This window comes from Dendrobates tinctorius, unplaced genomic scaffold (genome assembly GCF_039654945.1).
Source record: "Dendrobates tinctorius isolate UK_male_01 unplaced genomic scaffold, ASM3965494v1 ptg000145l, whole genome shotgun sequence".
Taxonomy (NCBI): domain Eukaryota; kingdom Metazoa; phylum Chordata; class Amphibia; order Anura; family Dendrobatidae; genus Dendrobates; species Dendrobates tinctorius.
In genome coordinates, this window is record NW_027361812.1 from 6,704,102 (window position 1) to 6,776,190 (window position 72,089).

Below are 72,089 nucleotides of genomic sequence, written 5' to 3' on the forward strand. Positions count from 1 at the left end.
GCTCAGTTGGGTTTAGGTCAGGACTCTGGCTGGGCCAGTCAAGAATGGTCACAGAGTTGTTCTGAAGCCACTCCTTTGTTATTTTATCTGTGTGGTTAGGGTCATTGTCATGTTGGAAGGTGAAACTTCGGCCAAGTCTCAGGTCCAGAGGACTCTAGAAGAGGTTTTCATCCAGGATATCTCTGTACTTGGCTGCATTCATGTTTCCTTCAATTGCAACCAGTAGTCCTCTCCCTGCAGCTGAAAAACACCCCCATAGCATGATGCTGCCACCACCATGTTTCACTTCTGGAATTGTATTGGGCAGGTGATGAGCAGTGCCTGGTTTTCTCCACATATACCGCTTACAATTATCACCAAAAGTTCTATGTTCATTTTGTCAGACCAGAGAATCTTATTTCTCATAGTCTGGGAGTCCTTCATGTGTTTTTTAGCAAACTCTATGCGGGCTTTCATATGTCTTGCACTGAGGAGAGGCTTCCGTCGAGCCACTCTGCCATAAAGGCCTGACTGGTGGAGGGCTGCAGTGATAGTTGACTTTGTGGAACTTTCTCCCATCTCCCCACTGCATATCTGGAGCTCAGCCACAGTGATCTTGGGGCTCCTTGCCTCTCTTACCAAGGCTCTTTTTCTATGATTGCTCAGTTTGGCTGGACAGCCAGGTCTAGGAAGACTTCTGGTGGTCCCAAACTTCTTCCGTTTAAGGATTATGTGCTCTTAGGAACCTTGAGTATTGCAGAAATTATTTTGTAATCTTGGCCAGACCTGTGCCTTGCCACAATTATGTCTCTGAGCTCCTTGGCCAGTTCCTTTGACCTCATGATTCTCATTTGGTCTGACATGCACTGTGAGTGGTGAGGTCTTATATACACAGGTGTGTACCTTTTCAAATCATGTCCTATCAATTTAATTAAACACAGATGGACTCCAATGAAGTAGTAGAACCATCTCAAGGAGGATCACAATGAAATTGACAGCATGTGACTTAAATATGAGTATCTGAGCAAAGGGTCTGAATACTTCTGACCATGTAATATTTCGTTTTTTCTTTTTTAATAATTTTGCAAAAATTTCTACATTTGTTCTTTTCAGTCAAGATGGGGTGCAGAATGTACGATAATGAAAAAAAAATGAACTTTTTTGAATTTAGCAAATGAAACAAAGAGTAAAAAATGTAAAGGGGTCTGAATACTTTCCCTACCCACTGTAGCATTTGCTGGTTATTAATTATAGGGGTAGTCCACGTCTTTTTGTGTAGGGTCTCCCATTTTATTAGCCATGAAAGGTTAATTACACAGCTGTCAGCTGATATTAATAGCCTGGAAAGCTTCATGGGCATTACCCCCTTCCCAGGCTATAAACATCTGCTGGTGACAAAAATTCCGCAGGAGCCCACGCCATATTTTTCTGAAAAATAATCTTTTATTAATTAAATACATGGACAGTAACCTGGACACACTGTACTAATTGTATATGTCACTAGCATCTGTATATCTATTCTATTTGTATTTACTGTATGCAATCCATCTCTTCTATCCCGCAGTGATTTTACAGTACATGGCAGATGAATTGCTGGCTATACTTCTATCCATCTATCTATCTATGCAATATAAATACATGCAAATACATATACTGTATGTATATACTGTATATATGTGTGTGTGTGTGTCACTGACATATATATATCTTTGTATTCTATGTGTATATATCTATTCTATCCTAACCTGTCAGTGTGATTTTACTGTAGGTGGCACATGAATTGCCAGCTTTTAGGCTATGTGCACACGTTGCGGAATTGCCGCGGAAATTAACACGGGAATTCCGGAATTCCATTCCCCGGGAAATATGCGAGAAAACCGCATTTTAATTTCCACCTATTTCCCGTGGAAAAACTAACAATTTGCAAGCATAATTAGCTTGCAGAATGCTAGCGTTTTCCAAACGATCTGTAGCATCGCTTGGAAAACTGATTGACAGGTTGGTCACACTCGTCAAACACAGTGTTTGACTAGTGTGACCAACTTTTTACTATTGAGGCTGCCTATGCAGCATTAGTAGTAAAAAGATCTAATGTTAAAAATAATAAAAAAATAAAAAATTGTGATATTCTCACCTTCCGGTGCCCGCGCAGTGTTCCCGATCATCACGATGCTCCCGGCAGGTCCCGTTCCCAGTGATGCATTGCGACAATGACCTTTGATGACATTGCGGTCTGGCGAGACCGCTACGGTATCGCGAGACCGCAACGTCATCAAAGGTCATTGTCGCAATGCACCACTGGGAATGGGACCTGCCGGAAGTATCACTGAGGTCTGGTGATGCTGCGAAGGACATCGGAAGGTGAGAATATGACGATTTTTTTTATTTTAATTCTATTTTTTACAGGGATATGGTACCCAGAGCCTGGAGGATAGTCTCCTCTCCTCCGGACCGTGGGTACCATCTGCAAATGTTCTGCTTACTTTTCGCATGGTGGGCACAGCCACATGCGGAAAGTAAGCACAACAATGCATTCCTATGTGTGCGGAATCCCCGCGATTCCGCACAAAGAATGAGCATGCTGCATATTTTTCCACGATGCAATTCCGCCGCTGAAAAATCTGCAGCATTAGCGCAGCATTAGTACAGCATTGCGGAATGCCATAGGATTGCATGGGATGCTTTTTTTGCGGCAAAATTGAGCCTTTAAAATCGCTGCGAAACTGTGAACACAGCCTTAATCTATCTGTCTACCTATCTATAGCTATCTAATATACCGTATATACTCCCGTATAAGCCGAGATTTACAGCCCGTTTTTTGGGGTTGAAAGTCCCCCTCGGCTTATACGTGAGTAATATAGCCAGGGGGTCGGCGGGGGAGGGGGAGCGGTGGTGTCACATCATACTGCCCCCCTGGCGTGGTCTCTGCATCCCCCCTGCTTTTCCCACGGTCTCTTCTCCTTCATACAGCGGTCACGTGGTACTGCTCATAAAAGTCATGAATATGCGCATATTTATTTGTTTAATCAGCGGTACAACGTGACCACTGAAGGAAGGAAAGGAGACCGTGGGAGAATGGGGCTGCAGAGACGTGCCAGGGGAGGTTAGTATATGCTATATTCACCTGTCCCGGTTCCAACGCTGCTCGCTGCTGTCTGCCCGCCGGCTCCCTCTGTCAATGACATTCAGACAGCAGAGGGCGCGATGACGTAGTCAGTGCATGCCCTCTGCCTGAACAGTCACAGACAGAGGGACCCAGCGGGCATACAGCGGCAAGCAGCATTGGAACTGGGACAGGTGAATATCTCAGGTGCCGGGTCCTGAGCCAGCGGCAACATCTGTCCCCCATAGCGTGGCAGTGTCTCCGCCTGCTCAGCACATCGGCAGCTGGCCCCCAGGGACAAGAGGTGAGTATGTCTTTTTTTTAATACCTGCAGTAGCGGCAGCAGCAATATTTGAGAGTATAATCTATGGGGCATCTTATGGGGGTATATTCAATGGAGCATCTTATGGGGCATATTCAGTGGAGCATCTTATGGGGATATATTCAGTGGCGCATCTTATAGGGGCAGCATATGGTGGCATATTCAGTGGAGCATCTTATGGGGGCAGCTTATGGGGGCATATTCAGTGGAGCATCCTATGGCAGCAGCATATGGGGGCATATTCAATGGAGCATCTTATGGGGGCAGCATATGGAAGCATATTCAATGGAGCATCTTATGGGGCATAGATCTATGGAGCATCTTATGGGGCCTATTCTATGGAACATTTTATGGGGCAGCATATGGGGCATAATCTATGGAATGTCTTATGGGGCCATAACCTTTATGGAGCAGCATATGGGGCATATTATTCTACGGAGCATCTTATGGGGCCGTTATTAACCTTTGTGCAGCATTATATGGGGCGTATTTTGTATGAAGTATCTTATGGGGCCATTATTAACCTTTGTGCAGCATTATATGGGGTGTATTTTGTATTGAGCATCTTATGGGGTCATCATGAACTGTATGGAGCATTATATGGGGCTCCTGATTTAATATGGCTATTCAAAAACATTTAACCTACTGATGTCTCAATTAATTTTACTTTTATTGGTATCCATTTTTATTTTTGAAATTTACCTGTAGCTGCTGCATTTTCCACCCTAGGCTTATATGCGAGTCAATAAGTTTTCCCAGTTTTTTGTGGCAAAATTAAGGGGGTCGTCTTATATAAGAGTATATTCGGTATGAATATATATATATATATATATATATATATATATATGTGTGTGTGTTTTGACAAATAATTCGTTTGAAAAAGATGTGTAAATGACATAGAGAACTGCTGTATGTAGTAGCTCATGTTAAAATCGCATTGCAGTCGTAAAGCAATCACACTACATTTGGATGTAAATCGGATGCTAGGTGTGAAGAATTGGATTGTACACACGCATGACACTCGCATTACACTCCTGTGACTCTCGGCAGGGAGACTAAGACCGATTTCTCATACGTTTAGTGTAACTCCGCAGGTACCCGCTGGATCGTCGACCCCCTTACACAGGAGACAGAGAATTATGTCAGGGTCACACTTGTGAGTACGATGCAAGAAACTCGCATCAATACCCGGCAGCCACTGGCACTCCGGACCGGAGCGTTCAGCAGCATAGAAATACATTCAGCCTCACACTCCGTTCTGAGTGACGGCACCAGTTTCTTTCATCGTACTCACAAGTGTGACCCCGGCATAAGCCTCTCTCTCCTGTGTAAGGGGGTCGAGGTGTGTGTGTGTCATGCGTGTGTAATGCGAGTACCATCCAATTTTTCGTACAGGACTGTGGCCTGTGTCTTTATTAACCACTGCAGTATATGGACTAGGGGCAATGGAAGGTACCGGAGACCAAAGACCAACCACTGCCACCAGAAGACGGACCATCGACTACAGCATCATTCTGGAAAAGACACTGTGCCCAACGTTGCCGGCGCTATTGAGTTCGCAGCAGGAGCTGCAGTTTAAAGACTTCTTGACGCATGTGCTGACAAAGTGCCGTTGTCTGTAACGTTGTTTTTTTCCACTTCATCATACCCATTGCATTTAAACTGGGAATTTCTTGTTTAACTCTCTACCTCCCTGTATTCCCCTGTAAATAAATGTGTTTACCCTTACTCTGCCTCCCGTCCGTCACTGCATCCCACGATCCTGCGATTTCTACACTTGTAAAGTGTAATGGCCAGCGGGGTCCTTTCTACTGTATCTTCTGTAAAGCATAGGTTCTTATTGTCAGCAGGGTCTTCTCTCCTGTAGAGTCTAAGCTCTTATGGTCAGCAGGCTCCTCTTTCTTATGTAGATTGTAAGCTCTTACGGTCAGTAGAGACTGCTCTCTCCTGTAGAGTGTAACGTCTTACGGTCAGAGGGGTCCTCTCATTCTCCTGTTTAGTGTAAGCTCTCTTCTATAGAGCTTTCGCTGAAGAAGATGGGCGAAAAGTGCACGTCTTATTTCTATATGCTATCCTTTCTCAGGTAAAAACGTGTGCCTCGTTTATGCTGTTGGACTAAAATCACGGTTATTAATCCGGCAACCAGTATAGTATTGTGAGTCTATGACAGGCTTTCCTTTGGCTCAAAGTCTTCATGCCCAATACGCTTTATGAGATTTTTTTCATAGCTCTGTGGTGTGGTCATTTGCATAGGCTATACTGTATGTTGTTCTTCTTCTCATATATCTTGATATAGCAAAGTGATATATTCCATACACCTTAAAGGCATCTCAGCCTGATAAAATGATCAGACACACTTTGATTCAATTCTGCTGTTTTATTTAAATGAAGTTTTTTGACATTTATCCTTATAGTTAATGGATTACATTAATGAACTGCCTCTATCTGTTTACTTTGTTGAACCTATCTAAGTTACAACTTTATATCAATATATGTTTATATGCTTTTGATTGTACTTTACTACTAGTGTGGCACCCCTGAGGGTTCAGTCGCCACAGAGGTACTGCACCTCCTCCTGAGGTGTGGTACCCCACCATCCAGGTAAGGTGGAGACACCTGACCACACTCCAACACCTGCACCCCACACCACAAAGTAGTGTAGCAAAGCACCTTCGGCGGCTCACTGCTTGGAACACGAAACGTGCTGCGAGGTGGGAGGAGTTTAGTTCACATAAAAGAGCAGGAAGAGTTGAGTGAGTCATTCAGTCAGTCATTCAGTCAGTGAGTAAGGATGTAGAAGGACAGAGTGTGAGACAGAGAAGATCCCCGGGAGAGGGATGGAAGAAGGAAGTGCTGCAGCAGGCCACAGTGATCTGGATCTGCTGGCACAGGAAAGAGACAGAGAAAGGAAGCTTGATTCTCCATTGGGAAGAAGGATTAGCACGGAACGTGAGGAGAGTAAGAGAACAAGGACCAGGGTTAGAGGAGAACCCTTTTCAAGTTCTAAGCGCAAGGCCAGGGTCCGGTCCCCGAGGTTGTACGGATACTAATGGTCCTGCAGCAGACACCGGAGGAATAGAAGTAGTGACCACTTTATTCCCACACAAGACTTGGGGGCACAACAGCAACGAGATAGTGAGCTGGGACTTAGTAGCAAAGGGGTCCCCGAAGCAGGCTACAGCTGTCTGCCGTGCAAGTAGAGTTCATAGGAACATCTGACTGGAGGAAATCCAGTGTAACTTAGTACTAGGAGAACTTCATTCAAAGGCGCTATAAGAGGAGACGGTCAGAAAAGGCACATATGTTAGCGGAGTGTTGGAAAGGAGTACTTCATCTTGCCTGGAAGTTGGCTGAGCTCCTGACCCGGAGGACACGGCACGGATACGGGCACCTGTACCTGCAACAGACTGTGAGTAAAGCTTTGGAACTACATGCCCTGGTGTCCTCCACTTATTCCTGCGCCAACCTGCCCAGCACTGCTACATCCCTTGCGCCTGACACTACACCATCTAAGTGTCACTTCACCTACACTGCCCTGGGACTACAGCCCTGCCTGTGGAGGGCTATAACATCACTGCTGCACCACACCATATGTCCTAGAGGATCTGTCTGCAGCGTCGGCTTAGATCTCTATTGCCGAACACCACAGGTGGCGTCTTGAATCACTCATCATAAGCACACTGAACATTCCCCTTTTACTATGGGCGCCAAGGGCCACGGGCCGGGTCCCAGCTGCCGTGACATCTCCCATTGAAGCTCATCGGACCCGGTACTGAGTACCCCACAGCCCTGGGTGTGAGGGCGTCCCATTGGCACTAGGCACTTTAATATTTTATGTAGCACTGACATTTTATATTTTCTCTGTAATTTATTTATACAGCAGAACTCAGAGTTTTCATGTTTGTTATATTCTTTATTGTGCCTTTTACTGCTCAAGGCATGAAGTTTCTATGAAGTATCTATCATGGCTAGCAATTATTATTGATGGAGTTCTTCGTCTCTCCATTTTTTCATTCTTGCACGTTTCTTAATTGTAACTTTCCTTTAATTTAAATGTACCTGTGTTCTAATGCAGCCACTCCCTCCCCCTATGGTTAAATTTGTGCCTAGGGTATTAAATTGTATCATGAGACCTGGTAGCTTGAACTTGGGTAACCTTCAGGGAAATTTTGAGGGACATTTTAAGAATGCTGGAGTTTCCAGCTGCTGGAACACCCGGAGGCTGTGAACTAAGGTTGCCTAGGGTGTATATTTTATGGTACTTGTTAATAAAAAAAAATAAATGAATAACCCCCGTAACGACCAGAGGTATTTTTGTTTTTGCATTTTCATTTTTTGCTCTCTTTCTTCCCAGAGCCATAACGTTTTTATTTTTTGGTCAAAATGGCAATGTGAGGGCTTGTTTTTTGCAGGACAAGTTGTTCTTTTGAATAACATCATTGGTTTTAACATATCGTATACATGAAAATGAGAAAAAATTCCAAGTGCGGTGAAATTGCAAAAAAAAAGCGCAATCCCAGAGTAGTTTTCTGTTTTGTCCTTTTTTACCATGTTTACTAAATGCTAAAACTGACCTGCCATTATAATTCTCTAGGTCATTACGACACAGACACCAAACATCTATAGGTTTTTATATTTAAGTGGTGAAAAAAAATTTGTTTAAAAAAGCGCCATTTTCTGATACCCATAGCATTTCTATTTTTCGTGATCTCGGGTTGGTTGAGGGCTTATTTTTTGCGTACCGAGCTGATGTTTTAAATGATATCCGTTTGGTGTAGATACGATCTTTTGATCTCCCGTTATCGCATTTTAATTCAATGTTGCGGCGACCAAAAAATGTAATTCTGTTTGACTTTTTCTCATTGTGCCGTTTAACGATTGGTTTATTTCTTTTTTATATTGATAGATAGCTGCAGTTGTCCAATCGTCTCTGCTACATACGGCTATGATCAGATCACCTGTATGTAGCAGAAATGCTCACTTGCTATGAGCGCCAAACACCGGGCAGCACTCATAGCAATCTGGCTATAGCAACTGTAGAGGTCTGCTGGAGACCTCTGGTTGTCATGCCAACCCATCAGTGACCCGCAATCACGTGACCGGGTCACCGATGGGCGGGATTTCCAGCGAGCTTACCAGAAGCGCAAGTTAAATGCCGCTGTCAGAGATTGACAACTGCATTTAACTAGTTAACATTAGCGGGTGCAGCTCATTTCCACCCGCGACTGTTGAGGGCACATGTCAGCTATCAGCTGTCATGTGCCCGGAAAGGTTCGCACTTAGCGCCAGAGCTCACACCAAACAGGGGGAGTCTAACATTGGCTATTATTACACTCAATATCATAATGGGGTTAGAGAAGTTGTCCAGTACTATAACTTTTTTTTGTCATAAATCTTGCTATTATGTGCCACTCAAAACATCCACTGTGTTTATTTTAGCAATATTACCTTTTATCATGCTGTAGTAGCACATCCTCAGTGCTGGCTCCAGCTCTCATGAGGTTAATCGACAACTTCCTTTCTCCTGACTTACTGTGCTCTAAGGGGTCACACTAGAGAGGAATACGGACGAGTGAGAGGCGTTAAAAGCACGCATTACACACGGACAAATTATTCTCTATGTGTTTGCTCCCAACAGCCGTATATTTCTCGTCCGTATTCTACGGTCCGTGCCAATCGCAGCATGCTGCGATTGTCGGCGTACTACGCCCGTAATACGCCAATGCAAGTCTATGGGTGCGCAAAAAATACGGATTACACACGGAGCACGTGTGACTTGCGAGAAATACGCACCAGGTGTCTTTTAGCAAAGCCGGCAATTCAGTGCACGATACAGTAAACACACTGACAGTTTTAATAAAGAAACGAAAGAATAGATATATACACATAGAGAGAATATATATATATATATATATATATATATATATGCATTCTATGTGTCTATATCTATTCTTTGGTTTCTGTTAGAAACCCTGTCATAGGGCTCCATTATATGTCCATTTTGCAAGCCTGCGAGAAAATCTCAGCATACGGATGCCATACGGATTACATACGGATGCTGACATGCGCAAAATACGCGACCACACCTTGATTACGGATGACATACGGAGCACTATTTAGGGGTCATTCATCCGTATTACGCCTGTAAAATACGGACCGTATTTTGCGTTGGTTAGGCTACTTTCACACTTCAGGTTTTCGGCGTCAGGCGCGATCCGGCGTCGTGCCGGAACGCCGGATCCGGCAAATGTTTAGTAAAACCGGATGTGACGGATCCATTTTTCTGCCGGATCCGTCTTTTTCTTGACAGACAAAACCGGATCCGTCTCATCCGGTTCATCCGTTTTTCTATCCGTTTTTCGACGGATTACGCCGGATCCGGTTTTTAAAATTGACCCTTGTGGCCTTCTGAACGGGATTGGCTACTGGAAAACTATATATAGCATGTTCCTACAGCCCTTCTTTGACAGGTTGTAGAGGAGAAAGTGCAGGTTGGAGAGAAGAGCAAGTTATTGGCGAAGATGGATGTTGTCATTGGAAATATTTTGAAGAATTTGGCGGATTTTATAGCGGAGGCGAATCGTTTGAGGGTGATTGTTCTGGAGAAGGAGAGAGCGAGACAGCAGCGCATCAGGCATCGTAGACGACGTTTGTGGATCCACCCCATCACAGCCAAGAGAATGACGCGTGGGGTCTATTCTACACTCTGCATGGACCTTCGACGAAACCCGGATAAATTTTTTGGATATGTTAGGATGAAAATGGAGAATTTTGATTACTTGGTGGAGCGCATTGCACACCTCATAAGAAAAGCAGACACCTATTGCCGCTTCTCTGTTTCACCCACAGAGCGTCTGATGGTGACTTTAAGGTAAGCCACATTTATTGGATGTGATCGCATCAGAGCACACTTTCACTGCAATCTTGTTGGTGGTAGTTTGTATCTCCAAGTGTTATAGCTCAGTTTTGGTATGTAATGCTGTGATTTAAAACTAATTTATTGTTTTTTAATTCCCCACAGATTTCTTGCAACTGGAGAATCCCTTTCGTCACTGCATTTCCAGTACAGACTCGGGATTTCCACCATATCTGGAATTGTGAAGTACACATGCCGTGCACTGTGGGACTCCTTAGCTGAAGAGTTTTTACCAGAGCCCACAACAGAGAGGTGGATTGAAATTGCTGACAAGTTTCAACAGATATGTCAGTTTCCCAACTGCTTGGGCGCTGTGGACGGGAAACATATCTGCATTGTAAAGCCAGCTGGATCGGGATCGGAATATTTCAATTACAAGAAATATTTTTCAATTGTCCTCATGGCCATCGCTGACGCGGAATACAAATTTATTGCGGTTGATATTGGGGCCTATGGCCGCTCCAATGACTCTCAAGTTTTCAAACTGTCTGCCATGGGGCGTAAACTGTATGGAAACACCTTCCAGTTCCCACCACCTAGACCGCTGCCGCAAACATCTGGTCCACCTATGCCATTTGTCTGTGTAGGGGATGAAGCCTTCCAGCTGTCAGAACACCTTTTGAAACCGTACTCTAGCAGAGGATTGACAAGACCAAAACGCATTTTTAATTACCGCCTCACAAGAGCAAGAAGAATGGTTGAATGTACCTTTGGTATTCTGACAGCCAAATGGCTGAAACTGTGGACGAGGTGATCAAAGCGTGCGTGGTACTCCACAATTTTGTTATCTGCAAGGAACCCATTTCCATTGAGGACACCTCTGAAGAAACCACCTTGCAAGATTACCATGACATTACCACTAGAAGTTCTGTGACGGTTTCAGTAATGAGGGACAATTTTGCACTATACTTTGTCACCTCAAGGCAGAGTACACTGGCAGGATGACAGAGTGTGAAAGATTTGTGCCCAACCAAACTTGTGTACCTTCTGTACCAACAGTATATACCTTTGCCAACCAAAGTTGGCTATCTTGTCATGGTCTCTATTTTTAGCTTTAGGCCACAGGTGTGTACCTGGTTGTGTTTTATGCAAAGTATTTCACCTTTTAACAAAAGTTGTGTACATTGTTAGGAAATCACCAACAATAAACACAACTTTTTAGGTGAAATACTTTGCTTCAAACACAACCAGGAACACAACTGTGGCAAAAAGCTAAAATTTACCCACAGTTATATACCTAGTTTTGAATACCATTTCACCTTTTAAATACCCTGTATTTAACCTTTTTCGCCGCAGAAAGAAATGACAGACAACCAGTGTAAAATAATTTAACTTTTATTGAAAAATGTTTTTTTTAGTAAACTTTTTTAAAATTTTAATAAACTTGTTTAATAAAGCTTTGAAACTATAAAACTGAAACCATAAAACTGGTCATTTTTATTTAAATACACACATTATAAATCTGTGTAGTGTGTGGTGGAAATACTGCTGTAGGGGCTGCGGGACACTTCGACACTGGGAGTGTGGAGAGAGGACTGGGATCGTGGTGGGGAAGGAACAGTTAGAGGTGAAGGTGTGGAAAAAACTACAGAATGGGTGGACATGTGGGAAGCAGAAGAGGTGGTGGAGTGGAGGGTTGGGCAGGGACTGTAGGAGCAGATGATGTTGATGGCAAGTTGTATGGGGAAGGAGTTTGGTACGGGGCAGGTTGCTGGAAGTGGGGAGATGTCTGGTACGGGGCAGGTTGCTGGAAGTGGGGAGATGTCTGGTACGGGGCAGGTTGCTGGAAGTGGGGAGATGTCTGGTACGGGGCAGGTTGCTGGAAGTGGGGAGATGTCTGGTACTGGGGAGGTTGCTGGTACTGGGGAGTTTGCAGGTACTAGGGAGGTTGCTGGTACTGGGGAGGTTGCTGGTACTGGGGAGGTTGCTGGTGCTGTGGAGGTTGATGGTGCTGGGGAGGTTGATGGTGCTGGGGAGGTGGATGGTGCTGGGGAGGTGGATGGTGCTGGGGAGGTGGATGGTGCTGGGGAGGTGGATGGTATGTAATAGGAGGGGGAGGATGGAAAGTGGCTGGAGGGGGTGTAGATGTAATAGGAGGGGGAGGATGGAAAGTGGCTGGAGGGGGTGCAGGTGGAGGAACTACTGTGGTGGGAGGAGGAGGTTGGGAGGTAACTTGCTGGAGAGCAGCGTGGCATGAATGCATTACATGCATCTGCTGGGCAGGAGAGAGCGTTTCCATGCGCTCCACAACAGACCTGAAAAAGGTGTGGTTTGGCGAAGATCTTGCTTCTGAATGCATGGTTTGCAGAAGTGTCTTCACCTCCAGAATGCTGGAGTTGATCTGCTGATAGCCTGCGGAGATTTGCTCTGACAAGACTTTTAGACAGTTCTGGAAAGATGCATTCAGATGCAAGAACTCTGGCGCATAAGTCTTTTCCTGACCCCTCTGCCGCCCAGTACCCGCAGGTGTACTAGAGGTGGCAGGGGCAGAAGGGTGGGGTAAAGGGAAAGCGATCTCCTCACCAGCAGCTTCATGTAATGTAGGCGGCCACGATGCTCCTGTGCTGGTGGATGGGACTGATGGGTCGAATGTGTGGGAAGGCTGGGAAGGTGCAGATGTACCGGGGCGGTCGAAGTCTCCCTCGGTGCCGGTCTCCTCAGGGATCGCCTCAGAAGGGTCCAATCGTGCAGGCTCCCGAGTGCTGCTCACCGTGCTGTGGAATAAAGAGAAAAAAAAAACAATTAAAATAGTGACATGGTATGGCCCTGGCTGAAAAAAAAAAGTTACATCTAAACATTTTTTTGTCACATGTGGTGTGTAATATTTACCTTCTGGTGAGCATTGTCTCCCGGAGGAACGACAGGGCTCGTGCGTACTTGTACTTGCTCCTGCGTCCTCCAGATCCACTCGGGGCCCGCATCTCTTTATTGAACTCCTTCTTGAAACGATCCCTCACAGACCGCCACCGCTTCACAATTCTCTCCCCTGAAACGAGAAAGGACAAAGTGGTTAGTATACAACATCAGTGTTTCCCAAACTCCAGTCCTCATGGTCCCCAGGGGTCATGTTTTCAGGATTTCCAAAGTAAATAGAAATCCTGAACACATGATCCGTGGGGACCACTAGGACTGGAGTTCGGGAAACACAGGTTTAAATCAAGCAACCGGTACTGTATATACTTACGCTCTTTAATCTGGGCCCGAGCTTCGAGGTCCTCCCAGCGGTCCACAAGGAGCGAACAGATTTCCTCCCTGAGTCGTCGGGTAACGATCAGGTCAGCGTGGCGTCGGTCAGCCATATTCCAGAGCGGCTCCCTTTCTCTGACGAGATCGATGAGGCGGTCGACATCAATCCCTCCATCCTCACCGTCAGAGTCGGGAGCACGCTGTGAAGGCTGTTAAAGAAAAAGACAAAAATAACATAATTAGCCTCCACAAAAGAAATGAAATAAAAAGTGCAAAAAAAACAAAGCAAAAATATTTATACTTACACGCTGGTAACCGCCGCGTTGCTGTCGCCGACGACCCTGGGAGGCACTGCGAGGACCTCTTGGCCGAGCACCAGATTGGGAAGACTAGAGAAGAAAACAAAAAATGTTATGTCTTTGGATGTAGGCATTTGTTTGCTGTGTGTGGTCTGCAGAACATTGTTTTCTATGTGTTGTGTGTAGTGTGATGTTGTGTTTCTGCGTTTGATGCAAAAAACTTACCAATTGTGAGCCCACTCCAAGTGTCTGTCCACCCCTTCCTTCTTCTTCTGGGAGCTCCTCTTCATCTTGTGATTCCTGTTTTGAAATAAAAGGCAATGAATACACATATATTACAGAGATGATGGATTTTGGAAATAAAAACTTACCGTCAAACGCTGACGATGCGAGGGAGGGCTCCCAGAAGATGTGCTGTCTTCCTCATGGCCAGACTCCATGGCTGTGGGTGGTGTTTCTGCTGCTGCCATTGCTGCTGCTGCTGCTGCTGCATCTATTGGGCGGCTGTTGAATAAAGAGAAACAAAGGGCCAATGAATATCTTGATATTCCATAGCCCTAGTTTGGAGGAATGGGGGATTTGATAATTACCGTCTCTCATCTGCTGCTGGACTCCCCTCCCGTTGTTCAGCATGCTGCTCCATTTGGGGTGGTGCTGATGGTGCTGCTGCTGCAGATGTCTGCTGCCTTCTCCTGCTCCTGGTTCTTGGCTTGGGTGGCATGTTGGGTGTGGCTGAGGGTCCCATTGTCTTGCTTTTATATATGTCCTGTGGGCAGAGCTACTGAGCATGCTCAGACCAAAAAAACCGGATCCGGCGCATTGCGGCGCTCATAGGCTTTCATTGTATGAAAAAGCCGGACACGCCGGATCCGGCGTGTCCGGCTTTTTCGACGGATACAAAAAACGTTACAGTCACCGTTTTTTCCAGACGCCGGATCGCGTCACATTGCCGGATCCGGCGAAAATCGGATGAAACGCATGGCCATCCGGCTCGATCCGGCTCTAATGCAAGTCAATGGGGGGGGAACCGGATCCGGCATTGCATTTCGACGGATCCGGTTTTAGTCAAAAGCGCCGGATCGCGCCTGAAGCAGAAAACCTGATGTGTGAAAGAGGCCTTACACATCCACTCCAAAACACACCCAAACCCCTCCCTCCTCTATCTTCAATCTGAGCATGCACAATCAGACATTCTTTTTTAAAAAATAATGAATATGTACCCAAGTACATACCTTTATAGTGCTGAAAGCTATAAGGCTTAGTGCCCATGCTGCAGAAATGCTGCAGAAATGTCCGGAGCATTTCTACAACTCCCTGCTACGGGTAAAGCGCATGCGGAATTTGCATGCGTTTTCCCGCAAAACACAAGCGTTTTGCAAGCGTTTTTAGCTTGCAGAATGCTTGCACTTTCCAAGCGATATGAAGCATCGCTTTCGCTTGGAAAGGTGATTGACAGGTTGGTCACACTCGTCAAGCATAGTGCTTGACGAGTGTGACCACCTTTTTACTATTGATGCTGCCTATGTGGCATCAATTTTAAAAGATAGAATGTAAAAAATAATAATAAATATATGGTTCTTCTCACCTTCTGACGGCCCCCGATCTTCTCAGCGGCATTCCCGGTACGTTCTGTTCCCAGGGATGCTTTGAGAGAAGGATCTTTGTGACGTCATGCTCGCGAGACCGCGACGTCGTCTCAGGTGATTCGCGCAATGCATCCCTGGGAACGGAAGATGTTGGCAGCATAGCTGATAGGCGGGAAGGCTCCGGGGGCCATCAGAAGGTGAGTATATGACTATTTTTTGTTTTAATTCTATTTTTTATGGGATTATGCTACCCAGGACCTGGAGGAGAGTCTCCTCTCCTCCAGACCCTGGGTACCATCACCACATCAAGCGCTCACTATACGCATTGTTGGTATAGCCACATGCGTAAAATGAGTGTTTCAAAGCAATCCTATGGCGGCGGAAGCGCCGCAATTCTGCAGAAATAATGGACATGCTGCGGATTTTACCGCTATGCGATTTCGCAGCATGGACACAGCAACTGCCGAATCCCATAGGATTCCATGGGGGTGCGTTTTAGTAGCGTTTTTTAAGCGTTTTTGCTGCGGTGGAAACGCATAGAAAACTCAACGTGGGCACACAACCGAAATGTAGAAGCATGGATGTAGTTGCAGCCCTTTTTTCTAATTAGGCATCACTGCTATATGTACCTGCCCCTTTATTATAATACTAGATTATGGCCCGATGCTATTGCATCGGGAGGATGCGATAGCATCACACCTCTTGCCATGTTAACTCTCAACACACACACTCCTCACCTTTCACCATCTCCACTCACTCCGTCTCTCATACTCACGCCGTCATCGCCGCTGCTCCACGATCCCCAACATCTTCTTCCGCCGGCGCCATCCTGGATCCAGACGTTGTCCACGCCAGCGACATGTTCTTGCAGCGACGCCATCTTGAGTATCGTGAAATCCCGCGATAATCAAGATGGCGCCGCCGGAAGAACATGTCGCCGGCGTGGACGACTTCGGGATCCAAAATAGCATTTTGGATCCTGACGTCGTCCTCGCCGGCGACATGTTCTTGCGGCGACGCTATCTTGAGTATCGCAGGATTTCGCCGATCCAAAATAGCGTCGCCGCAGGAACATGTCGCCGGCGTGGAGGACGTCTGGATCCAGGATGGCGCCGGCGGAAGAAGATGTCGGGGATCGTGGATCAGCGGCGATGACGGCGTGAGTATGAGAGACGGAGTGAGAGAAAGGGTCGTATGTGGAGTGAAAGAGTGAGTGGACGTGAGTGGAGATGGTGAAAGGTGAGAGGAGTGTGTGTGTTGAGGGTTAACATGGCAAGAGGTGTGCGGTGACGTCACCGGTTACAACTGGATGGAAGTTGTTACAACCGGAAGTTGCTTAGGGCATTTATTATTATAGATAACCTTGCTGTGCTGATTGGCTGGCAGAGACCCATGATTGTGGGGCTCTGCAAATGGATGCGGAGCTGGGGAGAGGAGACAGACGCTGCAGAGCGACAGGGCTGTGATGTGCAGATGCAACACTGCCCACTTCCCACAGTCCCGTCACTGTTGATGGGAGAGGATAGAAACGTCGCAGTGCGCACGTTCCAGACGGGTGTGTGATGTGCGCACAGCAGCACCGCCCAAAGCCCCGTCATTCTTGATGGGAGTGGCGACAAACTCAGCAGTGCTCATGCTCCATACTGGACTGTGACGTGCAGTGCAGCACCACCCACAGCCCAGTCAGTCTTGATGACTGACCGCAGTCTGCTGGGTCACGCCTGGCTGATGTCATGTCAAGTTCCAGAGTCAGGAACTGGTCGAACGTCAACGGATGTTAGCGGCAGCTGCAGCCTGGGGGTCACGTGACCCGGACTCAGTTGCAGGCATAGCGCTGCTCACAGGCAGTACAGGCAACATAAGGTATTTACAAAATTCATTAGGGGCCCCAGGGGGATACATTGGGGGGTTAATTTAAAGTAGTGGACAACCCCTTTAATAAAAAAAAAAAAAGCATGGGGTCCCCCATAATTTTCATAAGCAGCAGAGGGAATACCATCAACTGAAGGCTGATGTTAATATTCTGAGGAGTCAAGAGCCATAAAGGTTACCAGGCTATTAATATGAGCTCAAAGCTGTTTGCGTTTTTATAACTGTGCTTTTTTATTTTTATTTCCAATAAAGGCATCTGTGTCATTATTTCAGTTAAAGGATTTTTTTCTGGCTGGGTCTTTTTAAAAATCTAATTATGATGTTAGTAATGGAGGCATCTTATAGACACACCTCCATTTCTAACCTATTTGCTTGATATCAACCGCCATAAAACAGCTGAGATCAAACCCATAACCATTGCCCCACTTGCCACCACACCAGGGTAAGTGGGAAGATTGAGGCTAAGTGCCAGATTTAAGAGATAAGAAGAAAAATTAACATGCACAAAAACTAGGGATCATCATGAAGATCATAAAAGAATGCTTTATCAATACAAATAGAACCACAAACAAGTTTAAAAAATGTAATAGTCAAAGAAACAGACACACATAACCCACAAAAGGGTTAGAATATGTCTCCCCGTCCCACAGACTATATGGACTATGAAGAATAGTGGCTAGATGAGCTATGCATATCAATAACCAGGAATGTCATTTGGATATTACTCTTTGCAGCATTGTGGTTTTGAGGCTGTATGTCCACACAAAACATTCTCCAGCCAAATTGTTAGCAGCCAAGCTTATTGAGCGGTCTGTTTATAGTGTCTCAACACTGGCTGCTGACTACTTTTGACATTCCAGGTCATTGATATGCAACGCTCATCAAACCGCTATTCTTAACAGTCTGAGAATTCCAGCCTCCATCTGTTTGCTTTAGCTTGGCTGGTTGTCAAAAATGAGGGGACCCATTTCATTTTTTAAAATTATTTAAATAATTAATTAAAAAAGCAGTTGGGACCCCTCTATTCTTGATAAACAGCCATGATAGAGCTGACAGCTGAGGGTTGCAGCTGTCAGTTTTGCATCTACTGGTTATCTAACATAGAAGAGACCCAACATCATTTTTTTAACTGTATTAATTTATAGCACATCATGTACTCATCCTTATCTAAAGGTACTCCTTAAAATTGCTAAGAGGGGTATTTTTACCACTCTGTAAAATATGTAATGTGATCTCTGGCAGTGCCTGTGCTATGGAATAGTGGCGGCAGTAGCAGTCATACCCTCAGCAACTGATGGCCCTTTAAAAAAAATCTATACAAAATGGTTTCACCTCATTTAAGACCTCTATAACTGCTCAGGCTGTGTGGACCACATTGAAAGCTAAGTTGCTACCAAAAGCCAGCATTCAACAAGAAACACTACTGATATCTAAAATATTGGTGCCATAAGCTAATATCATGTTTTTATTTTATTTTTTTGTATTTAAAGTATTACGTTAGCAATTTTTTCAGCGCTCGAGTGACGCTACTAACTTGGTGCTACTAATTTAAGGTTCCTCACTGTAAACTGATACTTACCTGCCACCATAATCACCTCCAGCAGCGGTATCTTGTGTCAGCACCTTCTGACTGTTCGGCAGTCAAAAGTAAGTCAAACTCAAAAGTAAAGGTCACAAGCTCTCAATGAAAGTCTGAACGAGGCTATGACAGACTTGCACTGAAGAGTGACGTCCGGCTTGCTTCAAGAAACACTGCAGTGATCCGGCAGGTAACAAACTGAAGTAAACCAATGGGAGCGGTGCCCACAGAAGTGAACACATTGGCTGTTGTATCCCCAACAAATCACAATGTATGAACACACTCTCATACAGAGCCAACTGGCAGTTACTTTTCACTAATGTCACACCAAACTTTAAAATTGTAGAAATTTTATTAAAGCAAATATATAAATAAGTTTAAAAAAAAGCAGAAAGATACATTAATATATGCATACATACAAATCTATATATATATAAAATTGAATGTGTAGTGTGTGTGTGTATCACCAACCAATCACAAAGCATCTTTCATTTTACCAGAGCTGTTTAAAGAAGCTGAGCTGTGATTGGATGTTATGAGCAACAGTTTTCCCACTCCAGACAGAACCTCTGCAGACACTGACCAGGTGGGAGAAATCTAACATCCCCAGGAACATAAGCTCCCAGCCATTGTCTTCACCCCAGAAAGCAGCAGAGAGCACATTACAGAAATGAGTCAACCCCTCCCGTGCCCATATACCCATCACACATCCTCCATCCCATAGGCACATCTTCCCTCTTAAAGGGATCTCCGGTATGTAAGTTAGGACCGTTCCACTCAGTGCTGTGGTTCTGACCCCAGGCCTCTCTTAAAGGGATCTCCGATATGGAAGTTAGGGCAAATCCCTCAGCACTCTGATTCTGACCCCAGGCTTCTATTAAAGGGATCATCGGTATGGAAGTCAGGGCAAATCCATCCAGCACTTTGGTTTTGACCCCAGGCCTCTCTTAAAGGGATCCCCGATACAGAAGTTAGGACCGTTCCACTCAGCGCTGTTGTTCTGACCCCAGGGTCTCTTAAAGGGATCATTGGTATGGAAGTTAGGGCAATTCCACTAAGCACTCTGGTTCTCACCCCAGGCCCCTCTTAAAGGGATCCCCGGTACGGAAGTGAAGGAAAATCCCCTCAGTGTTCTGGTTCTGATGCCAGGCCTCTCTTAAAGGGATTCCCAGTATGGAAGTTAGGGCAATTCCACTCAGCGTTCTGGTTCTGACCCCAGACTCTCTTAAAGGGATCCCGGTATGGAAGTCAGGGCAATTGCCTTAAAATGCTCTGGTACTGACCCCAAGCCTCTATTAAAGGGATCATTGGTATGGAAGTCAGGGCAAATCCATCCGGCACTTTGGTTTTGACCCCAGGCCTCTCTTAAAGGGATCTCTGGTATAAAAGTTAGGACCGTTCCACTCAGCGCTGTGATTCTGACCTCAGGGCCTCTTAAAGGGATCCCCAGTATGGAAGTGAGGGCAAATCCACTCTGCGCTTTGGTACTGACTCCAGGTCTCTCTTAAAGGGATCTCCAGTATGGAAGTTAGGGTAAATCCCTGAGGGCTCTGATTCTCACCCCAGACTTCTATTAAAGGGATCATTGGTATGGAAGTCAGGGCAAATCCACTCAGCGCTCTGGTTCTGACGCCAGACCTCTCTTAAAGGGATCCCCGGTATGGAAGTTAGAACCGTTCCACTCAGCGCTCTGGTTCTCACCCCAGGCTGATGGGATGATGTGGGATATTAGGGGTAGTAGTCTGGTGGCTGTGGCTGACAGGATGATGTGGGATATTAGGGGTAGTAGTCCAATGGCTCTGGCTGATGGGATGTTGTGGGATATTAGGAGTAGTAGTGCAGTGTCTCTGACGAAATGATGTGGGATATTAGGGGTAGTAGTCCGATGGCTCTGACGAAATGATGTGGGATATTAGTGGTAGTTGTCAAGTGGCTCTGACGGAATGATGTGGGATATTAGGGGTAGTAGTCCGGTAGCTCTGGCTGACCAGATGATGTGGGATATTAGGGGTAGTAGTCTGGTGGCTCTGGCTGACTGGGTGATGTGGGATATTAGGGGTAGTAGTCCAATGGCTCTGGCTGACGGGATGTTGTGGGATATTAGGAGTAGTAGTGCAGTGTCTCTGACGAAATGATGTGGGATATTAGGGGTAGTAGTCAAGTGGCTCTGACGAAATGATGTGGGATATTAGTGGTAGTAGTCCGGCGGTTGTGACGGGATGATGTGGGATATTAGTGGTAGTTGTCTGGTGGCTCTGACGGAATGATGTGGGATATTAGGGGTAGTAGTCCGGTGGCTCTGGCTGACGGGATGATGTGGGATATTATAGCGAGTGTGGCTATGCGGAGTGGGCGGGGCTCTACAGTCAGCTTTATATATATAGATATAATCATTATAAATTGTTATAACTAACCGCAGTTAGCAGCGCCGGGCTCTTCAGCTAGTTAAACAAATAACAATGAACTTTACAAACCATTACATAGAGGTAAGCCACATTAGAGTTATGTGTCAACGAAAGCAAAAAAATTGCAGAAAATACCAAAGTGGCATCAATTTCCTCACAGTAGAAACAGTATAATAGGGATCAACAGGTCTTCCACTACACCCAATCCAGCAGATGGACATCCAACCAGGAGTATTCACATTTAATCAAATGAGGACCTTACACCACAGAAGTGGCATACATTTCACAAGAGTAAAAATAGCATAATACGGACCAACAGGTGTTCCACTACACCTAATCTAGCAGACGGACACCCAACCAAGAGTATTCACATTTCCAAAAATTATTGGCAGACAATACCAATGTGACATCAATTTCACCACAGTAGAAATAGTATAATAGGGACTGACAGGTCTACCAATACACCCAATACAGCAGTTGGACACCCAACCAGGAATGTAAATATTTCCTAAAATTATTGGCAGACAATACCAAAGTAGCATAAGTTTCATGAGAGTAGAAATAGTATAATAGGGATCGACAGGTCTTCCACTACACACAATCCAGCAGATGGACACCCAAACAGGAGTGTTCACATTTAAACAAATGAGGGCCTTACACCACAGAAGTAGCATAAATTTCACGAGAGTAGAAATATGATAATTGAGACCAACAGGTGTTCCACTACACCAAATCCAGGAGATGGACACCCAACCAGGAGTGTTCACTTTTCTGAAAATTATTGGCAGACAATACCAAAGTGGCATCAATTTCACCACAGTTATAATAGTGGAAAAGGGACCAACACGTCTTCCACTATACCCAATACACCAGATGGACACCCAACCAGGAGTGCTCACATTTTCCAAAGTTATTGGCAGACAATATGAAAGTGGCATCAATTTCACCACATTAGAAATATTATAATAGGCAATGACAGGTCTTCCACTATGCCCAATCCAGCAGATGGATGGCCAATCAGAAGTGTTCGCATTTAAACAATTTGGGCATTACTACAGAAGTAGCATAAATTTCATGAGAGTAGAAATAGTATAATAGTGACTGACATGTCTTCCACTACACCCAATTTAGCAGATGGACACTCAAACAGTAGAATTCACATTTCCAAAAATTATTGGCAGACAATGCCAAAGTGGCATGTTTCATGAGAGTAGGAATAATATAATAGGGACTGAAAGGTGATCCACTACACCCAATACAGCAGTTGGACATCCAAACAGGAGTGTTCACGTTTAAACAAATGAGGGCTTTACATCACAGAAGTGGCATAAACTTCATGAGAGTAGAAACAGTATAATACAGACCGACAAGTGTTAAACTACACATAATCCAGCAGATGGACATCCAAACAGGAGTGTTCACATTTAAACAAATAAGGGCTTTACATCACAGAAGTGGCATAAACTTCACGAGAGTAGAAACAGTATAATACAAACCGAGAGGTGTTCCACTACACATAATCCAGCAGATGGACACCCAACCAGGAGCGTTCACTTTTCCAAAAATTATTGGCAGACAAAAGGCACCTGGCCCTGATGGTGTATCTCCAATGTGTCTGAAAGTATGTGCTACCCAGCTTGCCCCTATACTGACAAATATATACAATGTGTCACTGTAAGAGGGCGTTGTACCTCAGTGTTGGAAAAGTTCCACAATTATCCCTGTCCCCAAGAAAGTGGGATCCTCTGAGTTGAATGACTATAGACCAGTAGCACTCACATCTGTAGCTATGAAAGTCTTCGAAAGAATTATGATGTCCCACCTGATAAAAATTCACGCAGAAGCTATAGGACCCGCTTCAGTTTGCCTATAAGGAGAATCGTTCGGCAAACGACACTGTCAATCTGGCACTGCAGTACATTTTGGATCATACAGATGAACTGCACTCGTATGTCCGGATTCTTTTCATGGACTTCAGCTCAGCGTTCAATACCATTGATCTGAATTTACTTCATAAGAAAATGGTAGCTCTTGGAGTCCCTCTCAACTTATGCTTGTGGATTTATAACTTCCTGACAGCCAGGATACAGAGTGTAAAAGTTGGACCATTCACTTCGGACACCTTGGTCACAAACATCGGGGCACCTCAGGGGTGTGTTTTGTCCCCGTTACTGTTTTCTCTCTATACGAATGATTGCATCTCTTCAGCAGACTCAGCAAAAATCTTGAAATTTGCCGATGATATGACACTGATTGGTCTCATCAGGGGAAATGCTGAAGACTTGTATCGGAGTGAGGTGAAAAGAATATGTGACTGGTGTAAAGCCAATAATCTTGTACTCAACACTATAAAAACTACTGAGATGGTTGTGGATTTTAGGAAAGATCAACATGAGATACTTCCAATCTACATCCTTGACGAAGTGGTTCTTAGGGTCACAGAGACCAAATTCCTTGGTGTTATCATCTCTCATGATCTTAAATGGGGGAAAAACGTGGATGCTGTTATAAGGAAAGCACAACAGAGGATGTTCTTCCTGCGTCAGCTGAAAAGATATGGTTTGTCTAAGAATCTGCTGATCTTATTCTTTAATGCTGTCATCAGATCTGTGATTTGTTCCTCTCTGATAGTCTGGTATGGGGAGCCACTGCGCATGACAAACTCCGCTTACAAAGGACTTTCAGAACAGCAGAGAGAATTATAGGTTCCCCCTGTCTAAAATCCAGGATCTTTATGATAAGAGTATTCGATCCCACGCATTGAAAATTTCATCCGATCCCTCTCACCCGGGACACTCCTCATTCCAATTACTCCCTTCAGGACGTCGCTTCAGAGTCCCCAAATGCAGCACCAACCGCCATATGAACAGCTTCTATCCACTCTCTGTTCAACAATTAAATCGTCATGTGTAGACTATATACTGTATCTGTCTTGTTAGATGTTACTTGTTGTATCTGTTGTTATATATTATGTTACCTCTTTGCCACAAAGAATTCCTTGTATATATGTAATATGTACTTGGCGATAATAAATTTGATTGATTGATTGATTGATTGATTGATACCAAAGTGGCATCAATTTCACCACAGTATAAAAAGTGGAAAAGGGACCAACAGGTCTTCAACTGTGCCCAATCTAGCAGATAGACACCCAACCAGGAGTGTTCATATTTAAACAAATGAGGGCCTTATATCGCAGAAGTGGCATCAATTTCACAAGAGTGGAAATAGTATAATAGGGACCGACAGGTCTTCCACTACACCCAATCCAGCAGATGGACACCTTACCAGGATTATTCACGTTTCCAAAAATTATTGGCAGACAATACAAAAGTGGCATAAGTTTCACTAGAGTAGAAATAGTATTATAGGGACAGACAAGTGTTCCACTAAATCTAATTAAGCAGATGGACACCCAACCATGAGTGTTCACATTTCCAAAAATTATTGGCAGACAATAGCAACGTGGCATCAATTTCACCCTAGTAGAAATAGTATAGTAGTGACCAACAGGTCTTCCACTATGCCCAATACAGCAGATAAACACCCAACCAGAAGTGTTCACATTTAAACAAATGAGGGGCTTACGCTACAGAAGTAGCATAAATTTAATGAGAGTAGAAATAGGATAATAGGGACCGACATCAACTACACCCAATCCAGGAGTGTTCACTTTTCCAAAAATCATTGGCAGGCAATACCAAAGTGACATCAATTTCACCACAGTAGAAATAGGAGAAATGGGACCAAAAGGACTTCCACAATGCCCAATACAGCAGATGGACACCCAACCAGGAGTGTTCACATTTTCCAAAATTATTGGTAGACAATACAAAAGTGACATCAATTTCACTACAGTAGTAGAATAGTGACCGACAGGTCTTCCACCAATAGTGACCGACAGGTCTTCCACTACGCCAAATCCAACCAGAAGTGTTCACATTTAAACAAATGAAGGCCTTACAACACAGAAGTGGCATAAATTTACGACAGGAGAAATAGTATAATAGGGACCGACAGGTCTTCCATTGCACCCAATCCAGCAGATGGACACCCAACCAGGAGTGTTCACATTTGCAAAAGTTATTGGCAGACAATACCAAAGTGGCATCAATTTCACCACAGTAGAAGTAGTATAATAGGGTCTGATTTCCTTTACATCCAATTCAGCAGATGGACACCCCACCTGGAGTTTTTACATTTTAAAAAATAAGGGCCTGACACCACCGAATTGGAATAGATGTCACAAGAATAGAAATAGTATAATTGGGACTGGCTCTTCTTCCACTACAGCTACCCCAGCAGATGTAGACCAACCATGACTGTTCACATTTCTACAAATTTGTGTTAACATCGGCAGCAGCCACAGATAGCAAAGAAGCCACACTAAAGATATTACAGAGTGCAGTTATGTGACATTAATGCATCACACTAAAAAATGCAATATCATCTAGTCTGAACAGTCTGTGATTGGGGTGCAAAAGTCCTTGGAGTTCCATGACTTGTTCATCTTGATGAAATTTAGTCAGTCTACACTTTCAGGGAACAGCCAGCTGTGCTTATCAGTTGGGACAACACCAGTAGCACTGAAGACGCATTCTGAGAGAAAGCTGGCTGCTGGGCACGATAAGGCTGTGTTCACACACAGCGTTTTTTTAGCGGTTTTTACCGCGGTTTTCACTATAAAACCGCTAAAAATAAGCTGCACAGTCATTTCTATGCATTTTGCACTTTGTGTGCACATTGATGCGTTTTTTACCGCGAAAAAACCGCATCGCGGTAAAAACCGCAGCATGCACATTAATTTTGCGGTTTTTTCCACGGTTTAGGCTTCTCCCATGCTTTTAGAAACCGCTGCGGTAAAAAACCGCGCAAAAAACGCACAAAAACCGCCGCGGAAAAATAGGTGCGGTTTCTGGGAAGGGATTCAGGTTTTTGTGCAGAAATTTTCTGCAACGTGTGCACATACCCTAAGACCTCCAAAGCCTGTGAGGCGAGCTCAGGCCACTTATCCATTTTGGAAGACCAAAATCAGAAAGCGCCAAACCCTCCCTCATGGTATTGATATTCAGTTCTAGATACTCCTGCATAATCCTCATCATTCGTTCACCACGTGTAAGACTTGAACTCTGTTTTGCTGGTGCACGAGCTTGTCTAAAAAAAAGTGTCAAAGAGCTCACAGAAATTGCTTCATCCACTTAGACCCCTGCTGCTGCTAATGTTTTGTGACGCAACAGCGATCTCACCAGCGAGATTGCTGTGTGTGACACTTATCAGCGATCGGCCTCCCTGCCGGGTATCGCTGATCGTCCTGGAATGGCCTGGACATTTTTTTGATCGTTGGTCTCCCGCTGGCCAGCACGCATCGCTGCATGTTGCAGGCGGGAGACCAGTAATCAGCGAGCTGGAGCTGGTAACCAAGGTAAACAGAGGGTTTCTAAGCGCCGTGCGGCACTTAGAAACCCGATGTGTACCTTGGTTACCAGCTCCCTGCACCAGCGCACTGGTTTCTAACATACACAGTGGGTAACTAAACTACGTGTGTCGCTTGTTACCCACGTGTCGCTGGTGCTGATCGCTGGTGAAGCTGCCTGTTTGGAAGCTCACCAGCGATCATGTAGCGACACAACAGCGATCCTGACAAGGTCATATCATTGTCGGGATCGCTGGTGCGTTGCTATGTGTGACGGGGCCCTTAGAGACAATATAATCCCTTCATCCTCCTCTGTTTCCTGCTCTTCTTCTGGGACCACCATCTCCTTCAGGCTATTCAAAGTCTGCTCCAGCATATAGATGATCGGAATAGTGATGATGATGATAGCGTAATCAGAGCTAACCATCTTAGTAGCTATTTCGATGCTGTGCAGAAGGGTGCAGAGGTCATTATTCTGTGCCCACTCTGTAAACGTGATTTGTGCCACGGGTATGGGTATGATGTTGAAGTGGAGGAATAAGAGGAGAGGCAACTTGAACCTGCGCTTGCAATCCACTCGAGCACATGTTCTTTCTGGGCCTTATCAACAAGGTGTACCGCTGTGCATCTGCCAAAGAGAGGTAGTGGAGTAGCCCAGAAGTTGTCAGATGTCTTTGCATAGGACGTCACATTGTTGGTTCACTAGTGCTTTTACTAATCTTACCACCTACCCCACGTACATCTTGAACACCAAGTCTAATTCCCCTTCCACCACAGCCTCGCTTTTTCCTAGGCATGTTGCTCAGATACTGTGGTAGGAGCACAGTATTTGCAACAAAAAATTAGATTTTAATCTCTGAAAACAGCTGAATTTCAGCGAGAGTAAATTCCAAGGTGAAATAAAGCATGCTGTATCGTGTATTGTTTGAGTGTGGATGAGGCCGGTATCACAAAGAAGATATGCAAGAAATAATTTGAATATCAGAAGTTCCCTACTGTATAACGTTAGGAACACAAGAATTTTTTTGGTGGCCTCTGGATAAGGCCTCTATAACACACTAGATGCTGCAAAACTATTTAAAAGTTAGGTCCCTTGCTGTCTGACACTAGGAACAGAAGAATTTTTGGTGGCCCCAAGATCAGGCCTATATAACACACTAGATGGTACAAACTATTTTAAAGTCAGGTCCCCTACTGTATGACACTAGGAACAGAAGAATTTTTGGTTGCCTCTGGATCAGGTCTCTATAATACACTAGATGTTACAAACTATTTAAAGTCAGGTCCCAGGCTGTATGACGATGGAACAGAATAATTTTTTGTTGGCCACTGGATCAGGCTTCTATAAAATGCTAGATGCTAAAAGCTATTTTAACCCCTTTCTGATATCAGACATACTATCCTGTCCATGGGACCCGGGCCCCTATGCCCATGGACGGGATAGTACATCTAGCGCGATCAGCGGCGCTCACGTGGTGAGCACCGCTGATCGCGTCCGGGTGTCAGCTAATTATCACACCTGACACCCGGCACAATGTGTCAGGGGCGGTCACGGACCGCCCCCGACACGTTAACCCCTTGCACACCGCGATCAAACACGATCGCGGTGTACCAGGGGGTTAAAGGGAAGCATCGGCAGGGAGGGTGCTCCCTCCGTGCTTCCCTGAGCCCCCCACAGCAGCGCAATGTGCAGCGCTGCTGCGGGGGTCTCCATCCCTGCAGGTCCCTGAATCCAAGATGTTGACGGGGACCTTCGGGGGCCAGCAGGGAGTTGGCTTCCTCAGTGCCTGAAAAGCACAGGCACAAGGAAGCCTTGTGCAGTGCCTGTGACAGATCGCTGATCTGTCACAGTGATCTGTGATGTGACAGATCAGCGATCTGTCACAGGACAGTGATGTCCCACCTGGGACAATGTAATAAGGTTAAAAAAAAAAAGTGTAAAAATAATTTTAAAAAAATCGCTAATAAATTAATAAAAAAAAAAATATTCCCTAATAAATTCATTTTTTGGAAATAAAAAAAAAAAACCAATAAAAGTACACATATTTGGTATCGCCGCGTCAGTAACGACCCGCCCTATAAAACTGTCCCATTAGTTAACCCCTTTAGCGAACCCCTTAAAAAATAAAAAACAAAACAAAAAATAATGATTTATTATCACACCGCCGAACAAAAAGTGCAATAACGCGCGATCAAAAAGACGCATATAAATAACCATGGTACTGCTGAAAACGTCATCTTGTCCCACAAAAAATGAGCCGCCACACAGTGTCATCAGAGAAAAAATAAAAAAGTTATAGCTCGCAGAATAAAGCGATGCAAAAATAATTATTTTTTATATAAAATTGTTTTCATTGCATAAAAGCGCCAAAACATAAAAAAAGACCTAAATGAGGTATCGCTGTAACCGTACTGACCCGAAGAATAGAACTGCTTTATCAATTTTACCACAGGTGGAACGGTGTAAACGCACCCCCCAAAAGAAATTCATGAAACTCTGGTTTTTGTTCATTCTGCGTCCCAAAAATCGGAATAAAAAGCGATCAAAAAATGTCACGTGTCCGAACATGGTACCAATAAAAACGTCAACTCGTCCTACAAAAAATAAGACCTCACATGATTCGGTGGGTCAAAATATGGAAAAATTATAGCTCTCAATATGTAGTGATGCAAAAACTATTTTTACAATAAAAGCGTCTTTTAGCGTGTGACAGCTGCCAAGTATAAAAACCCGCCATAAATAGTAAATCAAACCCCCCGTTATCACCCCCTTAGTTAGGGAAAAATAATAAAATTAAAAGAAAATGTATTTATTTCCATTTTCCCATTAGGGTTAGGGCTAGGGTTAGGGCTAGGGTTAGGGCTAAGGCTAGGGTTAGGGCTAGAGTTAGGGCATGATATTAGGGTTAGGGGTGTGTTGGGGTTAGGGTTGGAGTTACAATTGGGGGGTTTCCACTGTTTAGGCACATCAGGTGCTCTCCAAATGCAACATGGCGTCTGATCTCCATTCCAGCCAATTCTGCATTGAAAATGTCAAATGGTGCTCCTTTCCTTCCAAGCTCTGCCATGCGCCCAAACAGTGTTTTACACCCACATATAGGGTATCAGCCTACTCAGGACAAATTGCAAAACAACTTTTGGGGTCCAATTTGTCCTGTTACCCTTAGGAAAATAAAAAATTGGGGGCAAAAATATCATTTTTGTGGAACAAAAAAATGATTTTTTTTATTTTCAAGCTCGGGCTGTTGTGTACTCATTTTCTGGTTTACCTCTGGCTTCTGATGAGGGTGGTGGAGCTAGCTGTGTTGACAGAGGAGTCATGAGTTCTCCATCCGGGCTCCCTCTAGTGGTGACAGTAGGTAATGAAGCTGATCTAAATGGCAGAGACCTGCCACCTGAGGAGGAGGACTGTGAGTGGACATCAGGAGTCTCTGACTGGATTTAAGACAGCCGACTCCCTAATTTTGTGCTGGTTATTTTTCCTGCCCTGAGGTTCTGGTTTCCAATTCTGTTCCTGCCTTCTCAAGCTAAGTGTGCTCTGCTATTTTTTCACATGAGATTTGGTCTGGTTTACTCAGTTTTTGTGGTCAGCCAGCCCCTGCTGGGGCTGTGCTGAATTTCCATTCTTATGTCTCTGTTTATGCCAGTTTGCTTTTTGTCCCTGATCAGATTGGTTTCTTTTTGCTCTGTCTTCAGAATATACCAGAGTGCTGATATAGGGAATTGAAGTTTAGCGACTTCAGGGTTTTTGTTATCAGAAAGTGTTGGACATTTTTTGGCAGGGTTTTGTGTGTGATTGCAGACAGCATCTTTCCTTTCCTGTCCTTTCTAGTTAGTGTGGGCCTCATCATTTGCTCAGGCTACTTTCACACTTATGTTTTTTTTGCTGCGCGTTTTTTGCGCACACAAAACGCATCATGCATTTGTGTGCGTTTTTTGCGGGTTTTGGTGCCTTTTTTTAAAGAAAAATGCATGTGTTTTTTTGCGCATACGTGCGCATTACAATGCGCACGTATGCCCACCGATAGACTATAATGGGTGTTTTGCTGTAAAAAACGCATTGCGTGCGCATGCGTTTTTTGGGGGCAAGTCGGACGCACAAAAAATGCAACAGGATGCATTTTGTGCGCCCGAGCGCACACTACAAAAAAAAGCATGCGCATACAGACGCGTACAAACGCATGTGTATGTGCACCTAAGCGCACCCATGTTAAAGTATAGGGAAAAAATGCATGCTTTTTTTTGCGCTAAAAAACAGTGCAAAAAAACGCAAGCGTGAAACCAGCCCCAGCCTTCTTTTCTATCTGTGTTTGTGTTTTCATCTTGTCTCACCGACAATACATGTTTGGGGGCTGTCTATTGCTTTGGGGTCTGCTCTGGGGCAGTTTAGATTTCCCCTTTTCTTGCTTTAGGCTTATTTAGTTCTCCGGCTGTGATGAGGCGTCTAGGATCATCGTAGGTATGCTCCACGGCTACTGCTAGTTGTGTGGATAGGATCAGGGGTCTGCAATCCGCTTAGTTACCAACCCCTCTGGTTTTCTGTGGCTTAGCTTGTTTTTGTTTTTCCTCCTCGGTGACTCATTCATAACACCGGGCGTTATAAACTTCTGTGAAGCACTTGGGGGTTCAAAGTGCTCACCACACATCAAGATAAGTTCCGTGGGGGGTCTAGTTTCCAAAATGGGGTCACTTGAGGGGAGTTTCAATAGTTTAGGTACATCAGGGGCTCTCCAAATGCACATGACACCCGCAGACTATTCCATCAAAGTCTGCATTCCAAAATGTCACCACTTCCCTTCCAAGCCCTGACGTGTGCCCATACAGTAGTTTTCTCCCACATATGAGGTATCAGCGTACTCAGGACAAATTGGACAACTACTTTTGGGGTCCAATTTCTCCTGTTACCCTTGGGACAATAAAAAAATTGGTGACTAACAGATCATGTTTGTTGAAAAAATACGATTTTTTTATTTTCACGCCCGGTCGTTATAAACTTCTGTGAAGCACTGGGGGGTTCAAAGTTCTCACCACACATCTAGATAAGTTCCTTAGGGGGTCTAGTTTCCAAAATGTGGTCACTTGTGGGGGGTTTCCACTGTTTAGGTACATCAGGGGCTCTCCAAAAGCAACATGACACCCGCAGACCATTCCATCAAAGTCTGCATTCCGAAACGTCACTACTTCCCTTCCGAGCCCCGACGTGTGCCCATACAGTAGTTTTCTCCCACATATGGGGTATCCGCGTACTCAGGACAAATTGGACAACAACTTTTGGCATCCAATTTCTCCTGTTACCCTTGGGAAAATAAAAAAAATTGGTGACTAAAAGATCATGTTTGTGGAAAAAATACGATTTTTTTATTTTCACGCCCAGGCGTTATAAACTTCTGTGATGCACTGGGGGGTTCAAAGTGCTCCCCACACATCTAGATAAGTTCCTTGGGGGGTCTACTTTCCAAAATGGTGTCTTTTTTGGGGGGTTCCACTGTTTTGGTACATCAGGGGCTTTCCAAACGCGACATGGTGTCCGATCTCAATTCCAGCCAAAAACATCAAATGGCGCTGCTTCCCTTCCGAGCTCTGCCATGCGCCCAAATAGTGGTTTACCCCACATGTGGGGTATCAGAGTACTCAGGACAAATTGCACAATAACTTTTAGGGTCCTGTTACCCTTGGAAAAATAAGAATTGAGGGTGAAAAAAATCATTTTTGTGGAAAATATGATTTTTTAATTGTATGGCTGTGAGTTATAAACTTCTGTGAAGCCCTTGGGGGTTCAAAGTTCTCACCACACATCTAGATAAGTTCCTTGGGGGGGTCTAGTTTCCAAAATGCTGTCATTTGTGGGGGGTTTCTACTGTTTTGGTACATCAGGGGTTTTCCAATCGCAACATGGTGTCCGATCTCAATTCCAGCCAAAAAAGTCAAATGGCGCTGCTTCCCTTCTGAGCTCTGCCATGCGCCCAAATAGTCGGTTACACCCACATATGGGGCATCAGCGTACTCAGGACAAATTGCACAATAACTTTTAGGGTCCTGTTACCCTTGGGAAAATAAAAATTGGGGGTGAAAAAACTTTTTGGAAAAAAATATGATTTTTTAATTGTACCGCTGTACGTTATTAACTTCTGTGAAGCCCTTGTGGGTTCAAAGTTCTCACCACATAACTAGATAAGTTCCTTGTGGGGTCTAGTTTCCAAAATGGGGTCACTAATGGGGGGTTTCCATTGTTTAGGTACATCAGGGGCTCTCCAAACGTGACATGGCGTCCGATCTGAATTCCAGCCAATTTTGCATTGAAAAAGTCAAACGGCACTCCTTCCCTTCTGAGCTCTGCCATGCGCCGAAACAGCAGTTCCCCTCCATATATCAGGTATCAGTGTACTCAGGACGAATTGCACAATAACTTTTGCAGTCCAATTTCTCCTGTTACCCTTGGTAAAATAAAAAAAATTGAACCTGAAGTATTTTTTTTGTGAAAAAAAGTTAAATGTTCAATTTTTTTTAAATATTCAAAAAATTCCTGTGACGCACCTGAAGGGTTAATAAACTTCTTGAATGTGGTTTTGAGCACCTTAAGGGGTGCAGATTTTAGAAAGGTGTCACTTTTGGGTATTTTCTATCATATAGACCCCTCAAAGTGGCTTCAAATGTGATGTGGTCCGTAAAAATAAAATGGTGCTGCAAAAATGAGAAATCGCTGGTCAAATTTTAACCCTTATAACTTCCTAACAAAAAAAAATTTTGGTTCCAAAATTGTGCTGATGTAAAGTAAACATGTCGGAAATATTACTTATTAAGTTTTTTGTGTGCCACATCTCTGTGTTTTAAGGGCATAAAAATTCAAAGTTGGAAAATTGCAAAATGTTCAAAATTTTCGCCAAATTTCCGTTTTTTTCACAAATAAGCGCAAGTTATTTGAATGAAATTTTACCACTAACATGAAGTACAACATGTCACGAGAAAACAATGTCAGAATCACCGGGATTCATGGAAACGTTTCAGAGTTATTACCTCAGAAATGGACAGTGGTCAGAATTGTAAAAATTGGCCCGGTCATGAACGTGCGAACCACCCTTGTGGGTGAAGGGGTTAAAGGCAGGTCCCCTACTGTATAACATATGGAACATAAGAATGTTTTGATGGCCTCTGGATCAGACCTCTATAACACACTAGATGCTACAAACTATTTCAAATTCAGGTCTCCTACTGTATGATACTAGGAAAAGAAGAATTCTTTGGTCGCCTCTGGATCAGGCCTCTATAATACATTAGATGCTACAAACTGTTTCAAAGTCAGTTCCCCCACTGTATGACACTAGGAACAGAAGAATTTTTTGGTGGCCTTTGGATAAGACCTCTGTAACACACTAGATTCTGCAAACTTTTTTAAAGTCAGGTCCCAGACTGTATGACACTAAGAACTGAAGAATTTTTTAAGGCCTCTGGATAAGGTCTCTATAACACACTAAATGCTACAAACTGTTTTAAAGTCAAGTCCCAAACTGTTTGACACTAGGAACAGAAGAATTTTTAGGTGGCCTCTGGATCAGGCCTCTATAGCACACTAGATTCAGCAAACTTTTAAAGTCAGGTCATCTTCTGTATACAACTAGGAATAGAAGAATTTTTGGTGGCCTCAAGATCAGGTCTCCATAACACACTAGATGTTACAAACTATTTTAAACTCAGGTCCCTGACTGTATGACACCAGGAACAGAACAATTTTTTGGCGGCCTCTGGATGAGGCCTCTATAACACACTAGATGCTGCAAGCTATTTTTAAGGCAGGTCCCCTACCGTATGACACAAGGAACATATGAATGTTTTGATGGCCTCTAGATCAGACATCTATAACTGACTAGATGCTACAAACTATTTCAAAGTCAGGTCCCCTGCTATATGACACTAGGAACAGAAGAATTTTTTTGTGGCCTCTGAATCAGGCCTCTATAATAGACTAGATGCTACAAACTATTTTAAAGGTAAAGTTAGGTCTCAGACTATATGACACTAGGAATAGAAGAATTTTTTGGTGGCCTCTGGATCAGGCCTCTATAGCAAACTAGATGCTACAAACTATTTTAAAGTCAGGTCCCAGACTGTATGACACTTGGGACAGAAGAATTTTTTGTGGCCTCTGGATCACGGCTCTATAACACACCAATGCTGCAAACTGTTTTAAAGTTATGTCCCAAACTATATGAGACTAGGAACAGAAGAATTTTTTGGTGGCCTTTGGATCAGGACTCTAAAACACACTAGATGTTGAAACTATTTTAAAGTCAGGTCCCCTACTGTATGACACTAAGAACAGAAGAATTTTTTGGTGGCCTGTGGATCAGGCCTCTATAACACACTAGATGCTACAAACTATTTTAAAGTCAGGTCCCCTACTGTATGAAACTAGGAATAGAAATATTTTTTGATGGCCTCTAGATCAAGGCTCTATAACACACTAGATGCTACAAACTATTTTAAAGTCAGGTACCAGACTGTGTGATACTAGGAACTCAATAATTTTTTGGTGGCCTCTGGATCAGGCCTCTGTAGCACACTAGATGCTGCAAACTATTTAAAGTCAGGTCCCAGCATGTATGACACTAGGAACAGAAGAATTTCTGGTGGCCTCTGGAACAGTCTTCTGTAACACACTAGATGCTACAAACTATTTTAAAGTCATGTCATCTTACTTTATGACGTTTCGCAACAGAAAAAAATTTTTGGTTATGTGCGTGAGATCTGCAGACAGCTTAATTTCAACCCAGCAAGATGACAAAGTGTGATACGATAGGCTGTCTAAATTTTTGCAACTAAAAAATTGTATATTTTTTTAATGTTCGTTAGGTCTGCAGACAGTTTCATATCACTTCAGTCCTAAATGACAAGGTGGGATACAGCAGGCTGTTTCACATTTAGCTAGTGAAAAAATATTATTTAGAATCTTATACTCATGCATGAAGCAGAGTAGAAGCAGTGCACAACACACTTGTAGGACATGTGCCCTGCTGGCCTTGTCTGTGGACCTCAGTAATGGCCAAAAAATGCTGGAGGGTAAATTTAGCAGCCACACTGGACACTGGCTAGCTACACTATCTGACTGATATACAACAGCCTAGCTAACTAGCTAATATTTTGCTGCTAACTGTGCTGTGGCGCCCCTGAGGGTTCAGTCGCCACAGAAGTACTGCACCTCCTCCTGAGGTTTGGTACCCCACTATCCAGGTAAGGTGGAGACACCTGACCACACTCCAACACCTGCACCTAGCACAGACACTTTAGAATAGCGGAGCACCCTGTAAGTCAGCTGCTTTGGTTCACGAAGGGTGCTGGGGAAGCGGGTGGAGCTTAGACTGCACAAGAGAGTGGAATAAGGTTAGGAAAAGGGTCAGTTAGTAAAAGAAGATCCCCGGAGATGGATGGAGTGGAAGCAAGTGCAGCAGCAGACTATTGTGATTCGGAGCTGTTGGCACGGGAAAGAGCAAGAGAAAGCCTGATTCTTCAGAAACGAGATAGATTAGTACAGAACGTGGGGAGAAGAGAACTGAGGACAAGGGTGAGCGTAGAGCCCTTCCTTAAGTTAAAGCACATGGGTCAGAGTCCGGTGTCCGAAGTTGTATGGATGCTGATGGTCCTGCAGCAGAAGCCGGAGGAATAGAAGTTGTCACCACTTTATTCCCGCCTAAGACTCGGGGGCACAATAGCAACGTGTGTGAGCCGGGACCTGATAGTAGGAAGTCCCCGAAGCGGGCTACAGCTGTCTGCCATATGAGTGGAGTTCCAAGTAATTCACAACTACAAGTACCTCAATTTAGGCGCTAGTGAGGAGACGTTCAGGAAAAGCATATGTTGGAGGAGTGCTGGAGAGGTGTACTCTATCTTATCTGGAAGTTATCTGGACCTCTCACCTGGAGGTCTCAGTACTGAAGAGGGCATCTGTGTGCACCAGACTGTGAGTAAAGCCTTTGGAACTACAAGCCCTTGTGTCCTCCACTTATTCCTGCACCACTCATCCAGCACTGCTGCGTCTCTGTGCCTAACACTACACCATCTACCGCAACACCTATCCCTACTGCCCTGGGACTACAGCTCCACCTGTGGGGAGCTTCAACATCATTGCTGCACCACACCATCTGTCCCAGAGAAGCAACCCTGCAGCGCTGGTCAAACTGACCATAAACACAGGTGGAGTCACGAATTATCTCAATACCTTTATCCCCATCACTCTACCCCTTTTACATTGACTGCCTGAGGCCACGGACCGGGTCACTGCCACTGTGACATCTCCCATTGAAATTAACAGGCCCGGCACCGAGTACCCCACGGCCTCTGGGGGCGAGTCAATTTTTGGCATCACGAACAGGATGACGAAGCCCGATACCACCGGGTCCTGTGTGCTGAAGATTTATTACATTGGATAATGCTGAAAATGTGCAAAATAAACAAAATGATAGACTGTAAAATGGACTCTCAAAATGGCCGACGCCACGGTGAAGAAGGGCGTGACAACATGGGTGGCCCTAAGAAAAGAGCGCGAACTGTCCTGGGCCTCCTGTTGTGAGCTCTCTTCATCCGACTTTTGAGGTAAGGCTCCCTCTCTTAGATACTGCTGGTAGTGGTACTGGTCAACATGATGTTAACCCAACAGCTGCAGAAGATAATTGGAGGAGTGGTGGTAGTGACTGGGACTACATAAGCGAGCAGACTTCTCTCAGTGACTGCCGGTGATACTCCTTTCTTTGCTTACTGAGGATTTCTGTCTCCTGCCTGATCCTGCATTTTTTCAGCTAAGTGTCTTTTGCTAAACCCTTTGCATCTGTTTTTGCCTTGCTGTCAGGGGTCTGCTTGCTCCCCCTGGGGCTGCTGGCTCCTGCTCTGTATTTTTGTATCTTTTCTTTGTTTGCTCAGTCCCCTGCTGTATTAGCTTGTTGCTAGCCACCAGTTCATACCTGAGTGCTGATATAGTGGGGGAGAGGTTGTTCAAACCTCAGTATTTTTGTTCTTCAGTCGTGTTAAAATTTTTAGGGTTTTTGCATGATTGCAGACAGTGCCTTTTCTGTCCTGTCCTAGCTAGTCAGTGTGGGCCCCATAATTTGCTCAGTCTATTTTCTGCCTGTGTTTGAGCTTCATCTTGTCTCACCGACAATATATGATTGGGGGCTGTCTAGTCCTTTGGCGATATGCTCCGGGGCAGTTTAGATTTCACTTTTCTGTCTTTAGGCTTAGTTAGTCCTCTGGCTGTGATGAGGCGTCTAGGGAAACGTAGGAACGCTCCACAGCTACTGCTATTTGTGTTGTTAAGATCAGGGGTCTGCAATCCGCTGAGCGACCAACCTCTCTGGTGTTCTGGTGGCATAGCCTATTGCGCTCTCCTCCTCTGTGACCCATTCATAACAGCCTATCCTGCCTGAACTTCTATGCAACAGCAACATGGCCTACCCCCAGAGGGGTTCGTATACTGGCTTGGTATGGAGGAAGAGGATGGAGGCGCCGCCCTTGGAAGGAGGAGCCGAGCTCTGAGGCAGGAAGGGAGCCCAGAGAGAAGCATGTATGCCAGGACGCCATGATGGAAGGAGGACGGAGACCTGAAGAGCACAAGGAAGAGGAGCTTGCCTTCCACGGTGCACTAGTTGAAGGCTCCGGCCCCGCTTCTGTGATGGACCGTTAGCAACTAGAAGAGGAGATCGCTATGCTGAACCGCAGCCTGCGGCTGAAGCAGGAGGCTCTGCAGACCTTGGATCGGCATCGCACCCAGGAGGGCCTGCAGGAATGGTACCCCAACAACGATACCCGCCACGGCTGCACCAGTTCTCCCCCAGGCAGCACCTGTGAAACCTGCGGCAGCTGCGATGTCATCGGCAGCGCTCATCATCACCACCACGCTGCTGCCACCGCTGGGCGCTGCCTGCCAGAAGGAGTTGCCTGAGGGCCCGGAAGCTGACTGTGAAGCAGAGACTGTGTTCCTGCCCGGACCTGGCGCGGCCGCGCGGATCCCACCGAAGGCCTCAGCAGACCTTGAGCCAGGACCTGATCCACTCCAGTTGCCGTCCGCTGACGAGGCAGCTCCAGCAACCACTGCTGCCTCTGGCTGCCGCCCAGTACCTGCACAGGAGCCAAAACATCACCGGGGAATGGCACCCAAGGGGGGTACCCTAGAACCTGTTCCTATACCCACGCTATCGTCCACCGTGTGCAACAGGCTGGTACTCCTCATGGAAAAAATGGAGGAGTTGTGTTCCCAATTCCAAGAGGCTAAGCTGACTGCAATGGAGAAGTGGAAAATGTCCCTGTGGAAAAGAGAGCATTTAGTGAAGCCGCGTCCCCTCCGGCAACCCCTGATCTCCACGGAGGAGAAAGCTGATAACAAGATGACACCACTGGCAGATGCAGCCGCAGTATCAGCGGCCTGTTCGTTAACCCCTTCGGTACCACCAGCTGTAATGTCGATACCTACTGCTTTATCTACAACTACAGTTCAATGCAACCCTAAAGTGCAGGAACCAGCTACCCAATCCTTGGTAGTGGAACCAGAACTGCTGATGGGTGTTACCTTGCATCACGGATTTCCCCTACCAGAGATTCATCATCCCCACATTTCACCATGCAAGCGGCAAAAATCTGATGCTTAAGGCAATGCTAATCAGGAGAACTGAACTGGTACCCAGGAGGGTAAGGGCACCGTTGTGCCCTCATTGTTTATTGGTTTTCAGTTTTTGCCCTGTTTGGCAGCAGCTTTGTTGAAAATGTAGAACTCTGTGATCGTGAACTTGGAGTGATCCAAAAACTTTTCTTGTATGTAGTTTGCGCCTCTTAAGGTGCTCTTTCTTGGTTTTACTCAGACCTCAACAAAGGACTACCTCAGACCTGAAGTTCTGCTTCAGCACCAGGGACACTGCAAGAAATCCCGGCTGGGAGTGGTGTCCAGCACTTGCAAGAATTATTGTTGTTTTACTGTAAAGACTTTTATATTGTGCCTGTGGGGAGCTTCAACATCATTGCTGCACCACACCATCTGTCCCAGAGAAGCAACCCTGCAGCGCTGGTCAAACTGACCAGAAACCACAGGTGGCGTCAAGAATCATCTCAATAACTTTATCCCCATCACTCTACCCCTTTTACATTGACTGCCTGAGGCCACGGACCGGATCACTGCCACTGTGATATCTCCCATTCAAATCAACAGGCTCGGCACCGTGTACCCCACGGCCTCTGAGGGCGAGTCAGTGCCAGTGTCAGGAGCAGCCTCTCTGCACTGTTACAGTGTCAAGATGATGCTAAAACAAGTTGTCCGCTCTTTTTATGTTGAAGGACATGTGATTTCAGCAGCCAATGACACAAGCCGTGGTGTCAGGACCTTGTGGATGTTTCCTGGGCCCTGATTGGCTAGCCGCATTGTGTACACATAAAGATAGGCTGGTTACACGCTAGTGTTTGTGTCCGCAGCGTAGGCTGTGGACACAAATACTAGTGTGTAACCGGCCTTAGGGAAAAAAAGCTTTACAAGAATGCTGTGCTTCTGAGCTCTGCAAACCCCCTCCCCTCATCAAACACATACAAAACGCTCATGATACACCATAAGATGTATAATTATGTGCTTAATTTTAAAACACTGGGTAAAACTGTCGCTGAAAAAGACCTGGGTGTATGGTGGACGACAAACTCACATTTAGTGGCTAGTGTCAGGCAGCTGCTGCAAAGGTAAATAAAATAATGGGATGCATTAAAAGACGCATAGATGCTCATGAGGAGAACATAATTTTACTTCTATACAAGTCACTAGTGAGATCACACTTAGAATACTGTGTACAGTTCTGGTCTCCGGTGTATAAGAAAGACATAGCTGAACTGGAGCGGGTGCAGAGAAGAGTGACCAAGGTTATTAGGGAACTGGGGGGTCTGCAATACCAAGACAGGTTATTACACTTGGGGTTATTTAGTTTGGAAAATCGAAGGCTTAGGGGTGATCTTATTACAATGTATAAATATTTGCGGGGACAGTACAAAGACCTTTCTATTGATCTTGTTACTCTTAGACCTGTGACGGGGACAAGGGGGCATCCTCTATGTCTGGGTGGAAAGACGGTTTAAGCATAATCACAGACGCAGATTCTTTACTGTAAGAGCAGTGAGACTATGGAACTCTCTGCCATATGATGTTGTAATGAGTGATTCCCTATCAAAATTTAAGAAGAGCCTGGGTGCCTTTCAGGATGGACAAAAATTGGGAGCCCATCCACCAACGTCAAGGTAGACTGGATAGATAGGGACCCATTCGATCTATGAGATTACCTTGACATTGGTGGATGGGCTCACAATTTTTGACCAAATCTTGTGCTAAGCATCTCATGTGGTTTTTCCGTTCCAAAAGCCATTATGCTATTCACGCTTCATATATCACACACTGATTTGCTTTAGTGCAATTGAGTGCAACCTTTACTTTATTTACTGTCATTAGCGGCAGTAGGCGTCGGCTGATGCGAGCAGTAGTCCCATCAACCGTAGCCCCATCAGCTGACACCAATGGCGTGAGGTAAACTTCATACCTCTGATCATAGCTGTGGGCTCACGCTGTCATGTGACAGCGTGGGAACCGCAGCTGACTGACTGGCGATGATAATTTTATCACCCATCTGAAACGGTATTTGCTACGACAAACACCCGTTGTTTGGGGGCCGAACCCGAACAGTAACACAGACTTCCTGGTAAAGCCCGTGTTCAGTGTCCGTGCCCAAACATTAAGTGTTCGGTATTGACGCCAAACTTTACTGTTCGGGTTCACCCAGCTCTAATCTGTTTGAAGGAGGCCTTAGGGAGGCAAAGTCACGTATTTGTAGTGCAATGACAACTTCTAGAGCCCGGAACACGACAACACATCACAGTGCATTGAGAGTGCAAGGACAGCGCGCCTCAATAAAAAAATACGGTATGAAAATGTACGTCTTTGATTGATTTAAATCAATTTCCAGAATATAGAATGATAGAATGTAGTGGAAAACCTCTTTAATGCTCACGAAGGCTTCATTTCATTTCTCTTACACTGCATGCAAAATTTTCACTGCTTCATTACTGTTATTATCGTTAGCGCCCCTGCTTTGATTTTTGGAACTGATGAGAGACTGCAATTGTAAAAGGTTCTCCCATGTAAAACCTCTCTGCTATTCCAGAATACTAGTTAGTAATTTAAACTCTTTTTTTTTTTTACTTTATTTTACTATATACATCAGTAATGCACTGGACCTTAGATTTGTTACCCAATTTCCTCAGCCAGTGGCTTATCACAAAAACAGATATCCATTTCAAGGAAACCTTTTATTGTGCACAGTGTTCATGCAGTTTACAATGCAGGATACATTTGCATGTCATGTATAATAGTAGTATTAATAGATTTAGATGATGCCAATTTGTCAGTCTGCTGTGCCTACTAATGACTAACATTGAATGCCAGCAGAAACCACCTCACTGCAATAATCACAACTAAAACATATTTTGTCTGTTAATATAGCCACATGGTGGCACTGAACTTAATCATTTGATGGATATAAATATCAACCTGATATCCATCATATATTACCATATTAAAGAGAAAGAAATTCCATATGGCCTGAACTGGTGGCATAACCCTCTCACTATTTTGGCACATACCTGGAGCCCATCTTTCTGAGAACTCAATGAATCATGAAAATGTTTTGGCATTCATGCCATATGCTTGTCAATAACAAAGCCACTGTCAGTAATTAATGCTTGTAAATCCAGCTCAACCACATTTAAACATAACATTACAGTGAACCCAACAATCACATGCCATTCACAGTGCAGCAGTAGACATATTACTATTACATAAGATAACTGAACACCAGTCTGCTGTGGTACAACCAAATGCAAACCTTTATTTCAAAGCACCAAAGAAAGGTCAAAAGGAAGCTCCAATCCATGGCCCCATAACTCCTCAAAAGACTTACACTGGGTTCAAAACCAGCCATTGACTCCTACGCTAAGTATTCTTATGACCCAAGGACCTAAAGGATTGATCTAAATAATATGTATAGAGAGGGGGAAATAGCCAGCTCACCTTGTGTCTGGCACTGGATGGGGGAGGAAACCCATGCTCGGAGTAGCCCTGGTTCTGGGTGTTTCTTGAAGCAGAAAAATAAAAAAAGGTTCTCCAGCATAGATGAGTAAGACTTTACATTTATTCCAATCTTGTTAAAATAAGGACATGTTGGGACACCAAAGGGATTCCAGGGTAGCTTTCCTGATGCGTTTCGACTTAGAAAGTGTTAGTCATGGTCTCATGCCATTCCAAAATCTACTGAGTGTTAAAAAAAAATGGGACGTTGTATGGACGATCAGTGTGGCATCCAATTTTTATGGATACATTACAATTCTGTAGCATAAGAAACAGTAAATGGTCCTGTAAATGATTAATTGCTGCAGAGTAAAACACAGATTGTATATGGACAGCACACAGATGACAAGTGTGAAATAAATTGTCCCACTCTCCTGGATGAGAATGTGACTGATAGCGTGACGGTACCATTAGACACAGATCTACTACACGCAAAGGTAGCCTCAAAACAACTATCTGTCAAAGAGAGGAGGAGAACTAGGATTCACATCTAACTATGGAAACTTGGAAGGAGACGCTGGAGTCTCTGAATCATGTGTTTCCTAGAAACAATAAAATGATGTAGCTGTACTTCTTACACCAATCTTATTTATCCCCTAAGTGGCTTCAGAAGATGGGTAGGAAATGCAGTACGGAATGTCCGGCATGGACTTTTGGCGTATGGCATGGGGATGTCCTCATATCTGTTTGTTATGGGAGAGGTATTGGAACAACTGGAAGATATCTTGGGAATACCGATTCCACACACACCATAGGTCCATTTATTGGGTATCTTAGAAGAGTTCTTACGTATGCATCATAATCATATCTTTCTACAAGAAGCTCTCTTCCTGGCCAGCAAGGCGATAGCCCTCAGGTGGATGGGGGACAGAACCCTTTCCATTTCTCAATTGAAGAATTTAATTAATATGGCAATTCTCTCTAAAAAAAAATTGGTATACAAATACAGAGGATGACCTCTAAAATGTAAAAAAGTGTGGAAGGGATGATGTGCATCCTCTGGGACCTCCTATCCTCCTAACACCCTTAGGTCCCACCTGCCTTCTGATCTTGGTAGAGTGATTTGAGCCGATACGCTTCCAAAGTTATGATCCCTGATTCTGGAGTGATGTTGCAAGCCCGGATTTAGGGGTGGGGGCCCAAGGAGCCCGGGCCCTGGGCCACCCACCAAGTGGGGGCCTCCCACCAATATAGGGATAAATATCTCAAAACATGTAAAATACACGTCTCTCTTTGCTGTGAACCGTTTCTAATGATAAGGAACATTAACAAAAGAGAAACTATTGAAAGTGTAGGGACCTGGCTACGGTCCTACATGTCAGTGGCTGGCGCAGAGTGGCAGAGTCATGACACCTGCATCAGCATCCACTGAACTGGCTAGCTAGACTTCCTTAGTACCTGTACCTAATGCTTAGCTTATGGCATGCGGCAGCCTTCTCCGATCCCAACAGAAGCTTCTAGGTGCGCCGCGCTGCCTATTCAGCTATATCGCTCCTTTGGATTAGATCAAATGAGAGTTTGTTCAGTTCAGCTACCTTCGAGGAAGGAGGCAGAGCCACGATGTCGGCGCGAGAAGAGGATTCTCCACCGCGGAGCGCGGCAGGACTTCACTCTGGATCTTCAATCACTGAAGATCAAGAGTGAAGTGGCTCAGTCTTCACAGTGTCATGGTGGGTGAGTATGATCTCTGTCTGTCTGTGTGTGTGTCTGTGTCTGTCTGTGTATCTTTCTTGCAGCTCCTGTCCTACACAGTACCATACTGTATATACAGGTCCACACTATATCCTGCATTACAGTGTGTCTGTGTATACTGTATGTATATAGTGTGGACCTGTCTACAGTATAATGCTGTGTATACACTTTATACAGCCCCTCAGCCTCTATTTTATATACATCTAGCACAGCAACAGCCTCTGATATATACAGCCAGGTAAACAGCCTCTGATATATACAGGCCGGCAGCAGCCCCTCATATATATACAGCCCAGCAGCAGCTTCTAAAATATACAGCCCAGCAGCAACCCCTCATATATATATATATATATATATATATATATATATACAGCCCAGCAGCAGCCCCATATATACTGTATACAGCCCAGCAGAAGCCTCTCATACATATACAGCCCAGCAAAAACCTCTCCTATATACAGCCCAGCAGAAGCCTCTCATAGATATACAGCCCATCAGCAGCCTCTGACATATAGAGCCCAGCAGCAGTCTTTGATATAGGCAGACCAAATTTCTACAATATGCATACATACATATGTACATATATCTTTAATTCCCTTTCCGGACTTCAAGGGATGACAAGGTCATTTTGTTACTTTTAGATTACCATCATGGACAATCGTGAAGGAGATAGGCACAGACATCGCACAAGAATTTGGGAGTCTGGGACTTCTAAAAGACGTAAGGCAAAAGAAGCAACAATGAAATCAACAGAAAAGATAGCGAAGACATAAAAATTGTACGAGTTCTTCACTGTTCATTCAAGGCAAGTGTCGGAAAGGAGTAATGACCTTGTAGAATCTGATCAACATGACAATGCTTCAGTGGAAATGGTTGTTGATCCTGGCAAAGAAAAGGCTGAAGTAGTAACGTGTACAACTGAAGAACACAAAGAAAAGGAGACTGATAGTGGCACATCTTATTAAGAAGGTGAGGTTGAGGGCCCACCAGGGGCGATGACATTGGACTTTGGCCATCCATTGTTTCGGAACAGATGCGAGATTACTGGCTGAAAAGGGGTGTATCAACAATCCAGCACTGTGATGAAAGTTTGTTCATTGCACACTCGGTTCAGCCAGCTACAGTAGAAAGGACCACAATTTTCCAAGAATGTGCACACTTGGGCTTTTCCGTCATCAAAATCATAATGGAAAAATCATAATGAGGAATTAGTTATGCTTCTCTCCCTCTAAAGGATGCATTTACTGCTTCACGTGTAGATTGATGTGCTTTATTACAGCATCTGAGTCTTCTCAGCTTTCGTCTAATGGATTCTGTGATTGGAAATATTCACAAGAACGTCTAAAAAGTCATGAGAAGTCAGCAGAACATCTGAACTCTGCAATTGCTTTCAATATGAGGTTAAAAGCGATCGGGCAAATTGATACGGAGCTAACCCAACAGGTCGAGGCTCAGGAGCATTACTGGAGGTCAGTATTGAAACGAGTAGTAAATGTTATTCAGTTTATTGCTGAGCGTGGCTTAGCATTTAGAGGAGATAACAAATTGGTTGGATCACCTAGAAATGGAAACTTTCTGGGCATTCTTGAACTCATTGCCCAGTACGATGACTTTCTTGCACAGCATATCAAAACTCAAGCCAATCGCGGCAAGGGTCATACAAACTACCTGTCATCTACAATTATGGAAGAAATTATCAATGTAATGAGCGAACAAATCCTCAGAGAAATTATTTCTCGAGTTAACAAATCAAAATACTACTCCATCTCTTTGGACTCCACACCCGAAGCACCTCACATTGACCAACTAACTCTTGTATTGAGGTATATGGAGAAAGATGGTCCCGTGGAACGCTTTGTAACATTCATGGCAAACAAAGGCCATGGCGCTCAAGACATGTTCAATGCCTTTTTGGAATTTGTGAAGAGACATGACCTAGAGCTGGCAAATACAACGGCCTGCAAGCCAAAGTGAGAGAGAAGAACAATCTTGCATCCTGGATTCCTTGTACGGCACACTCTTTAAATCTGGTTAAAAAGCTGCTCAAGTGCTGTACATTTTTTTTGACTTCCTTGAAAAGCTGTTCTTCTTCTTCACAGTTTCAACGCATCGGCATCAGCTCCTGACTGAGGCTTTGAAAAATATTGACTCAGCAACAGCATTGACTCTCAAACGTGTACAACAACGCGTTAGTCCTGCAGAGCTGACGCTACTAAGGCCCTTAAGCATGAATATCAGCAGATTAAAGATGTACTTAAACAGATTGCTGATGACTTTGAAGAAAAAAGCTGTGTACAGTGTGAAGCAGAAGGACTGTTAAGACAAATGAATCAGCTTGGAATTGGTTTTAACACCACCTTCAGGAATGATATCCTGCAAAGAACAGATGCTACAAGTAAAAATCTACAACACGCAAAATTCAATCTAAACACTACTGTGGCGTCACTGACCTGCTTTAAAAACTATGTCGCATCAAAGCGTGACTCCTTCAAAATTTATGAGAAGCAAGGCGAAGAGCTATCTGGTTCATCTGAGTATGTTCAGACGATAACTCGACACAGGCGCCGAAACGTGTGTCTCAATCCATTGGATTATGGCCATACGGAAGAAGTACAACTCAGCCCTTCTGAAAAATACAGAACAGAAACTTTCTTGCCTATCATTGATCAGTTTATTGCTTCTCTTGACCAACGTCTTCAAGCATATAAAGATATATCTTGCAAATTTAGCTCTTTTACCCATCTGAAAGAACTGTCTTCAGACGAGCTTAAGGCCACAGCAGAGCAACTCGTCAGGTCTTATTCAGATGACTTGGACATTACATTTATCGATGAATTGTGTCAGTTTGTAACATTTGCCAATTTATTCACAGACGAGGAGCCAAAAGATATCAGCACTGAACTTTTCATGTACAAGCTTATCATGGAAAAGGGTGTGCAGGACACTTTCCCAAATATTGAGATAGCTCTATGGATATATCTAATTTTGATGGTAACAAACTGCAGTGGTGAGCGTTCCTTCTCAAAACTCAAATTAGTTGAAAACCGATTAAGGACATCTATGAAGCAGGAACGACTTGTAAATTTTGCTATCATGAGCATCCAGTCAGATATAATGCGTGAATTGGACTTTAGTGACATCATTAGTGATTTTGCATCACGAAAATCAAGGAAAGTGCCTGGATTGTAAAAAATGAATGATTTTATCTGAATTACTCTGCACAAATGATTTTTGTAATAAACTTGCGTTCGTTTCATTTTGTGTTTTTACATTACATCTTGCAACACCTTGAAAAATGGGCCTCTCACCAAAATGAGCCCCGGGCCACCCACCTCTTAAATCCGGCCGTGTGACGTTGGGTCCCGAGCTGGGGATATGTAGATGTTTCAATATTGATTTTGTAATTATGTGGATGTTATTTATATTTATCTACGTTTTTATTGAATTCAGATGTCCTGTATATGTTGACTTTACAGTAATGTACACCATGAATCCATAATGTACCTTTCTGTATTTCATCTGTTATTGAGCTGAGAGTTCACTAAAACAAGTTAAAAAAATTAATAATTCAGAGCTTTTATAAGTATACTTTGCCTTGAAGTTAGTTGTCAGATTACTAAATGTGGGGTGTGCCTGCTTGGTAATGAAGGTACTAAGGTGATATCTTTTGGCATCTGCAACTTTAATAAATAACAAAAGACTGTGAGGGTCACTCATAAAAAAATCTCTAAATAAAGACAAGGGTGAATGATGAAATGTATTCATACTGGTAAAAGCCAGTTTAGTGATATAAAACTAAGCCAATGTCACACCCTAAATGCTAGCATTAGGGTTAGCACTCCTAGTGCTCCATTACTATCCAAATAAGCACATCAGGAGGTACTCAACAATAGATACAGGGTTAGTTACCTGGACATGTTAAGGGGTTAGAACAAAAATTACCATCACAATACCCTTTTTTTGCTGGTATAACCTGTTGCGAGCACTGACTCCAAGTAAGATGGTGGTATTTGACTTTTTAGCCAACTGGAAAGTTGCATGAATCACCTACTTATAGCTCTTATTTTTACAGTATATAGTGACTAGGCAAACCATCCTGAATTGTATATGTTTGCATAACTTTTTTGTTATGATGAAATGTATATACATGAGTTTCATGCGGGCAACAGGTACCCACATTGTTTGAGGTCATAAGACACCCAGTAGACCAAAATATGGTACTGCTCAAATTCTGCGCTAAGTGGAGGTGACATATAAAGTGGAGGAGCTCGGCACCTTGTGCTTAGGTAGGTGAATGAAATTTAGAAGAAGTATATGACTGAGTGAAACTAGCCAAGGACACACAGATTGACTAGTTTGTACAAAAAGAGACCTACACAGTAGTGCTCTGGTGATTTTTCTTTGACAAGATGACTTACTCACTTGTAGTCTGTGCTATTGAATTATAATGCTCTTACAGAAATACTTCCATCAAAATTTGTATCCTCTTAAAATATTACAGTCATCCTATTATACAGCACCGTGTACTTACAATTGCTCATTTTGCCTTTCTACCCAGCTAATTCTTCTGTTTTTCATTAGGTCACAAGAGTTTCCACAAGAGATATTTCTCCTTTAAGCTCTGTGTAGAAACAGGAGGTCAATTTTCCCTACATGAGTCATGAGTCACGGAATTAATCCCTGTCAGGGAAGAGGGGGGGGAATAGATGGGTCAGGAGATGAAGAGGGGAATGCTAAAGTCAGGGAAAAGAGACTTCCTGTTTCTACACAGAGCAGAGAAAAAAGAAGAATTAGCTGGATAGAAAAGCAAAATGAGCAATTGTAAGTACACAGTGCTATATAATATGATTACTGCAATATATTAAGAGGATAAAAATTTTGCTGGGAGGAGTGCTTCCATTATTCTGATAAAAATCTACAGTCACTCAAAGTGACTGCAGACTTTTGAATTTTGACAATGTGCAGTGTGCAAGCTTCAGGATTCACCAGTGTTGGCGCTATGTACCTTGTACAGAGAAAAGCCAGGCACGTCTAGTCTGAATGTGGTGGTCAATTGAGTGCCGGCTGTCACTGGCACTGGACACACCGCACGTTGTTAGAAGTCTGCAGTCATAGAGTAAATGCAGACGTTCATCAGAAGGTCGGACAGCTTCTTTACAGTACCTTGAGCAATGGACTGTGCCAGTCTGCCTTCCTTGAGATTCTCTCTGACGTGACAGCATTACAATGGAGAATACAGAAAAATCCAGCTCACAGATGAAGTCCAAAAAAGTGCATTTTATTTTCCAAGGTACAAGGTAACCAAATATTAAAATTGTGTGTTCACAAAAAAAAGAGAACACAGGCATCTTATGATACGTTTCGAGCGACATGCGCTCTTTGTCAAGTTCACTTCGATGGTATCTTGCTTCATGTACTTTGGAAAATAAAATGCATTTTTTTTGGACTTCATCTGTGCGCTGGATTTTTCTGCTTTCTCCATTGGATGTTGCACCCTGCCCAGATGCAATCCATGCTCCAGAAGTGTGGAATGGCAGGTGGCGAGCTGGATTTTCCTCTGTGATTTTGAATGACAGCGTTACCTCAGACTGGAACAGAGACTGACCTTTTTGTCCTCAGTTACACATTAACTTTTTATTGTAACATACTCATGGCAAGAATGTAACAACAATGTAATTATTCAGAAATCCATTATAAGTCACGTCACTTTTATAAAATTTCTGGAAATAAAAAAAAAAATATTGGTACATGTTCAAGTAAATACAGTAAATGTGCGCTATGCTTGGCATCCCTGATAAAATGTTAATATGTGATCTATTTGTTTAAAATCATTTTTAATCTTAGGTGGAAATCAATTAATATTGTTAAAAAAATGTTGATTTTTTTTGGGGGGGGCTGAGAATCATTAAGTGGTTTGGAATTTTTTAGTATGTCCATGGGAGAGAAACGACAACTTATCAGTGAAGCTTGTGAGTCATTTTCTATGTCAACTGCACTAGCGCCTTTATAGCTAAAATATATGGAGAGAAATTGCTATGTGACAAGTAACTACTTGGCGACAATTGTCATGAGGTCACAATCCTACAACTATGAATCATGTACAATAAGACTAATTGAATAGGTAAGGGACTTATTTTCCCAAGCTATGGCCTCGATCAGTGATGGCCAGTCTGTGACCCTTCAGCAGTTGTGAGTTGTAGTTCACCAAGACCAGAAAAGCCACCGGTTGAACGCTACTGCTGGTCTAAGGCATGCATTAATGTGATATTGGTATTTTTCAACAGCTGTCACTTAGCTTATTGATAGATCATGCTGGAAGAAGAACATTTTGTTTGTTTCTGAGTAGATAATATTTCTTAAGTGACAACTAATATCCAACTTCTGTAAAAAAAAGAATGTGTGAATATCCTCTGGGCTCCATATTTGCACATGACTATGTTGCTATGCAGCCTGTCAGGGGAAACATCGTTTAATTAAAAGCCGATAACAAGGACACTTGTCAGCAGTCTTCTCACTGCCCCCTACTCAGCAGGTCTTTCCCTGTGGGTTTATTAGGAGGGTGCTGCACTTTTTTACAATTATTTGTTTTTTTATTTGTTGTTTTTTGTGAACATAATGAATAACACTATTTCTGGCCATTGTTTTTACTTACATCCTGTTTTTTTTCCACCAGTTTTCTCCTTTGTAGGGTCTATCTCTTAACCTTAATTTGCACTTGACTCTGAACTAGAATCAGGAAAATAGCTGCTATCATGTCTAAATACAAGGCACAACACACAGGAATGGATTTGTGCTCTTATTCCTTAGTTAGCAAACAGACAGAAGCAGCCTGGTCCTCTGCTCTGCTCTCGGCCTGCTGCCCAACCCTCTATCTAGTCCGGGGCCTCCGGATTTGAGTAGGCCCTCCAGTATGCTCATGGACGGAAGTTATGACCTACAGTAATTTACGCAGCATCCATGGAGAAAATTTCACTGCAGTCCCGAGGTAAAAGAGTTGTTAGAAAGCTCAGCACCATCTTTCTGTGTCTCACTTTGCCTGTTCTCTCACTCTGATCCTTCAGAGAACCTGAAAAAAATCAAAATTGTCTGTTTTTATTGGAAAAATTGATTTTCAGTTTCAGTTATTCTCCATCAATTAAATTTCCCTTATTATGCTCTTGGATCTATCCAGAGTTGGGAGCATAATAAACATAGTATGTAAAAATTAAAATATGTATACTCACTTAAGCACTCACCTCTCTTGCCACTCCCATTGCTCCCTGCTCACTGTATAGTCCTCCAAACCTCCATTGTGTCACATCTCTGGCCCGCTCTTCACTCTAGGTAATGGCTTATGGTCACCAGTAGGCCCCCAGAGTTAACAATGCATGTAACTGAAGTCGCAAACCAGTGTACATTCTAGGTTAGGACTTTTAGCTCCCCAGCATGCTCAATGAAGATCAGGGCTTACTCGTGGCTTAAAGTCTCAATCTAGAGTGAACACCTAGCTAGAGAAGGTTTAGAACAAAGGCACACAGGACCAGACACTGGGCAGGACACAACAGGGGTGGCCAGAGAGGTAAGTGGCCAGCAAAAGGTTAAAACTAAAAGAAAATACTGTATATAAAATAGTAATATACATCACTCCGTGAGTGTTATGGTGCCCCAGAATGGATCCAGTACATAACATAAATAGAGAAAAACTCGGAACTCGGGTTAAGCAGTGGAATAGTAAAAATATTTTATTCAGACAATCTAGTGGCACAATATATTTGATGGTTCATCCATGATAGCACCATTACACGTGTGACTGTTGCTGCGATCCTTCTGCACTACGCTTCCTTGGAATCTCTTATTGACGACAATCTGTTGCTTTCTCATGAAGATTAGGAACATAGGAAGGGAACATCAAATATATTGTGCAATTAGATTGTCTGAACAAAATATTTTTATTATTCCACTGCTCAACCCAAGTGTTGAGTTTTTCTCTATTTAAAAAAAATATACTCTCATATCACCTCTCACCTTTCTGGTCCTATCCACTGCTCAACGCCTGGTGAATAGTCCTCCACACCTATGCTCCTTCATCGCATCACATCTTTGGCCCCATGTTCACTCTAGGCCAAGGCTTCAGCTTGAGAGAACACCAGTCTAAAGTAAAAACCCGGCTGGAGACATTTTGTGACAGAGGCACAGAGGACTGTAAAAAATGGCAGGGAGTGGTGGGATCGGATGACGATGTGAGCAGAAAGGTGAGTATTAGAGTTGAGCGACTTTGGTCGGATCGGGTTTCGTGAAACCCGAATGAAACAAAATAAGTTTCAGATGAAACTCGTCCGACTAAAGCAAAACAAAGTCGGAGTTTCGTCCGAAACCCGACCCCAATGCAAGTCAATGGGAAATAAAAGTCGGACGAAACTCCGACTTTTTTTGCTCTAGTCGGACGAGTTTCATCTGAAACTTATTTTGTTTCATTCGGGTTTCACGAAACCCGATCCGACCAAAGTCGCTCAACTCTAGTGAGTATATATTTTTTTCCTTTAGCCTTTTGATAGCTCTCTACTCTTCAGCGAGATAATGACTGTACATGGCCTCAACTTTGCTGAATTCATGTGGAGCGAATTGCAAAAATTACATATTTTCCAGAATTAATTTCCACTCAAATAAATTTGACCATCTCTACTGTCCCCAGATTCTAATAGAAAGTGCAACTTGACATTTCACTGTGATGGTAGACCTTCTTGTGCTGATTAAGACAGTTGAGTTGTTTTTCATTGTGGATGACCAAGTTCACAAGGTGCGGGGTGAGAAAAAAGTGTTTTATAAATGGATGAAAAACCTCAATTCTCTGATAAGCTATACAGAAAAACTTCTTAAATTCAAATGCACTATTATTATCAAAGTTTGTTGACAATTGCATTCTGCTTATACATGTTCCCTTCTGGACATGTATCTTCAATATCTAGCAACATAGCTTTTTTTTAGTTATGGATTTTTTTGTGAAGCCTGGGGGGGAGTAAAAAAATAAACAAATAGGTAAAAATGTTTAACAGTTTACAAACCTGTTGTACTAGCCCAATTTAACAACCTTATGTGCTACAACAATACTGCAGACTGTTACCACATTGTTATCTTTGTGCATGTACCTACCTACCAACGTAGCATTCTTAGTTATGGCTGCTTTGCGAGGGAAGGAGAATCGTGTTTACAATAAAAAAATAGAAAAAAAATAATTCACACATTTTAAATTTTGCATACATGGATTCAGGGCTGTCACTAGGAATTTCGGGCCCCATATTGGCAAAATTTTCAGAGCCCCTTTGAGACTGCCCTGGCTCCAACCCAGCCTTGCCCTCCACTCCTCGAACTGTCCACAGTCCCACCGCTCTCTCTTGGAAAAACTCCACTTCTCACCAATCACACATTAACAGTTCTCATCTCCAGATCACACATATAGCCAGCAGCTCTTGTTATGGCCAAAAGATGTTTTAAATCTGCCACCATGACAAGGTAGACTCTTTTGGCCAGGCCCTACTCTACTCTAACCTGTTAAACATTTGTTAAAATATCCAATACAATTTAGTTATATTTTTTATTTATTTTTCAATTTTTAAAATGACCAATAATATCACATCCAAAGGGACAAATACCACCGCACCATGTCCAGACCACATATTACCACCACATAGTGACCTATAATACCACATACAAGGAACAAATGCAGCCACACCATGACCAGACCACATATTACCACCACAGTGACAGAATAATAGCACATACAAGGGAAAAATACCACCGCACCATGCCCAGACCACATATTACCACCACATGGTGAAAGAATACTACAATACTGATCATTAATAAAAAAAAAAAATAATACTATCACCATAAGTGCCATTATACACAGGAGATCTGCACTTAGTATGCAGTGTCTGTGTATAGGTAATACAGTGATCACCAGTGACAATATACACAGGAGCTCTGTATATAGTGTCAGTGTACAGGTAATACAGTGATCACTGGTGACATTATGCACAGGACCTCTGTATGTAGTGCCAGTGTACAGGTAATACAGTGATCACCGGTGACATTATGCACAGGACCTCTGTATGTAGTGCCAGTGTACAGGTAATACAGTGATCACTGGTGACATTGTACACAGGAACTCTGTATATAGTGTATAGTGTCAGTGTACAGGTAACACGCTGACTCACCAGTGACGTCTCTAGTTGAAGTCCTTCAGGTTATCTCACCTCCCTCTGGTTTTGTAGAAAGGAGAAGAACTCTGCCTCACATCCCTAAGAAATTAAATCCTGAAGCCTCAAACTGGAACCCTGTGTGACTGCAGAACTGCCACATGAAAAAGTGAATAGCTTGCTGGGACTTGTGATTCCGCTCGGGACAAGACTATAAGAGCTATCTATAAGGAAGCACTGCTGGGACTTGTGGTTCAACACATTTGGATTTATAATAAGAGCCGCTGTGTAGAGCTTGCTTCTATGGCATTATGTGCACCAACGAACTCTTCAAGAGCACCATCACCCACGACAAGCAGGCCCCAACAGTGAACATTGTTGTTTCCTATTACTGCAGCCATTAAAGAAGTATTAGTTGGGAGTGTGCTTGTTGCAATTTAAAGGGGAAGCATCATCTCTAACATTCAGAGTAACTGCAAAGCCTTAAACTGTTTATGTACTTGTAGATTGTGCAATACTGTTTGTTTTACTGTTACTTGCTATTCCTCTTACAATATTCAAAGTTTACCAACCTAATAAATAAACCTATTAATTGTTCCAACGTCATCTCCTGTGTGTATGGAGTGTGGACATGGGTTTCCAGAGTCGACCCCTGGTAGAAGAGTAGGACCCCTCCCAGCTCCAAGCAACATTGAGGGTGGATGCACTGCACTATATTGAGTTGAGAATTACCAAACACTCTGCCCACAGAGGCAGCTTAAAGGGGTGTTACACCTGTATATTGTACTCTTCACGTACTGCTTAAAAAAGGCTCAGAAAGATTGGGAGATAAATGAATGAGTATATTGGAGATATATTTGTCCTCTATATTTATCTTCTCATGTGATTGATTCTTACGTGAGTAATTAATCGCACTTTGTATCTATGTTATGGTTCACGGGAATTGTGAAAGGCTTGCCATTTACATGTAAGTAAGGATACATTTGTACAGGCATTACACATAATAGATCTGCTTTGCTTTGTTTATTTGGACATTGTCTGCAAAATGAACGTGACACAGAGTTCATCCATTTGCCCAGGCTCTTGTGTTGTCACAGATCAAGCTGAGGGCAATCAGAGGGAAAGACATACTGTAAGTAATAAAGAGGTATTGTAGACTGTAAGCTCTTACGAGAGGGTCGCCATAATCTTTGCTTTAATTATTGTGTTATCTTTATCTTTGCTACTTATGACTGCTGTGTATGAACTGTTGAATTGTAAATCACTGCAGAATATGTTGGTGCTATATAAATAAAGATTATTATTAGAGTTGAGCGAAACGGGTCAGTCAAATTCAAAAGTCGCCAACTTTAGCTAAAGTTGGGTTTCGCCGATCGAATCCCGACCATAGCGTGAAGTCGAACATGAGGTCGCCGACCCGGGCACCAAAGTCGCGTTTCAAATAATGCTTCCAGCACCTTTTCTCAGCCAATGATGGAGGACGCACACTGTGGGCAACGCGATGACATGGGCAGCGGCCACCACCATCTTAGAGAAGGGCATTGAAGTGATTGGCTAGCTTTGTGTGGCGTCACAGTGGCTATAAAAGGCCGTGACCGCCGACCGCCATCTTACTTCTGCCGGTCTTAGAATAGGGAGAGGTGCTGCTGCTGATTCTGAACAGGGAGAGCGTTAGGCAGGGAAGAAGAAAAAAAAATTGCTTCTGCTGATTGCGCTTTTCACTGTACAGTTAGTGTGCAGTGAAAGGGGAGGATTTTTGTTGGGTGCAGCAGCGCTGGTGGTGATTAGGCTGCCTTTTAAGGCTACCTGCTAGCTGCATTGCTGTGTGCACACTGCTGTTCAAACTGCTTTTTTCAAAGCACTCCAACTTTTATTATTTTGTTCTGGTCAGTTACCGAGCGTTCGTTTTTTCACACACCGTATAGCGGTGTACGCTCCTCACACACTACCGTGTACCGGCTAGTATCACGGACAAATACAAGCTATCTGTGTGTGACTCTGGAAAAAAAAAAGAGGAGATTTTCCATTTTTCCAGACCTACACTGTATAGAGTTGTCCGCTTTTCAAACAGTTTCGTATACCTGCTGTTTGATAACGGTCAAAACTATACAGAGACAGCGTGTATCACTCCGTATAAAAATAGACGGAGATTTAAAATTTTCCATACATACACCGTATAGCAGTGTGTGCTCCTCACACACTACCGTGTACCAGCTGGTATCACGGACAAATTCAAACTATCTGTGTGTGACTCTGGAAAAAAAAAAGAGGAGATTTTCCATTTTTCCATACCTACACCTTATAGAGCTGTCCACTTTTCAAATAGTTTCTTATATCTGCTGTTTGATTACGGTCAAATCTATACAGAGACAGCGTGAGTCACTCCGTATAAAAATGGTTGGAGATTTAAAATTTTCCATGCAGACACCGTATTTAGCTGTCCGATTCTCAAACAGTATTGTATATCTGCCATTCGCATTACGGTCACATCTATACAGAGTCAGCGTGTGTGTGTGACACTCCGTAAATACATATACGGAGATTGTTAGCTATACAAAAAACATATACAGCTGTACACTTCTGATACAGTACCGTATACCTGCTTGTTGGATTACTGTCAAATACATACTGGGAGAGCATCTGTGACTAACAAAATATATACGTAGATTTAATTTTTTTAATGAACCTTACACAGCTGAATGCTCCTCATACAGTACCATCTCTCTGCTGGTTGTCACGATCCATGCTGGATTGTGACAGATAAAAGCACATGTAACCTTTTATTTCCTTTAAGCTGTTTGCTTAAAGTTAGTTTTGCCCCCGGTGGCCACTAGGGTCATTTCACAGTGGTGTCTTTAGATCTAGTTTTGCCCCCGGTGGCTAGTATTATTACATGGGAATCACTAGCAGGTGTGATGGCTCTGGCTGTTGCCTATAAAGGAGAGTCAGGTGGTCTCACTCACTGTTGGTGATATTGGTCATTTCCAACCATCCTTGGTGGAGAAAGGCGCTAGAGAAGAGTTCCTTGCAGCTCAGTCAGAGTCCTGGTGTGGAAGGAGCATCAGTGAGGAGTTCCTTGCAGCTCTGACAAAGCTTTGGTGAAGTAGTAGCTATTCAGGAGGAAAGCTGCACTCAGGTGCTGGACGTTGTTGCTGGGAGCAATAGCAACAGAGCAAAGCTAAGTGGTTTTTCCCTGTTTGCAACTTTCCTTATGTGTGTTTTAGTGCAGTGGTGGGATTAGTTTCTGCACCGTCCAATTCATTAGAAAGGGATAGGTGCAGGGCAAGCTAGGGTTTTTAGGTATTCTGCTCATCGCCAGGTGCGGAACCTGCCTAAGGACCGTCAGGAGTGTAGAGACACTGACTCAGGGGAGTGCAGGAGGTCTCCACGTCCCCGTTCCCTATTGCAGGGCCCTCCATTGTATCGGTTTCCCTGGTGTTTCCCTTATCTCTGTAAATTCGCCCTGCTGGAGGCGGTGTATCCAGATACACGTGTAACTATTGAAATTCGCCTTCTGGAGGCGGTGTATCCGGCTGCATGTTTCATTGTTTAAATTCGCCCTGCTGGAGGCGGTGTATCCAGGGTCACGGGTGTCATAGAAATTCGCCCTGGTGGAGGCGGAGTATCCAGTCACCCGTGACATCACACTGGTATTTTTGGTACATTTTCCCAAACATGAGGAATTATGGTGGAAGAGGCTGCGGAAGTGGTAGGGAGGCACAGCTGGTACTGATGGTGGCGGTGCTTCAGCTGGTTCTGGCAAAAGCACAATAGCAGCTAAGGCAGGAGGTGTTAAGCCTGCATCATCGTCTGGCCCAAGAAGGCCTGTAAGGTTCCCGTTTCTTGGAGTAGGAAACCCGCTTTTAAAGCCAGAGCATCAGCAACAGGTTTTGGCGTACATTGCTGAAACAGCCACCAGCTCTATTGCCTCCTCTTCTGAACATTTAAAACCTGCAAGCACGGAGTCATCAGTGCAGGGTTCTGGTCAGGAAAAACACCTTACCTTGTGTCCTTCACCCCCACCAAAAGTTAAGGATGCGGCAGCCAACAATTGAGATTACTCTGTGGAGCTCTTTTCACATACCATGCCTGGGTTATCCAGTCAAATCCTGAATTCCCCAGTCCAAGATGAATCTGACATGGAGTGCACTGATGCACAGCCACTGCTAGATGATTCTGCTGGTACATTGACCCAGAGCACTACATTGCCCTCGCAGTCTACTGAGCCAAAATCTGACCCTGATGAAACTCAGGTGCCCCTTCCCACATACTATACCACCTTACACGGTGACACAGAGGAAGGTAAAGAGGAAGGTGCAGATGATTTTGAAGAGGAGGTGATGGATGACCCAGTTCTTGACCCGGATTGGCATCCATTGAGAGAGGAGGGTGGTGCCGACAACAGTTCAGATAAGGAGAAGGATCCGCAGCAGGCTTTGACATCACAACAGCAGTTATCTGGCAGGCCCGTAGCTGTCCAAAACCGTGGACCAAAAACTAAAAGAGTTGCAGGACAGCTTGGCCAGACGGTCAACTTAGCACAGCGTGCAAGGCCAGAAAATGGATACCATAGTAGGAAGAGTGCAGTGTGGCACTTCTTTGTCCAAAATCCTACTGATGAGGCAAAGGTTACCTGTAAGAAGTGCGGAAGGACCTTTAGCCAAGGTAAACAGCTCAGAAATTTGAATACCAGTTGCATGCTTAGACATTTAATCAATATGCACTTGCAAGCGTGGACGGACTACAAAACCTAAGGTAGCACATGTGCACCTGCTCAGACTGAAGGTAGCCAACAATGCTCCATCGCTTCCCCCACTGTAAGACCACCGCCACCGTTAAGCACACCACCAGCACTAAATGTTGAGGTGTCGTCTCAAAGCCAAAGCACTCAGGGAATCACAATGGTTTTGCAACACAGCACAGAATCTAGGCCATCACAACCAATACCATCACCAACCCCCTCTCACTCCGTCCGGTTCACGCTAGTTCCCACATATGCAGATCTCCAGTCCAGCTCACCCTACCAGACACTCTGAGTAGGACAAGAAAGTACTCATCCTCTCATCCGTGTACACTGTGTTTGAACGCCTACATTGCCAAACTAATCTCATTAGAGATGATGCCCTACCATTTGGGTGAAAACGAAGCTTTCCGCAAGCTCATGGCCTATGCAGTACCACGCTATGACCTACCCAGTCGGCACTTCTTTTCTCGAAAAGCCATCCCAGCCCTCCACTTGCATGTGAAAGAACGCATTGTCCATGCACTCAAGCAACCAGTAGGTGGAAAGGTTCACCTCACAACAGATGCATGGCCAGGGCCGTTACATGTCCATCACTGCGCACTGGGTTAATGTTTAGGATGCAGGCTCCACAGGGGACAGCGGGGGTGGAACAGTGCTGCCTAGCCCACGGTATAGGAAACAGTTGGCTGTATGCTTTCGACTCTCCTCCTCCATAAGCAAAAGCCGTATACAGAGCGCAGTCGCACGAGCACTCCATCCTCAGCTGGCAGTGTTGCACATGAGGTGTCCCACTATCGAACAGCTAGTGGTAAGCGTCAGCAGGCTCTGTTAAAGAAGATTTCTTTGGGCGACAACAGACACACAGCGGAGGTACTGGCTGACTACTTGCAGCGACAAACTGAGTCATGGCTGGGCAGTCTACATCTTGAGCCAGTCAAGGTAGTCAGTGATAACGGCCGTAATTTTGTGGCAGCCATAGCCCTTGCAAAACTCACACACATACCTTGCCTGGCTCACACTTTGAACCTGATGGTGCAGTGCTTCCTTAATGATTATCCAGAGTTATCATCCCTGCTCCATAAGGTGCGGAGACTGTGCTCGGACATCCGTCACTCGGCCGTTCACTCCAGTCGTATGCAGAAGCTCCAGCGATTGCTCCACCTCCCCAAGCACCGCCTAATCATAGACATTGCAACAAGGTGGAACTCCACCCTGCACATGGTGGAGCGGCTGTGCGAGCAGAGGCAGGCTGTAATGCATTTGTGGGAGGATACACGGGCAGGCAGTTTGAGGGAAGACATGGAATTGTTGGGTGTGCAGTGGTCAAAGCTGAAAGACCTCTGTAAAGTCCTTCAGTGTTTTGAGGAATGCACAAGGCTGGTAAGCGCAGACGATGCCATCATAAGCATTAGCATCCCACTTATGTGTCTGCTCATGCAAAGTTTGACGCACATTAAGGATCAGGCGTCTGCAGTGGAGGAGGAACAGGAGGAGGAGGAGGAGGGAAGGCTTGCTGACAGTCAGCCATTGTCTGGTCAGGCAACTGTCCTGGACGAGGTGGAGGAAGAAGAGGAAGAGGAGGAGGATGATTATTTTGGGCAGGAGGATGCTAATCAGGGGCAAGAGAAAATGTTGGCTTTCCAAGGTCAGGTACAGGGTTTGTGCGTGACTGTAGGGATGTTGATTTGCCAGAAAGTGCTCCTCCACCCAGCAGTGGCAGTGCATTATTGACACCTGGACCATTGGCCCACATGTGCGACTATGCCTTGCGGATCCTAAAAAGGGACCCCTGCATTGTCAAAATGATGAAGGATGACGACTACTGGCATCCTTGATCCACGCTACAAAGGCAAATTACACAACATCATGCCACAGGAGAACCTAGAGATAATATTGGCTAGCAAACAAGCAACTCTGGTAAACCATTTGTTTGAGGCTTTCCCAGCACACAGCAGTGGTGCTGGTTGTCCCACGAGCCGTAGTGGGCACAATGGAAGAGGAGTTCGTGATGCACACAGTTGAAGTGGCGTTGGAGACAGGGGTTTCATGACCATGTTATGGACTGATTTCTCAAGTACCGCTCACACGACTGGTAATACTGCATCGATGAAAAGTGACAGGAGACAGCAGTTGTAAACTATGGTTACAAACTACTTCTCCTCCCATATCGATGTTCTCCCTCACAGGTCATTCCCCTTTGACTATTGGGCCTCTAAACTGGACACCTGGCTTGAATTGGCACAATATGCCTTACAGGAGCTCGCTTGCCCTGCTGCTAGTGTGTTATCTGAAAGAGTCTTCAGTGCTGCTGGATCAATCCTGACAGAAGAAAGGACCCGTCTGTCGACCCAAAATGTTGATGATCTAACTTTCATTAAAATGAACCATGCATGGGTTTCAAAGGATTTTGTCCCACCTTCCCCTGATGACACATAGGTTGCCAGAAAACTGCCTCGCTTTTGTCCTTCTCTTACTCGGACTTGCCCAATTCCTCCTTTTGCAGCTGCTGAATGTCCAGCCTACACATCAACATATGCCATTTTTTAAACCTCCCTAACTGGGCTGCCCAACCCCTGGCGCACCCAGACAAGTGCTGTTGCTCTGAACAGGTGGATGGGCCCACTGATGGCCGACGGCACTGGCACAGGGTCCCTCACAGTACAATACAGTGTCTCTGATGGTGGGGGGGCCCACTCGCCGTCAGACACACCAGCATACTATGAGGGGCCCTGTGCCAGTACCGTCACCCACGAGTGTGCCCCCCCTGCTTGGTCATGGCAACAGCACTTGCAAGTTGCAATACTAACCTCCCTGCTCCCCCCGCTGTGTAGTCTGGGCAGTTAAATCCTTCACAGGGACGGCCACTAGAAATTTGGTGTATTGATCGATGATGGTTAAGATGTAGCTATGCCCTGTCCTGCTGGCCTCTACCTTCAGATGATCAATGGCTAACATTTGTAATGGACGTCAACTTACAAGCGGATGCAGTGGTGCTTTATGATCACCTTTCACAGTTGTGATAGTCACGGACATGTGACATTCCTGCCACCGCTTTTCAATGTCTCCTCTCATGCCAATCCAATAGAATCGCCTACTGTCTGTGGATTCTGTCTTTTGCACTCAAAAATGGCCAGACACATCATGATAGGCATTGAGGACCGTGTCTACATCTCTCCCTGTGATCATAATTTGATGGAGACGAGTAACGGTGATGTGATCCACACTATGGCGATAAATCAATCCTTTCTTCACAAAGAACCGTTTTTGCTGTCTCCACAGACACAGTAATTGAGGGTCTGCATCGCCTCTGCAACATCCACTGGGAGGTTTTCCCGCAATGAGTAATACCCAAATTTCTGCAAACACTCGACTTTCCGTCTGTACTTGTATCCATGTAGTTGCCAGTAGCGGAGAGTCTGGACTGGCTTACTGAGATTGAAATATATACGAAGATTTAAAAGTACCACAACACTGTATACTGGTGTACGCTTTGAATACCTTTCCCTTTTTCTACTTTTTAAATTTTGGTGTAATACATACTGAGCCTGTGAGTGTCTGTGTCTGACTCCGGAAGTATAGACGGAAATTTACAATTACCCCTAGACTAGATACACCTGGTATGTGCTGATACAGTACCTTTGTTCAAAATTTTTTATTACGGTATCATTCATAGTGAGTGAGTGTGTGTGGTTTACGTCTTCTATATATACGGTGAATCGGAGATACCAATTTTTACCCTATACTCGATACAGCTTGTATCTTGTTATACAGTACCTTTGTTCTACATTTAGTATTACGGTCAAATCCATACTGGGTAAGCGTGAGTGACTACGGGACTATGTATATGGAGATTTCAATTGTACCCTATAATATATATATATATATATTTGCTATCTTGTTATCCAGTACCTTTTGTACAACAATTTTTTATTATGGTCAAACCCAGACTGAGAGAGCATCTGAGGGTGATTCCGGAAATATATACTGAGATTTCAAATTTGACCAACACTGTATACAGCTGTACGCGTCTGATACAGTAACCTTTTTTGCTATTTAGATTCTGGTGTAATCCATAATGAGCCTGTGAACGTCTGTCTGTTACTCCGGAAATATATTTGGAAATTTACGATTATCCAACACTGTATACAGCTGTACACTTGTGTTACATTACCCATTTACAGCTTTTCATATTCTTGTGTAATCCATACTGGGCCTGAGAGCGTTTGTGTCTGCCTCCTGAAATATATACGGAGGTTCAGAATGTTTAAACTATACTAAATATACCTTGTATCTAGTGATACTGTACCCTTTTTCAACTTTTTATTTTATTGTGTAATCCATAATGAGCCTGTGATCATCTGTGTATGACTCATGAAATATATACAGAGATTTACTGTAATCCCTAAACTGTATAGAGCTCTACGCTTCTGATTCAGTACCATATATCTGCTGGTATTTTGGGTCCATTTTCCAAAACATGAGGAAGTATGGTGGAAAAGGATGCGGACGTGGGCGTGGGGGGCCACCTGGTACTGATGATGGTGGTGGTGCATCTGCTGGTAGTGCCAAAAACACAAGAGCAGCTAAGGCAGGAGGTGTTGAGCCTGCATCAAGGTGTAGCTCCGGAAGGCCTGTAAGGCTCCCTTTTCTGGGACTTGGTAGACTGCTTTTAAAGCCGGAGCATCAGGAACTGTTTTTGGCTTACATTGCTGAAACAGCCTACAGCTCTATCACCTCCTCTTCTGAAGTTTCAAAAAATGCAAACACTGAGTCGTCAGTGCAGGCTTCTGGTCAGGAGCAACCCCTTTCCTTGTGTCCTTCACCCACACCAAAAGTGAAGGATGCGGCAGCACACACTTCAGATTATCCCATGGAGGTCTTTTCACATGCCATGCCTGGGTTCATTAAAATGGGGCCCATCATATACTGGAGCATTCCAAATGGGGGACATCAGACACTGGAGTAGCATTTACGGTGCCCATTATACACTGGAGCATTAGAAATGGAGCCCATTATATATGGAGCATTATTTGGGCCCATAAGACACTGGAGTATCATCCATGGGGCCCATCATATACTGGAACATTGTAAATGGGGCAGATCAGACACTGGAGCAGCATCTATGGGGCACATTATACACTGGAGCATTAGAAATGGAGCCCATTATATATGGAGCATTATTAGGGCCCATTATACACTGAAGCATCATCCATGAGGCCCATCATATACTGGAGCATTCCAAATGGGGGACCTCAGACACTGGAGCAGCATTTACGGGGCCCATTATACACTGGAGCATTAGAAATGGAGCCCATTATATATGGAGCATTATTTGGGCCCATAAGACTCTGAAGCATCATCCATGAGGCCCATCTTATGCTGGAGCATTCCAAATGGGGGACATCAGACACTGGAGCAGCATTTTCAGGGCCTATTTTACACTAGAGCATTAGAAATGGAGCCCATTATATATGGAGCATTATTTGGGCCCATAAGACACAGGAGCATCATCCATGGGGCCCATCATATACTGGAGCATTCTAAATGGAACAGATCAGACACTGGAGCAGCATCTATGGGGCACATTATACACTGGAGCATTAGAAATGGGGCCCATTATATATGGAGCATTATTTTGGCCCATAACACACTGGAGCATCATCCATGGGGACCATCATATACTTTAGCATTATGTGGAGCTCATCATATACTGTATGGAACATTATATGTGACCAATTATTCTATATGGAGAAATATATGGGGCTCATTATTCTGTATGGCGCACAATGTGGTGGCCATAACACTGTATGGAGTAATATACTGTCCTTTTTTTGAGCTATTGTACAATTTAAAATAGATCAACTATGTCATGTAAGCAGTGAAGTATTTGTCATTGTACTATACCTATATTTCTGTGCTGTATCGGAGCATCATAAGTTGTGGTATGTGTTAAAGGGGCGCACTAACACTCTTTGGCCCAGGGCACAAGAAAACCTAGAGCCAGCCCTACCCCCCCACAACTTTTGCCAAATAACCCCCAGTTTTCAATGCGTAACTATTATTATGAAGTAAATTAAGGTTGACAAGCTTCAGTAATAAGAATTGATGTTTTTGGCATTGAAATGGGCACTGTAGGTGTGTTTACTGTCCTCCACTCCCTGCCGACTTTGCTTCCCTATTGACTTGCATTGGGTTTCGTGTTTCAGTCGGCCTCTGACTTTTCCCTTTAGTCGGCCAATTTCGTTCAACCCGACTTTTGCGAAAGTCGGGTTTCTTGAAACCCTAAAAAAGGCAATGTCGCTCATCTCTAATTATTATTATTATTATTATTATTATTATTATTATTAATAATAACCCCTTTGAGACCCACCCTGTTTTCACCTTAATGACCAGGCCAATTTTTACAATTCTGACCACTGTCATTTTATAAGGTAATATGTTGTGAGTTCATTTTCCCCTTCACCATTGAGGTCTGATGAACTCCCTCTTCTGGTGAAGGCAGGTAGTGAGGCTGATTACCAAGCACCTGAGCAGAATGATGATGACTGGGTGACTGGAATTGCTGACTGGATATAAGGCAGCCGACGCCCTTCTGCCTTGCGGGTGATTTCTCTGAGGGATTCTAGGAGACTAGTCTGATTCCTGCTCCTCAAAAGCTAAGTTTTCTGCTCTGCTTTTTGCATTTGTGTTTTGGTTTTGTTTTGCCTTGTTTTTCTGGATTTCTGCCATTCCCTGCTGGGGTAAGCTGAATTCCTTTTTGCTCTGTCTTCAGAAAATACCTGAGTACTGATATAATCTTTTTGAAGCCTAGCGTCTTCAGGGCTTTTTTTTCCTATCAGTCTGTTGGCTCTTGTTTTGATAGGGTTTTTGACGGATTGCAGACAGCAGCTTTTCTATCCTGTCCTATTTAGTTAGCTTGGGCCCCATCATTTGCTCAGCCTATCTTTCTATCTGTGTGAGTGTTTTTTCATCTTGCTTCACTGTCATTATATGTTGGGGGCTGCCTATTGCTTTGGGGTCTGCTCTGGGGCAGTTTAGATTTCCCTTTCTGTCTTTAGGCTATTTAGTTCTCCGGCTGTGATCGAGGGTTCTAGGGCACCGTAGGAACCCCCCCGGCCACTGCAAGTTGTTGTTGATAGGTTCAGAGGTCTGCAATCCGATAGCTGCCAACTTCTCTGGTTTTCTGGACTTAGCTAGTATTTCTGTTTTTGCCTCCTACGGTGACTCATTCATAACAGTAATAACTCTGCAACATTTCAACTGATCCTGATGATTCTGAGAATGTTTTCTCGTGACATATTTGATAGGCTGGCGGAATGCACCAAATAATAAAATGATAATGAGGTGCTTTCGCAGCCTGGGGTCCACCGTGCAGAGATGGAATACTGCAGCTAAGTAATGGCAGATACTATATGGCGGTGTAATAAGCGAACACACGTGGGTTAACGTGACCCGGTGTGTACGAGGTGCCTCACAGAGCCGCACTACCACCGAATATAATCGCCGAAGCCTGTTAAGCTCACAGAGCTCGGCGAAGTGAGCGTTGGTGTAAAGTCACAGGACTCTGCCTCAAGACACAGGGTCAGAGTCCCTCTAGACTCACTAGCACTCGGCACCGACGTAGATGCGGCACTTTTGAGCCTTTTGCTGGATGGGACAATATGGCACTACGTGAGGTGCTGACCTGGAGCACTGTGGCCTAATGCCTAGCCACTGACAGGCGCTGACTCTAACCACTAGACCCTAACAGCAGGTACAACCAAGGGTAGGGGTTTCAAATGAGTCAGTCACCAGATACATGCATGCACACCTTTAACATAAGAGTCTATACTAGCACATGGCCGAGCGGCCATGCGACTCTTTTATATGGCATCCTTCCGGGACCTTCCCAGTGGTGGACCAATCAGAGCAGGGAAAGGACCTGCGCATGTGACCTCCAACCTCCAATGAGAGGTCGTTCCACGGGCATGCTCAGCAGGCAAAATACAGGACTTAGTCCCTGGAGCATCTGCTTGCTGCTGATTCAAGCATGGTGTTACAGCAGAGCCTGAAGGAGCAATCAGACGCCTAGCGTTAGCCTGGGCAAGACGTCTGGACCGACGCCTCTGCTGAGCAGGAATCTCTGCGGCTGCAGAGGACATGGCTTGAGATTCCCCCTGTGCAGTAGGGGAAACTCGATGCCTAACATTATTGTACTTTATGACAGCAGTAAAATTTCTTGCGTTTACTTGTGAAAAAATGGAAAATTGGCAAAAATTTCGCAATTTTCAAACTTTTAAGTTTTACGTTTAAATCATATCACACAAAATAGTTATTAAATAACATTTCCAACATGTCTACTTTACATCAGCACAATTTTGGAAGCAATTTTTTGTTTGTTAGGCAGTTATAAGAGCTCAAAGTTGACCAGCGCTTTTTCATTTTGTCAAAATTTTACAAAACTATGTTTTGAGGGAGTATATCACATTTGAAGTCACTTTTAGGGGTCTATATGAAAGAAAATACCCAAAAGTGACACCATTCTAAAAACTGCACCCCTCAAGGTACTCAAAACTACATTCAAGAAGTTTATTAACCCTTCAGGTGCTACACAGGAGTTTTTGGAATGTGGAAGGAAAAAATAAACATTTACATTTCTTTCACAAAAATTTTCCTTTAGACCTATTTTTTACCTTTGCAAGGGTAGGAGAAAGTGGACAATACATTTTGTTGCGCAATTTCTCCTGAGCATGCCGATACCCCATATGTGGAGGAAAACAACTGTTTGGGCGCATGGCAGGGCTTAGAAGGGAAGGAGCGCTATTTGACTTTTCTTTTCTCTGACTTTGACTTTGGCGAGCCCCTGATGTGCCTAAACAGTGGAAAACCCCCACAAGTGACACCATTTTGGAAACTTGATCCCTTATGGAAATTATCTAAGGTAGTTCACAGAAGTTTATAGCGTAGAGCCGTGAAAATAAAGAAATAAAACAAATCACATTTTTCCCAAATAAATATTTTTTAGCTTCATATTTTGCATTTTCAGAAGTGTAACAGGAAAAATTGCTCCGTACGATTAGTTGTGCAATTTCTCCTGAGTGTGCCGACACCCCATATGTTGGGGAATACTACTGTTTGGGTGCACGGCAGGGCTTGGAAGGGAAGGAGCGCCATTTGACTTTTGGAATTCAAAATTTGGTGGAATATTTACCAGACACCTTGTTGCGTTTGAAGAGCCCCTGATGTGCCTAAACAGTGGAACCCCCCCACAAGTTACACCATTTTGGAAACTATACCCTTTTAGGACCTTATCTAGATGTGTATTGAGCACCTTGAACTCCCAAGTGCTTCACAGAAATTTATAACGTTAAAGCCCCCGTTACACACAGCGAGATCGCTAGCAATATCGCTGAAACGTCACTGGTTTTGTGACGCAGCAGCGATATCGCTAGCGATATCGCTATGTCTGATACTTACCCGCACTGGTTATCGCTGATCGCGCGAGAAGGTCCTGGACCATTTCTCGTCGGGTGCTTGCTGCTGGGCTTCCTGTGGCGCCGACGAGCGACGTGTGGACGCGGGCGGAAGGACGTCAGGATCGCCGCGTCTGACAGGTAAGTAGCGACCCCCGACACCTGCGATGTCGCTGGTGAGATCTGCCTGTGTGGCAGCTCAGTAGCGACCACTTAGCGATGCACCAGCGATCCATATCGTTGTCGGGATCGCTGGTGCATCTCTTAGTGTAAAGGTACCCTAAGCCATGAAAATAAAAAAGTCACATTTTTCCCACAAAAATGTATTTTAGCTACGAATTTTGTATTTTTACAAGGGCAAAAAGAGAAAATGGACCTCAAAGTTTGTTGTGCAACTTCTTCTGAGTTCATCGATGCCCCATATGTGGTCAAAAACTAATTTTGAGGCACAGTGCAAAGCTCAGAAGGGAAGTAGTGCCATATAAAAGTGCAGATTTTGCTGCACTTCTTTGAAGGTGCCATGTAACATTGACAGAGCCCCTGAGGTGCCAGAACAGCAGAACCCCCCATAAGTGATCCCATTTTACTAATTAAATCTCTCAATGAATTAATCTAGGGGTGCAGTGATCATATTGACACCACCACCACAAGTGTGTCAGTGTGTCACAAACTTTTATACCATTGGGCAGTGAAGAAAAAATAATTTACATTTTTACCACCAAGATTGTGTGTCAGCCCCAAGTTTTACATTTTCACAATGGGAAATGGGTAAAAATGGCTCCAGAATTTGTCCCACAATTTCTGCTGAACGTAGCAATACCCCATATGTGGCTGTACAGTACTACTTTGCCATACGGAGTGACTCTGAAGGGACAGAGCGCTATTTGCCTCCTTGCATGCAGATTTTCCTAGACTAGTTTGTGGATTCCATATAAAGAGCCCCTAAGTAAGACAAAAGCAGAATCCCCCTCAAATGACCCCATTTTGGAAATTATAACCCTTTGGGAATTTAACTACAGATGTAATGATGATTTTGACTCCATGGGTGTTTTCTAGTAACAAGCAGCAGTGGATGTTGCTGAGTGAAAATTGCAAACTGCCGTTGCAGTCACCAATACTTTATGACCAGCTCATGATTCTGGAGACACGCAACTTTAAATTAGGCAGGCTCTCATCACTACAGAAATACCAAACATGTGGGTGCTATATGTGGTTTAGGCACACTGGGGCTCAGAAGGGTGGGGGGCATTTGGATTTCAGAGAGGAGAATTTGCTGAATTTCTTTTTGTGGGTGAGGAGCCATTTCACTTTTCCAAAGCCTTTGTGGTACCAGTAACATGAAAGCTCCCTTTATTTTCATTAACATGACAGATCTGAGTGGGGACTTGCTTTTTTTGTGGATTGAGTGGAAGCTTTTATTGGGAACATTTTACATAACATTTGAGATCACACTTATCCGGCACTCTATGTTGACCACTTACTTTGTGGTTTCCATCTTAATCTCTGAGTGACGTGATTCCAGTGAAACCCCCGATGGATCCATTCACTATAGTGAGGCACTTTTATGCAATCCAAAAAAGATGGACGCTGCCAGATTGCAGGTCAGATGGCGTCCACAGTGTCTCCATCAGCCTCGTTATAGGGAATCTTCAGCCAGAGGTTCTGTCTGAATCATGTATTTCAGAGATTTACACTGAAACCCCAGTGTAAGCGCTCAGCGAAGTGCACAGGATAAATGTGCACAAAGCCTTACTGTGATCTTTGGGAGGCAGAATGAAAAAATCAACAGCATGTGAAGAATTGGTTTTATTTATTTTGTATGCTGTTCCTTGTGCGGTATAAGTGATTAGGCTACTTTATTCTTCGCGTCAGTGATTTACAGCGAAACCAGATTTATATCAGGTTTTTATATTTAGCTGCTACTTTTTATTGCAAAAACTAGTTTTTGAATCACCATATTTTGATAGCTATAATTTTTCCATTTATTGGCCGACGGAGTTATGTGAGGGCTTGTTTTTTGTGGGACGAGCTGATGTTTCCATTGGTATCATTTTTGGGCACATGACATTTTTTGATCCCTTCCTATTACGATTTTCGGGAGACAGAAAGAACAAAAACCAGCAATTCAGGATTTGCTTTTTTTTATACTGTTCCGCGTGTGGTAAAATTGGTAAAGCACCTTCATTCTTCGGGTCAGTAAAATTACAGCAATGCCTCATTTATATGGTTATTTTATGTTTTGACACTATTAAACAATAAAAACTATTTTATAGAAAAAATACTTATTTTTGCATCGCTTTATTCTGAGAGCTATAACTTTTTTTTCTGCTGATTGAGCTTGTTTTTTGCGGGAAAAGATGACGTTTTCAGCAGTACTATTTTTATTTACATACATCTTTTTGATCACGTTTTATTGCACTATTTGTTCGGTGGTATGATGATAAAGCATTGTTTTTGCCTCGTTTTTTTATTTATTTTTTTACGGTGTTCACTGAAGGGGTTAACTAGTGGGACAGTTTTATAGGTCAGGTTGTTACAGACGCGGCAATATCAAATATGTGTACTTTTATTTATTTACATAAATAAATGTGTTTATTGGAAAATATTTATTTCTTTTTGTTTTCTTTATTTAGGGATTTTAAAAAATATATTTTTACACTTTATAACATTTTTTTTTTTTTTTTACATTGTCCCAGTTTAGGACATCACTGCAGTATATCAGATCAACGATCTGACTGGCAAGGAAGCAGGCATGCCGGTGCCTGCTCTAATCAGACGCTCACAAGCCACCCCTCCCTGCAGGAACTGGAAGGACCTCACGGCCATCTTGGAGCTGGGGATCTCCATGGAGTCCACCAGAACAGCGCAATCACATCGCGATATCCTGGTGTGAGCGTGAAGGGAGCCCCTCCATGTCCGATGCTTCTCTGTATCAGAGGGGTTAAATGCCCACGATTGGTGTTAGCACCGATCGTGGGTGTTGCTGCTGACACCCGCACGTGATTGCCGCGGCACTCAGCGCGAGTTCTGCACTATCATGCCACCGTACTAGTATGGCAAAGGTCGCGAAGGGGTAAGGCAGTATCTGTATGTAGGACATCACTCAAGAGATATTTAGTGGTTGTGGTGTCAACGAATGCTACAGAATACCAAGTCATTGAGCCTTTGTTGCTACCCTTTTTGGATATTTTAGTCTTTTGTCTGTTTTTTTTGCTATGTTTGATTGGTTTTAATACATAT